Raw genomic sequence first — 70,997 nt, 5'->3', positions numbered from 1 at the left:
TATTATAATTAACCCTCATCTCTTCTTGAGATCACATTTAATAGCCTCAAATGTTTTCTTTGTTCTGACTTAATTAAAACGGACTAGACGGAAAATAAAGTTTTATCCCTGTTCTTTGCCATGATATACTGTAGGAAAGCACATTTGAGAAAGGAAAGATGAGATCCTTAAATCACATATGTTATTATTCGATCAAGTACTGAAATATTTCATTTATTAATACTTTACAATATTTTGTGGAGCACGAAAGTAACTAATTAGCTACAAAGAAATGACGCCGTCAGTGGCTCAACTAACTAAGGTGGTTGCTTTTCAAATTCTGAGCGTAGTGCCAGCCCGAGTTCGATCCGACTTAAAGACTCATCAAAATTAACAATAATAATAAAAAAATGATCAGAATTGAAATCTTTATAACCAATTTGAACCAAATAATTTTGAGAGATACTGTGGATGGATCGCATAAGAGATCTGTTCGGGAATCTCCAAAATCGCCATCAAAATACGATGTTTAATTGCGGACGGCAGTTCACGTATTTACATTAATTCATCTTCTATTCATTGTCATTTGTCGTCCATGAACCCCACCACTGAATAAGGTGATAACAAACCCACTGTGGTAGATCAGGTTGAATTTGCTCAGCTGCACCAAACATTCAAAGGTGTCAATCCGGAGCACATCAGAGAGGCTGAGAGACACGGCGCAGATCAGTCACCGGCACACCGACACACACGGGACACTCCAATGTGAGCAGCGCACATATCGAGGTCGGCATTAAAGATCGTCTTGAGTGCTGAGGCAACAAAAAGCAGCGGGATAAACACATCTGGAGCTGCTGTCGAAAAAACATTTGCTTTTAACAGCAGCATCCCTTCCTCGTGAACACATCTTCAAGGTCCGAACAGGCGATCAGTAAAACGTTGTCTTAGTCACAGCACAGTGCAATAATAAAACATTTCCTAAAACATATAGTTGTCCAGTCTGTATCATTCCTAAGCAATCTTCCAATCTTCCAGTAATAGACACGCAATCCCAGTTACTAACACAGTTACCGTGTAGAAAACACTCAAAGTAAGAACACATTCCACCTTATTAATTTATTATTTAAAAATTTAAACCGCTAAACCCGCCATCAACAACTACAAAAACAGTTGAAATCGTCACTCAAATATATATATTTTTTTGTTATAGACATAAAACAAGATGCCCATTGATATTATATATACACACATTTGATTAGGGTTAAAAAAATAAATAAAAAATTAAAAAAATTAAACAACTGAGAAATCACATGTACATAAGTATTCACAGCCTTTGCTCAATACTTTGTCGATGCACCTTTGGCAGCAATTACAGCCTCAAGTCTTTTTGAATATGATGCCACAAGCTTGGCACACCTATCCTTGGCCAGTTTCGCCCATTCCTCTTTGCAGCACCTCTCAAGCTCCATCAGGTTGGATGGGAAGCGTCGGTGCACAGCCATTTTAAGATCTCTCCAGAGATGTTCAATGGGATTCAAGTCTGAGCTCTGGCTGGGCCACTCAAAGACATTCACAGAGTTGTCCTGAAGCCACTCCTTTGATATCTTGGCTGTGTGCTGAGGGTCGTTGTCCTGCTGAAAGATGAACCGTCGCCCCAGTCTGAGGTCAAGAGCGCTCTGGAGCAGGTTTTCATCCAGGATGTCTCTGTACATTGCTGCAGTCATCTTTCCCTTTATCCTGACTAGTCTCCCAGTTCCTGCCGCTGAAAAACATCCCCACAGCATGATGCTGCCACCACGATACTTCACTGTAGGGATGGTATTGGCCTGGTGATGAGCGGTGCCTGTTTTCCTCCATACATGACGCCTGGCATTCACACCACAGAGTTCAATCAAAGTCTCATCAGAGCAGAGAATTTTGTTTCTCATGGTCTGAGTGTCCTTCAGGTGCTTTTTGGCCAACTCCAGGTGGGCTGCCATGTGCCTTTTACTAAGGAGTGGCTTACCACTCCTTGTACTCTATGGCACTCTACCATACAGGCCTGATTGGTGGATTACTGCAGAGATGGTTGTCCTTCTAGAAGGTTCTCCTCTCTCCACAGAGAACCTCTGGAGCTCTGACAGAGTGACCATCGGGTTCTTGGTCACCTCCCTGACTAAGGCCCTTCTCCCCCATTCGCTCAGTTTTGATGGCCGGCCAGCTCTAGAAAGAGTCCTGGTGGTTTCGAACTTCTTCCACTTACGGATGATGGAGGCCTCTGTGCTCATTGGGACCTTCAAAGAAGCAGAAATTTTTCTGTAACCTTCCCCATATTTGTGCCTCGAGACAATTCTGTCTCGGATGTCTACAGACAATTCCTTTGACTTCATGCTTGGTTTGTGCTCTGACATGAACTATCAACTGTGGGACCTTCTATAGACAGGTGTGCGCCTTTCCAAATCACTTCCAATCAACTGAATTTACCACAGGTGGACTCCAATGAAGCTGCAGAAACATCTCAAGGATGATCAGGGGAAACAGGATGCACCTGAGCTCAATTTTGAGCTTCATGGCAAAGGCTGTAAATACTTATGTACATGTGTCTCAGTTTTTTTATTTTTAATAAATTTGCAAAAATCTCAAGTAAACTTTTTTCATGTTGTCATTATGGGGTGTTGTGTGTAGAATTCTGAGGAAAAAATGAATTTAATCCATTTTGGAATAAGGCTGTGACATAACAAAATGTGGAAAAAGTGATGCGCTGTGAATACTTTCCGGATGCACTATATAATTTATATATATATATATTTTTTTTTTTGCCACTAAGTATTATCGGGCTCAGTCATTAAAAATGTATTTATCATCCACAAACATTCATTTCACCTGGGAATTCTGCCGAGTTTTTTAACTCTGCTGATGCCATATGTACTTCAAATGGGAGCTCGATGAATAAAGAGTTGGAAGCACTAAGCAGACAAGTGCACTGGAATCGTCAAGCTTGGTTAGAAGCCTCGAGCAGACATGGTCACTGGTTACTGAATCTTTGTGAAGCCTCAGCCCACTCAAAGGCATTGACCTCTAAATTTTGAGAGTCTATCTGATACTTAACTCTCTAGTTATATATTTGTAATGCGTATTGACATTACACATTTCAGTTGATATGGTTAAAATACATTTCAGGTAGTTGCTGAGAATTAATTATTGTTCTTGTGGATTGCTGTGGTATCCTTTGTCTGATACATTGTGTCAAAGATATATTGTCATATATCAACTTTATATATATATGAAAAGATTAGGTAAATCATACATCCTTTTTATGGAATGTTTAATTTTGTTTCAAACCTTGCGTCATGTAGTATACATCTATAAATTTATAATTTTTTCGTCTTCATTAGGAGAATTCAACAATGATGTTCTCGTTTCAGTTAAACCAAGTTAACGTGTACATGTCAAACAATATACAGTTGTGCTTAAAAGTTTGTAAACCCTTTAGAATTTTCTATATTTCTGCATAAATATGACCTAAATCTTCTTCAGATTTTCACTCAAGTCCTAAAAGTAGATAAAGAGAAACCAGTTAAACAAATGAAAGAAATATTATACTTGGTAATTTATTTATGGAGGAAAATGATTGAATATTACATATTTGTGAGTGGCAAAAGTATGTGAACCTCTCGGATTATCAGTTAGTTTGAAGGTGAAATTCGAGTCCGGTGTTTTCGATCAATGGGATGCCAATCAGGTGTGAGTGGGCACCCTGTGTTACTTAAATTACAGGATCTATCAAAGTCTGCTCTTCACAACACGTTTGTGGAAGTGTATCATGGCACGAACAAAGGAGATTTCTGAGGACCTCACAAAAAGAGTTGTTGATGCTCATCAGGCTGGAAAAGGTTACAAAACCATCTCTAAAGAGTTTGGACTCCACCAATCCACAGTCTGACAGATTGTGTACAAATGGAGGAAATGCAAGACCATTGTTACCCTCCCCAGGAGTGGTCGACCAACAAAGATCACTCCAAGATCAAGACACACGTGTAATAGTCAGCGAGGTCACAAAGGACCCCAGGGTAACTTCTAAGCAACTGAAGGCCTCTCTCACATTGGCTAATGTTCATGTTCATGAGTCCACCATCAGGAGAACACTGAACAACAATGGTGTGCATGGCAGCGTTGCAAGGAGAAAGCCACTGCTCTCCAAAATAAAAACATTGATGCTCATCTGCAGTTTGCTAAAGACCACGTGGACAAACCAGAAGGCTATTGGAAGAATGTTTTGTGGACGGATGAGACCAAAATAGAACTTTTTGGTTTAAAGGAAAATCGTTATTTTTGGAGACAGGAAAACACTGCATTCCAGCATAAGAACCTTATCCCATCTGTGAAACATGGTGGTGGTAGTATCATGGTTTGAGCCTGTTTTGCTGCATCTGGGCCAGGACGGCTTGCCTGCATTGATGGAACAATGAATTCTGAATTATATCAGAGAATTCTAAAGAAATATGTCAGGACATCTGTCCATGAACTGAATCTCAAGAGAAGGTGGGTCATGCAGTAAGACAACGACTCTAAGCACACAAGTCGTTCTACCAAAGAATGTTCAAAGAAGAATAAAGTTCATGTTTTGGAATGGCCAAGTCAAAGTCCTGACCTTAATCCAATCGAAATGTTGTGGAAGGACCTGAAGAGAGCAGTTCATGTGAATAAACCCACCAACATCCCAGAGTTGAAGCTCTTCTGTACGGAGGAATGGGCTCAAATTCCACCAAGCTGGTGTGCAGGAATGATCAAAAGTTACCGGAAACGTTTAGTTGTAGTTATTGGGGGGTCACACCAGATACTGAAAGAAAACGTTCACATGCTTTTGCAACTCACAAATACAGTTGGATGCAAAAGTTTGGGCAACCTTGTTAATAGTCATTATTTTCCTGTATAAATCGTTGGTTGTTATGATAAAAAATGTCAGTTAAATATATCATATAGGAGACACACACAGTGATATTTGAGAAGTGAAATGAAGTTTATTGGATTTACAGAAAGTGTGCAATAATTGTTAAAACAAAATCAGGCAGGTGCATAAATTTGGGCACCACAAAAAGAAATGAAATCAATATTTAGTAGATCCGCCTTTTGCAGAAATGACAGCCTCTAAACGCTTCCTGTAGGTTCCAATGCGAGTCTGGATTGTGGTTGAAGGTATTTTGGACCATTCCTCTTTACAAAACATCTGTAGTTCCTTCAGGTTTGATGGTTTCCGAGCATGGACAGCTCTCTTTAACTCACACCACAGATTTTCAATTATATTCAGGTCTGGGGACTGAGATGGCCATTCCAGAACATTGTACTTGTTCCTCTGCATGAATGCCTTAGTGGATTTTGAGCAGTGTTTCGGGTCGTTGTCTTGTTGGAAGATCCAGCCCTGGCGCAGCTTCAGCTTTGTCACTGATTCCTGGACATTGGTCTCCAGAATCTGCTGATACTGAGTGGAATCCATGCGTCCCTCAACTTTGACAAGATTCCCAGTCCCTGCACTGGCCACACAGCCCCACAGCATGATGGAACCACCACCATATTTTACTGTAGGTAGCAGGTGTTTTTCTTGGAATGCTGTGTTCTTTTTCCTCCATGCATAACGCCCCTTGTTATGCCCAAATAACTCAATTTTAGTTTCATCAGTCCACAGCACCTTATTCCAAAATGAAGCTGGCTTGTCCAAATGTGCTTGAGCAGACCTCAAGCGGCTCTGTTTGTGCTTCCTCTGCATCACTCTCGCATACAGCATCTTCTTGTGTAAAGTGCACCAAATGGTTGAAAGATGCCCAGTGACTCCATCTGCTGCAAGATGATGATGTAGGTCTTTGGTGCTGGTCTGTGGGTTGACTCTGACTGTTCTCACCATTCGTCACTTCTGTCTATCCGAAATCTTTCTTGGTCTGCCACTTCGAGCCTTAACTTGAACTGAGCCTGTGGTCTTCCATTTCCTCAATATGTTCCTAACTGTGGAAACAGACAGCTTCAATCTCTGGGACAGCTTTCTGTATCCTTCCCCCCGATGGTGAACAATCTTTGTCTTCAGGTCATTTGAGAGTTGTTTTGTGAGCCCCATGTTTCTACTCTTCAGAGAAAATTAGAGGAGGAGGGAAACTTACAACTGACCCCCTTAAATACTCTCATTTCTCATTATAGGATTCACCTGTGTATGTAGAACAGGGTCACTGAGCTTACCAAGCCAATTGGAGTTCCAATAATTAGTTCTAAAAGTTTGGGAATCAATAAAATGACAACGGTGCCCAAATTTATGCACCTGCCTGATTTTGTTTGAACAATTATTGCACACTTTCTGTAAATCCAATAAACTTCATTTCACTTCTCAAATATCACTGTGTGTGTCTCCTATATGATATATTTAACTGACATTTTTTATCGTAACAACCAATGATTTATACCGGAAAATAATGACTATTAACAAGGTTGCCCAAACTTTTGCATCCCACTGTATGTAATATTCGATCATTGCCCTTAATAAATAAATGACCAAGTATAATTTTTTTGTCTCATTTGTTTAACTGGTTTCTCTTTATCTACTTTTAGGACTTGAGTGAAAATCTGATGATGTTTTAGGTCATATTTATACAGAAATATAAAAAATTATAAAGGGCTCACAAGCATTCAAGCACCACTCTATTTCTACATCCGCCACAGTAAGAACAGAGATAGTAGTTCAGTTGTGCAGAGCTCGTTAATTATCCCGACTAGGTGGCTCAATGGTATTGCAACTGTTTTTCATTAAAAACACCGGGGGTTCGCGTCGTTGATCCTCCTCTTGTGAAAGTTTTTTGTTTTTTTTTTCAGTTCCTCCATTTAACAAAAATTTCCAACTTGGACCGACAGTGAGCGAATCGAACTATCAAGGGAAGGTTGGGCCACCGTAGTCGGGCAGGGGGCACACGTCCCTAATTATATTGTGTATGTAAAGAGTTTCACTGTAAAACATAATAAACTTCATATTTCTGTGTTTACAGACCCTGGTGTCGTACTCAATTTGTACTGTAGAAAAACAAACTACTGTCCAGCATGCCTCAATGTGTCTTTTCGTGTCTGATCGCTATACGGCACTTCCAACTTGGGACAATTCGCTATAAATAGTTTCAGCCAATCAGCGCCTTCTAAACATGCAGAACGACAGTGTGAACCTTTATTGTTGCGGTGCAGCATCTTCGTTTCAGTCAGTCATTGTCCTGTTAGACTATTTACTGTTAAGTGCTGCTTGAGCTACCGTTTATAGTACAACAGGTGGCCTACGTAGTTCTTAAATCGATATTGAAATGCACACACAAGCCTCCTATATTATTTATTGAAATGCCTACATTTACAGTGTCCGTTTTAGGAAGTCGTAGTTTTTACTTGTTCCCGTTATTAGGAATTATAATTTCTCAGTGTCACATATTATTCGTTACTACTCGCTAGTCCCGTATCATTGAGATTCTGTTTTATATTCTGTATGAGGAAACTTTTTAAAAGGAGCGTTAATTGAACTGACTATAGTAGACTTGTCATCTTCTTAAAATGACTATTGATTTAATATTGACAATTAATCATAAGGTCAAACATCAAGGAGGATTTGAGTTTGTGTGGACTGCGCTGTTTCTTTTTTTTCGTGACATCGTGTCAGTAGAGAGTGCGTCACGTTAACAATGCATTCTGTCCTAAATGACAGCGCACACGCTTTTTTATATTTCCTAAAGGCCAATGTGTCTCCCTTTGCACATTAATATATTCTGACAGTGTATTTTAGTGAGTGATTATAAACATATTACCCATTTTCATTTCTAATGTAAATATGTAACATTTGGCGAGTATAAATGAAATGTAACAACACATATAATAGTTATGTTGCATTGTTTATGATTAACAAAATTCATCGTTTATCTGAAATGTTCTACTTATACAGTCGATTTATTCAACTTCTAAAGGTGTACATTGTCGGTATTCTCCATTGCATTTGTCCCCGAGTGTAACGTGTGCCAGTGTAACCGAGGGATGGCAGACGAGCTCACGTAATGGGTGACAAGGCACATTCTCACCCTGATGCCCAGGCTGTTGTCATAAATATTCCCATCTTGTGCTTTTTCTCGTTCTTGCCAGTTTACTATTATTATAGGACATGTAAATGTGTTTTATTTTATGTCTATGAAAGGAAGGACGGTAAAGCCTTGAATGAAACTGAGTGTTGATGCTTTGGGTAACACGACAGGTTAAGGAGCAGAGAACATTGAATGTGACATTGACTGCGGGGGATTGTGTAACTGGAAGATGGTTTAAGAATACAGAAACGACAAAATCTTAGTCTTTCAGTAATTCTACTTACGTCAATTATTTACTCTGTTGTGCTACACTTCGGAAGATTACTTATTTGCCTCGACAGCGCAGCCTTTGATAAGATGAGTTCACAAGTAAAGGATGTTACTGACAAAGTCAGATGTTTTTTGAAAGTTTGGCTCCAGATGTGCTTATCCAGCTGCTCCTTCTTGTCAGTACTTGAGTGATCTTTATGTCCACCTCTGGATGAATTCGCAGTTTCTTTTAAACATTTTTGTTTCATTAACGCAGAAATCCCGAGGCTTTCCCTAAATTGCAGAAGACGCTGTCGATTGCTCTGATTCTGTTTTAAATACAGTTGTGATCAGTTATTCAGAGCTCGCTTTTACTCACATTGCTTTTTGGAAATCAATATTACAAATCAGCAGCAGATCTGGGAATCCACTGAATAGTAAAAACGTTTAATGAGGAGTGTCGTGCGCTTATACTGGTGTAATGACCACGTCGGCTTTAGTGAAGCGTTTCTTGGGCTCTCTGATATAATCGACATGGGGTAGAATAGATTCTGGATTGTTATAATACGTGCTACCTTACGCAAAATATGCTCATCCGTTTATTACAGATTCTTGGTAGACACGATTCCACACCAAGGAAAAAGGTGTCCCATGTAAATCGTTCATAATGTCTCCAAAATATTCTTATTAGCCTTACAGACAAGTACTACATAACTGTTTTATACAAAGTCCTTATTTTAGGATTTGAACTCGCGTTAGCGCACCTTATCGCTGTAGCAGGGACAATTGCTTTTACGCTTTAGCAGACTAATGAGTAACCAATTTGACTGCTGACTGCGCAGATATCAATGACGTCATTAAGCTAGCGTGACTCAAAATCACGTGATGGGCGCATTTGAAACAAGCCTCAAAGTGGCGCTTCTAGCCAATTGTATCCGGCTGCTGGTCGCAGACTCGACCTTCCACGCCCCCGGCCTTCCACACCACGCCCACAGCAATAGCGTCCGTCTTTTGTCGCATCGCTTTCGTTGAAAAACTAGTAACGTTGATTTACCCTGTAACCCTAAATGACGATATTAATATGACTTCCTGCAATCACGAGTTTCTCTTTATGGTATTACTCTCGTATTTACTTTTAGAAACAAAAACAGTTTTATAATTTCTGAGTCAACATTCGATATAGTTAAAAGAAAGAGCACATAACATATTTTTAGATTAAGGAAACACCTTACTAAATATGAATGTGGTTGCTCCAACTGCTATTATAGTGAATTCTATCTTTCAAAATATTTGAAGTTATTTTTATGGTACTTTTAGTACTAAACGGCATGTCTCACATTATATCTGGAACCTCGTTCAATAAAGTAAAATTCCGTTAATGACATTAATTTATTATGTTACAAAATAAATGATGATCTACAACACAACAAAGCAATCAAAAGGCATGCAAATGAAGGTCTAAACTTTCGAGTTCTCAGTAAAAGAAACTTTTGAAATTGTTTGTATTGAACAGTTATTTAAATGATCCAGCTTATTATACAGTTCATACCTTCATTTCCATTGTCTGTCTTGAATTGTGTTTTCTTAATTTTGTTCTACGCTGCTGCTATAATGTTGATAAATTTCAAGTGGAGTTTTTAAACTTTCAAATGTTTACCTGTTTTTTAATTTTAATGCATAATTGTTCTCCCTGGGAGCCTAACGTATAAGTAAAGAAATGTAAAAATTAGCATTACTGAAAGTTGCACTTCTATAAACCGACTTTTTTTTATTTATTTTGGAACTGAGCTAACAGATTTTAAACTTAACTTTAAAAATGTTTTGTTTGGGTTGATACAATAATTACAAGTCCATTTTTTAGTGATTTTAAATCCTTTAATCGCCTTATACCATTTGTTGTATTAGGCATTAGTCATTTGTCGCATACTCCAACTTACTCTCCAAACAGAGATATACTTTTTTGTAAAGAAGATTACCGTTATTAGGTCATCAGTCTCACTGCTTGCTCAGATTCATCTCTTCCCATAGTGTGTTCAGCTGTCTTTGATCACTTTGTGCCTGTGTGTGTCATCGTCTTTGTTGTCTGATTTGGTGCAACGCCTGAATCCTACAAATTGCCCCCTGGACAGCAGTGTCCCCTCTCGATTAGTTAAGGTTTTTTGATTCTGTCAGACCAAGTTTTGTTACCTTAATAAATATTAGCTTGATTTCTGGTTGTGTTCCTGCTGCCTTGAAACACGCTGTGGTGCAGAAACGTATTATAAAAAACAAAATAAGGACCCTGTAATGTGTCAAGTTTCAGGCCATTGTCTAAACTGCCTTTTTTATCTAAAGTCTTAGAAAAAGTTTTCATAACTCAAACATTTCTAGATGAAAATAGTATTCTGGAAAAACTCCAATCCAGATACAGATGTTCTTGCAGCACTGAAACATCCTTGTTAAAGGTTTACGATGACCTCCTCTTCCCTAATGCTGGAGATTCTGCCATTCTTGTACTGCTAGATCTTACCTCAGCTTTTGATGCAGTGGATCTTATGATTCTTATATCCTGCCTTGAACTGTATGTAGTCATCCAAGGTAATGCCCTGAAATGGTTTAAATCTTATCTAAGAAATAGGAGCGTTTCTATTCATTTGGGTGAGTTCTCATCCTCTGTAGCTCCTCTTACTTGTGGGTTCCATCTTTGGACCAGTTCTCTTTTTGATATGCATATGACCTTTAGACTCCATTGTTAACAAGTATGGCTTCTCTATACTGATGACACTCAAATATATTTGCCACTAAAATCAAAGCGATTAAATACAGACCCTCCATGCTTGAATGATATAAAAACCTGGATGGCAATTCATTTTCTTAAACCAAATGATAATAAAACTGTGATCATGGTTTCCAAAAGTTAAGAAAGTTTGAGTGTCTCTGATGTTGCTCTTGGACCCCTTGCCATATACAGTATGTATCATAAAGCTTCAGTTAGCCCAGGTGTGATCTGTGACAGCTCATTCAAACTCAACAAACATATAAATTGTGAAGTTAAATTAAGCTATTCCAGCTGAGACTTTAAGGTAAAGGCTTTTCTTTCTTTCAGTGATCTTGAAAACGCCATCCAAGCTTTTACAGCATCTCATTTGGACTATTGCAGTTGTTTGTATGTAGGTGTTGGTCAGGCCCTGTTACGACACCTACAACTATTCCACAACTTTGGTGTTCGCTTATTGAAGGCTTTTCGTAAGTGTGGCCATATTTCACCAATACTGACCTCGCTTTATTGGCTTCTGGTCCATTTCAGAGTTGATTTTAAAATTCTATTTCTTGTTTTCAAATATTTGAATGGATCAGCCCCATCTTGCCTCTTTGGTCCTCTTCACTTGTATGTGCCAACAAGAGCCCTGCGGTCTACTAGCCAGAGGCTCTTTGTTGTGCTGAGGTCAAGGCTGAAGCAAAGGAGGAATCGGGTGTTTGTGGTGGCTGCTCCTTTTCTCTGGAATGGCTCACCTTATTATGTTAGGTCTGCTCCAGCACAGGCCATTTTTAAGTCATCATTAAAATCTTATTTCTTCTTGCCGCCATTTGACCCTGCAAGAGGTTGACATTGTTTGTATATATTGGCTCACCTACATTCATGATTAGAAATATGTGTGTATGTGTATTGTAAGTTTATCTTTTATGTAATGGTTGGTTATTCTTGCAGTTTTGTGCTGTGTACATACAGTATATTTGAACTGCTTCTTTACCCTTTCTTGTACAGCACTTTGGTTCAGTTCTGGCTGCTGTTGTAAATGTGCTTGAAAAATAAAAATTGCCTTGCCCTGCTTTATAAAACATTATTTTAATACATAACACTAAGAAGTGCAGATCTGAGACATTAGACTGTAAAGATGAAGTTGGTTTGCAACATTTATTACAAAAAGTTAAAGAATATATAAAATATAGAACAAGAATTGTAGGTTGTAACTGAACAATGAGGGACATGTATGTTTGTTACATTTTCTGACAAAGCAGTCATTTTCTTTTTTTCCCTCTCACGTTATCTAAAAACAGATGCATGTCTTCCATATGTGAAATAAAGGATGATGAAGGGTCTAAGGACATATTCCCTCTCCTCTTGGAAATTCAGATAGCAAGTCAAATTTCTAAAGGGCCTCCTCAATGTCGTCTTTGTCCATTGACAGTAATGAGAGAGTGAGATGTGCCCCCTGAACACTGAAATGTTCTCAGCACACCACTTCTCTGCCTCAGTAAAATGCTCAAGGATTCTGTGCTGCTGTAATATGTTTTATTAAAAAAAAAAGAAAGAAAGAAAATTATTTAAATGGTCATCATAAAGCTTATAGCCTTTTCCTCCACATTTACAAGAAATGTAAGGAAAGTAAAAAAATAAATAAATAATGTACAGTATATTTAATTTGTTATACATTATTAACATGCTTTCGATCACAGATTCTACAAGTCTTCAATGTTTCTTACCATACACTATTACTAACATAGACAGCACACAATGCATTTCAAATGTTTTAAGGCCTTTAAGAGTTTTCAGAAAATGTAAAACAGGCTTTTAGACTTTAGGGCTTTGACTCCTACTGCTTAACAATTAACAGTTGGCATCTGAAGACAAGCATGAAGTCTTTTTATACATTTTATTCACTACACATAGGCCTTGTAAGTCAGCATCAACAAAATGTAATTCATCTTTCTTATGGAAGTTTATAAAATGAGGAGTCTGTACCTGCTCATCAGTGCCCTGTGCTGGATGTTGGAGAAGGGAGGCTGACGTTTCTTCTAAAAGTAAAGATCTGAAAGCTGCAGAACGCAGTGCTATGGAACAGAATAGCAAGACTTTTTTTTTTTTTTTTCATTTCAAATATAGTGCCAAGTCTTTATTTTATTGAGCCATTAATGAGAAGAGAAAGTCTAAACCTGAAAACAGAGAAAATAATCCTAAGGAAATGTTAAAAAAAGAACCAAAACAATAAGCACAATAAATGACCCTGTCATGGCTGTCCATTATTTCTGTACCTTCTGATTTTTTGTTTGGTTCTTGGCCTTCATTTAGAAAGGCGTTTGCTCGCTCAGTCCGATGTGAGCGGTTACTTCATTGATTTCAAGAAGAAGCACTAAGTTTATATTGGTAAACATTTTGACTATTTGTCTTTGATTTACAATATGGCTAAATTTATTTGCCACATTACCGCAGAAGTAAATAAAAGTTATTAAAGGAAATTTAAATGTCATTTACCCCTTGGTGATGGAGTTCTCAAGTAACATTCTACACCTGCAGTTCCTCAAAGCCGGCCTGTCATTCTAAAGAGAACTGAGCAGAGTCACGTTGGATTACGGGTGTCGCGCACTTTTTAGCTGGTGCTACGTTAATATATTTTCCTGTGACTGTCCCGTGAAATGTAATGCTACATCTGAATTTGTGGAGGCGCATTAAATTGGGATTACTGATGGGCTGCTCGATACTGAGTTGTCGCTGCTTGTTTCAAATGCGCCCGTCACGTGATTTCGTGGCACGCTGCAGTGTGTATTCGTAAAATACATCAGCGACGATAGTCTACTAGTGCCACTATCTTACACCACAGCATTCTGTCGAGTCCATTATTAAGACTGCAGTGTGTTTTTACCACCGTCATTTATGATTAGCGGTTCTGAAAAATAATAATAATAAAAGTGGATATGAGATATTTATCGTTACTAAACAACGTCTGAAGAAAACTTAAATGAACATAACAATACAAATTTGTGTCCGCCTAATTTTAATGGATTGACGTGGATTTAAGTGTGGGCTCTACTTGATCGAGTCAGTCAGATTAAAACAAATGTTTGACTGTTGCTGTTTACTCGAATGTCCAAATGAAATAGTCGCCTACATTTAACAGGTCACCTTATAGACGGGCTATAAACGTATTACAATTTTAAACCTTGAATAAACTGCCAGAGTTAAATCTTTACTTCTATAATACACAACTCTAAAATGCGTTTAATTACTTTCATTACTATTTATCCACGTTTATTTATTTTAGCAGTCCTAATATTCCATTGCCCCCCTTCTGCCTGCGGATCAGCCTCAGTTCTTTGTTTGCTGATGTCTGTCAGATATTCTGCGCTCTTCATGTCTGTCCTCAACATACCAGCAGCTCTAGTGAGTTTCTTGCCTGTGGATCTCATAATCAAGTTCGTTTTTAGCTGTATTATGATTACAGAATATTACAAATCACATACTTGACACTCTCACGTTCATGTATCAGGGAATAGACAACGTTAAGAAAGCTGGCAATAAAACAGTGACTTTACAGAATCCATTTGCTGTCTCTACATGTTATCAGTGTTAAATGTAAGAAACAGTTATCATAGTGCTAATAGTCACATTTCAATTATTATTTTTATAATGAAGTTTATGTTAAACGATCTGTGAAGAGCAAATATTATGCGTTAAAATGAGTAATAATTTTGCAGTTTTTGTGACTGTGCACCTGTTAATCAGGGTATTCAATTATTTGACTTAACTGGATCTTTATTACTTTTGGGATTTTAAATACCTAATATCATCAAATATATGTTTATTATAACACATATTTACTCATGCACAAGTTACATTTAGAGATTGAAACTTGACAGATGTTTGTTTGTAGTTCATATCTTTTATCCTCCATTTGACTCCATCAAGTCTTAATGGTGTGCTGAACACGTCAGCCTGTCTTTAGTGTCTCTGAGGCCAGGAGTCCAACTGTACAACAGGCACTGATGGGCATCAGCATCACGACTGGTAACAAGATAGAGATGGCAGATAGTTCAGCTGGGCATCATCCTATATGACTACACAAGCAAACAGCATATTAAGAGCTTAGAGAGTCTGTATACTCCAGTATGGCTCTGACATAACAACCTGTACAGCTGTAAACGACTCCACTTTACTGTCATGTTAGCACACACTGCACTGAGTCTGTCAAGTCATAGCCATTAAATAATTCAATCTGAACAGCTGGGAATTTATTTTGACAATGATATTTCTGGTAAGGCATTTTTTCTTCTTTATCATATATATATATATATATATATATATATATATATATATATATATATATATATATATATACATACATATACACAGTGGGTACGGAAAGTATTCAGATCCCCTTCAATTTTCACTCTTTGTTATATTGCAGCTATTTGCTATAATCATTTCAATTAATTTGTTCCCTCATTAATGTACACACAGCACCCCATATTGACAGACAAAAAGAATTTTTGAAATTGTTGCAGATTTATTAAAAAAGAAAAACTGAAATATCACATGGTCCTAAGTATTCAGACCCTTTGCTCAGTATTTAGTAGAAGCACCCTTTTGAGCTAATACAGCCATGAGTCGTCTTGGGAAAGATGCAACAAGTTTTTCACACCTGGATTTGGGGATCCTCTGCCTTTCCTCCTTGCAGATCCTCTCCAGTTTTATCAGGTTGGATGGTAAACGTTGGTGGACAGACATTTTTAAGTCTCTCCAGAAATGCTCAATTGGGTTTAAGTCAGGGCTCTGGCTGGGCCATTCAAGAACAGTCACAGAGTTGTTGTGAAGCCACTCCTTTGTTATTTTAGCTGTGTGCATAGGGTCATTGTCTTGTTGGAAGGTAAATATTCAGCCCAGTCTGAGGTTCTTAGCACTCTTAAAGTTCTATCTTGGTCTCATCAGACCAGAGAATCTTATTTCTCACCATCTCAGAGTCCTTCAGGTGTCTTTTAGCAAACTCCATGAGACCAAGATAGAACGTTTTGGCCTTAATTCTAAGCGGTATGTGTGGAGACAACCAGGCACTGCTAATCACTTGTCCAATACAGTCTCCACAGTGAAGCATGGCGGTGGCAGCATCATGCTGTCGGGTGGTTTTCAGCTGCAGGGACAGGACGACTGGTTGCAATCGAGGGAAAGATGAATGCGGCCAAGTACAGGGATATCCTGGACAACAACCTTCTCCAGAGTGCTAAGGACCTCAGACCTCTAGTACCCGCACTCTTTTACTACGAAGCCACGCTGTTGCAACACATGCAGAATGTGACTTTGCATTGTCCTGCTGAAATAAGCAGTGACGTCCCTGAAAAGAAGTCGCTTGGATGGCAGCATATGTTGCTTCAAAACCTGTATGTACCTTTGAGCATTAATATTACCTTCACAGATGTTCAAGATACCCATGCCATGGGCATTAAGACACCCCCGTACCATCACAGATGCCGGCTTTTGAACTTTGCGCTGATAACAATCCGGATGGTCCTTTTCCTCTTTGGCCCGGAGGACAAAATGATTTCCAAAAACAATTTGAAATGTGGACTCGTCAGACCACAGCACACTTTTCCACTTTGCGTCAGTCCATCTCAGATGAGCTCGGGCCCAGAGAAGCCGGCGGTGTTTCGGGGTGTTGTTGATATATGGCTTGCGCTTTGCATGGTAGAGTTTTAACTTGCACTTTTAGATGTAGGAAGGAACTGTGTTAACTGACAATGGTTTTCTGAAGTATTCCTCAGCCCACATTGTAATATCCTTTACAGAGTGATGTCAGTTTTTAATGCAGTGCCACCTGAGGGATCGAAGGTCACGGGCATCCAGTGTTGGTATTCGGCCTTGCCGCTAACGGGCAGCGATTTCTCCAGATTCTCTTTATCTTTTGAGGATATTATGGACAGTAGATGGTGAAATCCCTAGATTCCTTGTAATTGTATGTTGAGAAACGTTGTTCTTAAACTGCTGGACTATTTGCCCACGCTGTTGTTCACAAAGTGTTGAACCTCGCCCCATCCTTACTTGTGAACGACTGAGCCTTTTGGGGATGCTCCTTTTATACCCAATCATGACAAACACCTGCATCCAATTAACCTGTTCACCTGTGGAATGTTAAAAACAGGTGTTTTTTGAACATTCCTCAACTTTCCCAGTCTTTTGCTGCTCCTGTCCCAGCTTTTTTGGAACATGTTGCAGGCATGAAATTCAAAATGAGTGAAGATTTGCAAAACAACAATAAAGTTTCAGTTTGAACATTCGATATCTTGTTTTCGTAGTGTATTCAATTGAATATAGGTTGAAAAGGATTTGCAAATCATTGTATTCTGTTTTTATTTGCATTTTACACAACGTCCCAACTTCATTGGAATTGGGGTTGTAGCTGCTAACATTTCTCAAACTTGATGTTTTTCTCAAAGAGCACATTGAGGAAACACAGTTTGAAATTAACAACCATCATTTTATGCTCATGTCTTTAGTTGTGTCTGTCTTCTACAAACTAAGGCTGCACCATATTGACAGACTGAATACTCTCAAATTACAGGATCTGAGTGACCGAGAGGGAGTGTCAGTCTGTAGGTCAGTAGGAGATCAGTGAGGTTGTGGGGAGCTTTGAATGTTCAGAGCGGTATTTGTATTGTATACTGTAGTTAACAGTGAAGTTGAGAGAGAGTAGGTGTAATATGTTCAGTGGATTTAGAACAGCAGGTTATTATCCTGGCAGCAGAATTCTGAAGAAGTTGTAAGTGATGGATACGTTTTTATGGGATGCCAGATAGAGTAGCATTACAGTAATCTATACGTCAGGTGACTCGGACATTAACCAATACTTTAGTACTGTGTTGGGTAAGAACAGGACAAAGTCTAGAAATGTTTTGGAAATGGAAGAAGGCAGCCCAAGAAATGTTACTTATATGGGAGGAATTATTTATTAATAATAATTATAATTATTATTATTTAGTAATTGCCATTATTAGTGTATTAATGGATATAAATAATTGCATTTAAACGATTCTCCAAAATCTGTTGTATGTAAACAATACTGTTTTAAATGTTATTGTTTTTTCATCAGAACACCCGGTTTCCACGTCTACCTGTATTAGTTTAAATGGCACTTTTGCCACTCGCAATATGGCGGACGCGCTGACGTATCGTGCCGACTGGGCAACACCGTGAATGCGATGTCTATCTATATATGTCTATGGCGCGGATATCAATGACGTCATGACGCTAGCGTGCTTCAAAATCACGTGAGAGGCGCATTTCAAACAAGTCTCTGAGCAGCGCTTTGAGAACTCGAGTCTCGACTAGTCAGTATCGAGCTACCCATTACTAGTGTGCTCTTATGAGACACTCGCGCTGCGACTTCATCACAGCCACAAGATCAAGCAAAGGTGCGGTAGGTGAGACAAAGTCAAACGTGGCGATCGCGTACGGGTGGGAATGCCAACAGGAACACCGCGACATGCTGAGAGGCTTTAAATTTGAGGAGGTGCCTGGCGCCGCATGGTTCGCTTTTAAGTGTTGGGGATTGAGAAATACGTTTTAGGAGGCGGCACAGCAAATCGCACGTTTACTGTGGGTGACAAGGGTCGCACACTTTTTAGCTGGTGCTACATTACTTTATTTTGCGGTCGGTGTCCCGTGAAATGTAAAGCTACATCTAACTTGGAGGCACTTTAAATTGGGATTGATCTCTTTACGCTCGTGTACTTTACGCACCACTTCCCCTTTCAATTTCGCGCATGCTCCGAACTGTGCTGTCCGTCGGGCACGCGCTTGTTCAGCCGCTCGCTCCCGCACGGCCCCGTCGTTCATTTCTGATTTTTCTCGAGCTCTGCGTGTTCTTTACGTTTTTTCCTTTTTCCTCTAAAACTATCATCGGTCAACTTTGTTAAAGTGGCGTCGAAAGAGATAACTTTACAGGGCGCATTCAGGTTTCATTGCCAGCAGTTTGTCTCCTAGTGAAACCTATTAAGAAGTAATTTAAATTATTTTGTTGTATTTTCTTATCAGGAAAGATGTTTGTGCGTTTTCACTTTAATTTGTTTAATGGGAAATAAAAAACACAAACATTACACAAGCTAGTGCTGCTGAAGAGTTACAGTAAAATCTACAGCTGACATGGCATTACGAGTACATTTTTGTGATATTTCAAACGGTATTGTTTTATTTAATGTCTTTTATCCTTTCCAACTACTTTCATTATTTCTGTACAATTTGATACTTTAGCTTACTAGAGATGGTCGTGTTATATTAAGAAAAAGACTCAAGCCAATCGGGGAGTTAGTGTCTGACCATATGAAGTCATCAAAATACAAAATGTGAAAGCTACCGAGCTCAGCAGAGCCGCGACTCGACTATTATGGGCTGGAGCTCAACTGTCTGTCCTCATTGTTTAAAGTGGCAGTGCCGCCTCAGAGACCTTGGTGAGCAGATTCTGATGCCCATGTTGGTGAATCGCTGTTGAGCCCACTCCTATCTTGTCCCTCAGACCCTCGTGCCACTAGGTGGTCTTTAGGTACAATTCCTGCTGAAGTCTCATTTTAAAGGGCATATCCATCTTGTGGTTTTCCACCTCCTCAAATGCTCCATTTTCTTCCCCACTTGCTTAACCCTTGCTCTTTTGCTGACTCAGCTGATATCTCCGTGATTTCCATGCACAAGTCCCATAGTTGCAGTTCATTAGTTTCTGGTTCAACTTGCAGATTATCCACACTTGATGTGCCAACAGACCCTTCATTGTCAGCAATCCTATCAGGATCAGTAAACTCTAAATTATACCAATTTCTGTTTGTCAGCTCAATCTAATACTTTATCTGTATGCCACCATCTCTGTCCACATATCTCACAGTTTGCCTCTTTTTTTAGACAAACAACAACTCTGTCTTAAGCTGTGAGTTTGCTCAACTTCAACATAGGAATCTTATACTGGTACTGAATATTTAGAGCAGGCCTGGGCAAACTACGGCCCGCGGGCCACATCTGGCCCATTGGTCTTTTTAATCTGTCCCACCGAAGATTGTTACAAAATTGCAAAAAATTAAATCATATCATAATTATGACTGTATTCTGCACATTAGGCGCAGTGATACATTGACTTGATTTTGCGGAGCTCGGGTTGCTCTCTGTTATTACTCTGCCACTGCTCTGAACCCATCTGCAACAATGAGTGGGCCAAAGAAAAGAAAATTCGACAGTGAGTGCCGAGTGTTTAATAAGGAATGGACAACTAAATACTTTTTCACTGAAGTCCGGTCAAAGGCTGTATGTCTTATTTGCCAAGAAACCTTTGCGGTTTTAAAGGAATACAACATCAGCCGTCACTTTTCCACCAAGAATGCTAATTACGCTAACAACCAGTCAACGCAAGAACGGACGGCTACCGCTCAGAGGTAAACTCCTTTATCAGACAAACTGCCATCCAAGAATCAAGCACGAAGGCAAGTTATGTGCTGGCATTCAAATTAGCAAAGACCAGCAAGCCTTTCTCCGAAGGGGAGTTTCTCAAAGAGCGCATGGTAGAGACAGCAGGTATCTTGTGTCCTGAGAGCAAGAACAAATTTGAAAGAATGAGCTTATCACTCAGGACAGTGACTCGCCGTGTTAAGCGAATAGACAGACGAAGACTTAGCTAGCAAGTTAAATAATAAAGCGGAGTCATTGACGTTATATTCCTTGGCACTGGACGAAAGTAATGACATAAAGTACATCGCTCAACTTTTAATTTTTATCAGAGGGATTAATGACAATTTTGAGATAACGGAGGAGTTTTTGGCCATGGAATCCCTAAAGAGGAAAACGCGGTGAGAGGACTTGTATGACCGCGTGTCGGGGGTCATCAATAGGCACAAGCTACCTTGGAGTACGCTCGCCAGCGTTTCCACAGATTATCACAGAAGATTATCTCATTTTTGGAGCTACTTGAGAAAGCTGACGATTTTCCTGAGCTGAGTGACGCAGATTGGCTTTGTGATTTTGCTTTTGCTGTGGACATACTGACACACATGAATGAGCTGAACGTGAAGCTACAAGGGAAAGAGCAGTTTGTGCATAAAATGTACACAAACGTCAGTGCCTTCAAAACCAAGCTATAGCTTTACTCTCAAAGCAAATGTGAAACAACTCATTCACTCATTTACTCACACTGGCTACGCTGAAAGAGGCCCCTCGACTTGTGAAAAAATAAAGGAAATCACTGGACGACCTGCATGGAGAATTCTGCCGTCGGTTCTGTGATTTTGGACAAATTTACAAGTCACTTCAGCTGGTTTCTTGTCCCTTCACACAGGACCCTGAAACGGCACCACAGGAGTTGCAGTTGGAACTGATTGATCTCCAATGTGACACCGTCTTAAAGGAGAAGTTCAACTCTCTTAAACTGGATGAGCTTTATACTAAATTAAGCGCAGCCAAATTTCCAAACATCCAGAAGATGGGACAGAGGATGCTGGTGTTATTTGTCTCTACGTACAGTATGTGTGTGAACAGACTTTTAGTGTGATGAACACCAGCAAAGCACCCCACAGATTCCAGTTGAGCGATGAACACCTCAGATCTGTTCTGAGAATTGTCACAACAAAACCAACACCAGACTTCGATGCCATGGTAAAAAAAGGTGATCAACAACACAGTTCCCACTAAAAGTGAATATTAACACTATAATGCCTTTTTTTATGTTTGTTTGATATGTATGAATCTAGTGCTGGCCCGGCCCGTCTGTCAAATTTTAAAAGTCAATGTGGCTCCCGAGCCAAAAGGTTTGCCAACCCCTAGTTTAGAATCTCCTTATCATCTCCATTGTCTTCATTATCTGATGTAGTCTTAGATAAATCTCTCTCTTCACCTCTCTCACTGCTGGTGGTATGTCGATTGTCACCTTTACCGTCGACTTTACGTAGTCTAGAATGGTGGGCCCTTCCAAGAGCACCTCCACGTCTGACACATTTCACAAATCCATCCTGTCTAATGGCTTCTGCATGTACTTTCCAGTCCACTCTTTTGTCGTTCACTTTGTCTCAGATTTATCATTTTCAGAATTAACCTGTCTCTGGAGTGCTCTCCGTATTCGGTCTGAATACTCGGCTTCATTAAATGCTCTTCCTGGAGTGTTCAGTGCTGGAATATGTGCTCCTCTGACACACTCCTAGTGGTGCCTTCGAGGGCGGGTGGTCTGTCCACAAGAACACAAGGAAGATTTGGTTTTCGGCCAAACACCGGCTGAAATTAGCTGTACATATAAGTTTTGCGCATGGTAATCTTTACCATTAGTGCCTTGCGGCGCGAATCTGGCACTAACCAGTCGCATCCAGTATTCTTTATCACTTTCTGTATCATGTCTGTGAGTGTCTGATTGTGTCTCTCAGGTAGTCCATTACCCCAGGGACTGTATGCAGCGGTGGTCTTTGTTTCAATGTTAAAATTCTCTGCCATCTCTCTGATTCTTCACAATTATCACTAAGTAGTTACTGAGGAGCTCCATGTACTCTTATCTGAGAACGAATGAATGAATTGTTTCACATTTTCTGATGGTCTCTTTGTCTTTACAACACTTCTTGCACTGAAACGTGTGAAGTTGTCAATGATGTGAAGACCCTGTACTCCTATTTGACGTTCATGTCAGTCTATAGCCAACAAAGCCCTAAATATGACAGCTTTAATAGACCTGCCATTGCTGTGTCCAAACATGATGGTGCCATGTAGATAAAGTGTTTTCATATCTACATGCTGGGACTGAAATGTATGCCAACCCCATTTAATGAAGGTCTGCAGTGCACTTTGATCACATCTGAATTGCCTGATTTGGAATTTTAAACTGTGAGGCAGAAGTGAAAATCAAGAAACGTGTGACTTTGACCCAAACCTTATAGATGGCACTGTAACCCTGAAGTGTGCTCATTATTTTTACTAACTTTATGAAGTTAATTCTACATTTTTATTTTCACAGGGCTTTCCCATTTCACTTGGCCATACACTGAGGTGTCTAATGGCCTTCAGCTCAGGGCTTTCCAAAGTGTGAGAAGTGAATCTGAGAAGAGAAGGGCAGACACTTTAAGAGAGAGAAGAGTTTCCCACAGAGAATGGCCTCTGCCAAAGAAGATGGTGTGGATAAAAGAACGGTGCACATTAAAGAGGAGGACTGTGAGCGGCTCACACCAGAGGGTGTGTGTGTGAAGCTGGAGGATCACGAAAAAAGAATTTCAGTTTTTAAAGAGGAGGAGGAGTGCAAGGAGGTAACTGCTGCTGTTAAAGCTGAGAATTTGAATGATTTCTCCTTTGGTCTTGAACTTCAAAAGTATGAAACTGAGGATATTTTCAAGCAAGAGGCCAGTGAAGAATCTCTATCCAGTTTACAGCCCTGGTCCAATAATACGGGGCGACTGGCTATGCAGGAGAATTCTGTAGAGCTGAAATCAGAGTTATCAGAGTCTGAAGAGAAAATCACCGAGGGAAATGGAAGAGAAGAAGAGTCACCTGGGAGTGCTGGAATAAGTGAGTAATGTGATCTATCTATACTAATAAAAGGCAAAGCCCTCACTCACTTACTCACTCACTCACTCATCACTAATTCTCCAACTTCCCGTGTGGGTGGAAGGCTGAAATTTGGCAGGTTCATTCCTTACAGCTTCCTTACAAAAGTTGGGCAGGTTTTATATCGAAATTCTACGCGTAATGGTCATAATTGGAAGCAGTTTTTCTCCATTTACTGTAATGGAGATGAGCTTCAATGCTGTGAGGGCGGAGTTTCGTGTGACATCATCACGCCTCCCACGTAATCACGCAGTACGTAGAAAACCAGGAAGACCTCAAAAAAGCGCTGAAGAAAACATGCATTATATAATTGAGAAGGCAGCAAAACAATAAGAAGTGAGCGAGTGACATATACAACCATATTCATGAGTTCTGCTACTTCGGAAACAAAGCACGATGTAAACCTACACTTTAAATTAAGTTCATAGACAGGCTGCGCTGGCGTTTGTAATTTAGTGCCTGCCCATATAAGGCCGTCCGTCAGCGGCAATCCAATAGCAAACTGCCACGGGTAAATATTCACGGGTGAAGGACTGTGCTTATGGAGAGGAAGATGAGATGGTCAGGGTGGTGTTTGACACAAACTCAGCGAAACTGCGAGAGAAAGTTTTAAGTGCCAGGACTAAGGTAACATTAAATACAGCCATGGACATAGCACGAGATGACACCAGCACAGCTGGGAACCTTCGATGCATGTACACCGAGTGGCTCACGTGAACTGACGCAGTGCACAGATAAAAAGCAGCAGTTCCAAAGAGCTGAACAAAAACCGAATTACACAATTGAAAAGGCAGCAAAAAATATGAAGCGTCTGATAAGCATATTCATAAATGCAGCTACTGTGGAAACAAAGCAGACGGTGGAAAAAGTCAATGTCCCGCTAAAGGAAGACAGTGTAAAAAAACCCGTGCATGCAGTGTGTCAGGTCTCAGATAAAGAAGAAGACGAGCTGTTTATTGATGCAGTAAGAATCGAATCGATGAATGAAACCTGTCATCTTTACAACGATTGACAAACACGGAATGTAACTTGAACACAACACATCCTACAAATACGAACCTGATTGAAAGAAATAATGATAATCAAATCCTTGATGACAGCAACACTCAGTAACACTCACAAAACAAATACTGTATATTGACAGTCATGTTACGTTATTTTTAAAATGTTCCCTTTTCTTTTTCTAGCTTTTTTAACACACTACTTCTCCGCTGCGATACGCGGGTATATATATGTATATATATATCCTGATCTACATGCTCGAATAATGGATACTTTATTCGCCATCAATGATTGTTTTGGTAAAGCCATACTCAGTGTATTCATTAGATGAACGGTAAAAAAGTAAGGGCGAGGGAGGATGACTTATTGAGGCATGCAGGCTGTAGTGCGCGTCAACTCTATCTGAATTACACGATCACATTTGAAAAAATACATCTTTTCAAGTTCTATTTAGTCCATATGTGTCAAACTCAAGGGCCGCGGGCCACATCCGGCCTGGCGTGTAATTATATCCGCGAGATAATTTTATATACTGTATTATTGTTATTAATGGCCCGGGTATATGAAGCGCTGGTAACACAATAAACTACAGATCCCATAATGCAGCGCTTCAGCTGCCTTGCCGAACAGTTACCGCTTACTAGAGTTATTGCGCACTGAGTTTGCACAACGCTTTGGTGACTTTGAAAAACAAAAAAAGTCCGTCTACATGCGGCTCGAACCTTGTGCATGTTTGGTAGCACATATCTGTGTGAGAAGCTCTTCTCAGTGATAAAGACTAACAAAACAGCACACAGGAGTCGCCTCACTGATGAGCACCTGCAGTCCATCCTGAGAATCTCCACAACACAGAACTTCACACCAAACAGAAACTAACTTGTGGCCAAAAAAAGATGCCAGGCGTCCAGCTCTAAAATGACATATGAGCAAAGACAACTGAATGATTTGATTTGTTATTGCACGTAAGAGCGGGAGTCAACCATTTTAACAAACAGCGTATTGCACTGATACGAAATAGCTGTGTGTGTATATGTGTAGATATGTATGTATATGTATATATATGTTTATATATGTGTGTGTGTATGTATGTATATATATATGTATTTGTGTGTATATATGTGTGTGTATGTATGTGTGTGTATATATGTAGATATATATATGTATGTATATATGTGTATATGTATAGATATGTATCTATATATATGTTTATGTGTGTGTGTGTAATATATATATATATATATATATATATATATATATATATTATATTATATATGACAACAACACTCATCACTCACAACAGTGACAAAACAATTACATTAACAATCAGGTTACGTTATTTTCAAAATGTTTCCTTTTCTTTTTCATTGCTTGTTTAACACACTACTTTTCCGCTGCGAAGCGCGGGTATTTTGCTAGTTACATATAAAAGAAAGAGAGTGTTTATAAATTCTAACGGTGGGTGCTTTGATGTTTTTAGAGGATTTAAAGTGAGAGTGGAAAACACAGTTAATTGAACTTGGATAAAGACCACCTGCTCAGGTGCAAGATAACAAACAATAGGTTACCTAATAAATGATAAATTAGAATAACTTGGGTGAATAAGGAAAAATGTAAAGTGTTGAGCGCATGACTTGAACATCATGAAGCTCTGTCTGAAGCAGTGACGTATGTTAGGCCAACAGCGCATTACGTTCAGTGAGAATATCAAAAGTCATATTTTGTTAAAGACATGTATATTTCTTAAATTGTATGGCAGTTAAGGCAGAAATGTCCACAAAAAGAAAGAAATAAGTAAGAATAAAATCCTCACCCTGTGCACTAAATAAGAGTGAATTTGCTCAAGCCAGTGCCCACCTAATATGTGCCTCATCTTTCTAATGTTAATCTCGTGCACTTTGACGTTAAGGGTGACAAGAGCTACCTGTACGAGCCATGAGGACATTCAGGGGGTCTCAGGGTCTTCTTTCAGCATCTTGTGTTCTGCTGTCAGCCTGAACTTGTTGGGGCAGCATGGCCTGGACAAGTTTGCAGTGGTGTGAAATCTTCACTTGGAGATGATCTTGGTCCCTTCCGTCTCTCACAGTCACATCGGGTCAATTTGGAGTCACCACTCCACTTCCTCTGCATGTTTATGAGGATGAGGGGATAAACCAGAATAACCAGAAACGCCATTCAGAGCCCTTTTGTAGAACAACTGTGGGCAGGATTTGACCCCAGGACAACTGAATACCCATTCCATTCCATTAGGACCTGCTGATATCAATAATAAGAATAGTTTTTCTTTTCTTTTTTTTTAAATAATAAATGTTATTTTACCCATTCATAAACTTCATATTCCATAATAAAGTTCTACTGCTTACAGCATACACGAAGAACATTTACTCATAATGCACACATAATGAACAAAAACAAGCTGAAAAAAACAAAAGGCATGTCTTAATCATACTCCACATTTCTAATGAAATAAAATGTTCAATTAGATATTTGTAGCCATCTACCACAACAAGAGGAAAAACTAGACAGTTTTGGTGAACGCTTCAGGTTCTTATCTAAGAATATAAGCATCTCTGCATGTTCTGAGGACAGTCTGGTCCTCCTGTCATCCACGACGTGTGTTGCCGTACTGAACAGACCCTCGCTGTCCCGACTCGTATAAGGAGGGCACAAGTAGGATGAAGACTTTTATAAGTCCTCCAGAAAGCCAGTAGCCCAGCATCTCATGTGATATAAGGTTCACAGAGGTAAAGGTTCACCTCTGATGCTGCTGACTCAAATATCATTTTTATCTTCATTGACAATTTCTTCATGCATTCTGCAGTTCTGTTGGCAGGGAGTTTCTTTGGATCTCTCGGCTGTCGTCTGTCGCTCCAACTGCATCTGTGTGATCGAGACACCGGCACTAAGGAGACTGTATGCTTGATATTTGCTATAATCTGTGAAATATGTGTCTTTGTGCGATTGTTTAATTTGGGGAAAAATCATTATGATGATGATATCTGTTACAGAATTCATAACTGTGAGTAGTGGCTATTCACACTGAATGATAATTATGCATTATTAATATTATTTCATTACTCCTAAAAACTAGGCTCATACCATTCTACCCAACAAGTAAATAAGAGGGCTGATTGCAGTTTCTAAGTAATCGATGTCCACTTGATATCGATTTTATATTTTTGTACCAGCTCAGTGAAACTCTGCATCCGTTTCCACCCATCTACCTACAAATTCACTGAAAGGCTAATAAAAGGGATTTTAGTCAAAACATCTAATATCTGGTTAATTAATTATACAAATAAATCAGTCAACAAACACTCACTGGCAGATGGAATTGTGGATCTAAATTATCTAGAAGGTGACATCTTCCAGAACTGAAAGTGGCTGGTTGTCCAGGCTTACAAATTCCATTGTTTTTGCTGTCACAGTAAGTCTTTGGCGTTCGTGCTGTCATTATTATAAGGTCGAGTTTTCTAAGTGCTGCCATCTTTGGAGGCCGAGTGATAGTAGGCGACTGAGCTAGACTAAGCTTACTGGTCACCTCAGCCTTTGAACAGCTCGTTCTTCACACCAGTCCCTTTTCTGCTGACTTCTCAGATGTTGAATAAGGTTTGTATTGTTGAAAGTGTTAGCACAGAATCCTCCATGAGTGACTTCTTTTTACACAAATATTACATGAAGGAAATAAAACTGTTAGACTGTCGAGAACGTTTTTCTGTATTTTGGTAATGTTGGAACTTTGTGTTGCATGCTTTTTATTATTCAAGATCAGATTTTAAGATCAGCTAATTTACTGATCATCAGTCAAGTCATTTGGAATGAAAATCAGTTGATTTTGATTTGTGATCAATTGATCAGATCAGGCCTGTCTTTCACATGTAAGAGAAAGGTGGAGAAGTTGAACAGAGAGCAGCAGAAAATGTAAAGACCACACACGGAGTGGCCAGACCATAAATAGCACCTCCGTGTGAGGAAGAAACTCCAACCAATGTGCCACCACTTTACTTATACTTTGTCATTTATTTTAAATGGCAGGTAGTGGTTAGGAATTTGGACATCAAACTCTGAAGTTGCAGGTTTTAATTCAGCTATTGGGACCATGTGACAACAAGCAAGTCATATGACCTGCCTGTGCTCTAGTTGGAAGAACAAGAGAAATGTAACTAATTGTGTATCAAATGTTTTAAGTCGACTTGGATAACCATGTCAGGTAAAAATAATAGTTAAAATGTTTGTGTTATTTCAGATGTACAGAAGAATGGCAGCTTCTCTCCACCTTCATTTGGTCAGTCCTCTCTTCAGTACAATGAGAACAGTATGAAGAAATCGGCAAAAGGATCAGAGAACCAGACAGCAGCCTTTTTGCAGTGCAATTCTGTCCCTTCTACTGGAGCAACACAGACAGAAGCCACCAAAACTGATAGACAACAAGTGGAGAATGAAATCCAAATTCATACTGGAGAAAAATGTTGTTTGGAATGTGGCAAACAATTCACATTCAAAAGTGATCTTAATAGGCATATGAATATTCACACAGGAGAAAAACCTCATTGCTGTTCAGAATGTGGTAAGTCATTCTCATGTATAAGCTATCTTCAGAAACACAGAATAATCCACACAGGACAAAAACCTCATTGCTGCTCAGAATGTGGTAAGTCGTTCTTAAGGAGAAGCAATCTTCAGAGGCACAGAAAAATCCATACAGGAGAAAAACCTCATTGCTGTCCAGAATGTGGTAAATTGTTCTTAAGGCGAAGCTATCTTCAGAGACACAGTATAATCCACACAGGAGAAAAACCTCATTGTTGTCCCGAATGTGGTAAATTGTTCTCGCGTATGAATAATCTTCAGAGACACAGAAGAATCCACACAGGATAAAAACCTCATTATTGTCCAGAATGTGCCACACAATTTTCTGACAAACGCAGTTTTCAAAGGCACATAGAAATTTATGTTGGAGAGAAGCCATATTGCTGTTCTCAGTGTGGAATAAAGTTTTAAACATTAGCTCATTTCAAGTAAACACACAAACTCCCAGTAAAGCGAAAATGCAGTATTTATGTTCTGAATGTTGCAAATGTTATACAAGCTAGAAAGGTTTATCCACATGCCACAACCCATACTAAAGAAAAATCTCATTGCTGTTCTGAAAGTGAGAAACGATTCTTATATTTAAGCGTAATTCAGTGCCACATCAGAACTCTTACTAGAGATAAACCTTATTGTTGTTCTGAATATTATAAGCAGTTCTCACAACAAAGCACCATCACAAGTCACATCAGATGTCACACCGGAGGGAAACCTCACCTTTGCTTGGAAGGTGGCAAACAATTACCACACATTAATTCTCTGTATAAGTATACAAAAGTCATACTTGAGAGAAGCTTTACAACTGTACTGAATTTGGAATGTTATTCTCGTATAACGATTCCTTCACAATCATAAAATTATTCATTCTGGTTAGAAACAAAGCTGTTCTGACTGTGGCAAGCTTTTCACAGACCGCACAACTCCTAAAGATCACATGAGAATTCACTCTGGAGAGAAAGCTAATTGCTGTCCAGATTATGGCAAACGATTCTCAAGTCCAAACGCACTTAGTTGCCACAGAAGGATCCACACTGGAGAGAAACAGTACACCTGTTCTGAATGTGGTAAAGGGTACTCTTCCAGAAAAAGGTTTTGGAGACACACGCAAAGTCATATTGAAGTAAAGCCTGTCCCTGAAATGACAAATGATATTTTCATTGGATCCTCATTCAATAAAAATGAAGAAAAATCTTCTGAATGTGGTAAAGGACTCCTAGTTGAAAGTAGTTAATAAATACATTAGAATAGTGGACAAAGCACTGAAAGTGACAAACAGATCCTAGTTGTAAGTTAACCTCAGAGCCACATATGAACTCACACTGGAATGAACACACTGGAATACAACAAATATTTCACAAACAGAAAGAATTTTCTTCAACAACTTCTAGGTGCAAGAATAAACCTCATTGTTGTCCTAAATGTCTTTTCAGACAGTAATGGCCTTCATAGTCATAAATGACTGGCCTATTGTGGTAAGCCTTTTAGCTGCTCTGAATCTTGAAAGTGGTCCTCCTGTATCAGCTATCATCAGCATCATCTAAGATTTCAGGAAGGACTCAGAAACGGTACTGCCAGGACGTCAGCCATACTGGGACTGATCATCTCTGCACCAATGCTGTAACATAAGATGGTGAACAATACAAACACCAGACAACAGAATGAGGTAGCAATAGAACTGTGCGGTGATGATAACTTCAACCCCACAGCACAACTGAAAAAGTTCAATGTAATAATAAAAAATGGAGAAATCAAATCAAATCCACATTGCAGTGCCAACTACCAGGAGGTGCCACTGACATCAATGGGAATATTTGTGTTTCGAAAGTTTGGATATGGGTCCTTATCTGAGTAGCAATGAACTTGTACCATTTGTGAAAGAAAATAAAAAAACATTAGCTGTAATGATTATAAGTTGTTACTTCACAATACCAAGAACTGTATTTTGTTTTAATCAAGCTGTAGAGAGCTATATGATTCGTTATTTCTATATCATCTGTTCTTCATTTTGGTAATAAAAGAATTAGGCTTGTGCACAGAATTAGGGACTAACTTGCATTATTTTATGAGAAAATGCTGACCTCTTGATACTAACAGAACACCCTGTGATATTATAAATCAATGTGACAGTTTCTGAATTCTTAAAACTATTTGAGCATATTTCTTAAAACTGTGAGTGCCCTGATAATCTCTTTATCTGAAAGAAGCAATGTACACATTCCAATTCAGGCAGTCGTAAGCTATTATAATTTATTTATAACCTCAAAATGAAGTGCCATGTGTTTTTTTGTTTTTTTTTTAAATTATTTTTATTAATACACTAACTAGATATATAGAGGGAGACCCCACGTTAGGCAGCAGAATGTCTGATCTGACCAGTCAGTGGCACTGAGCTCTTACGCTATTCTCTTTGACTCACCAAGAATAAAGAAATTGCTTTATACTTTAAAATATTGTTTGCCTTCTGTTGTTTCCGATTTCAGCATCCACAGATTTTGGTGGCCTGTATGGGGACAGGAATGGCCAAGCGACTCCCTGAGCGGGATCGTCCAGAGAACTAGCAAAAGGACTGATTCCAGCTGGATCGGGAGGATCAGCTCCGGAAAAAGTTAGGACTGGCCTGCCTCGGATGAGTCCTGCATGAGGAGTCCTTGACCTCCTCTGGTTTTTTCGTGGAAGTCGAGTGAAGTAGAAACTTCCACATAGGAGTAAAATTTTTGGTGAGTTCCTGGGGTCTTTTTGACAGGGAAAGATAATAATTGCCGATTAAGGTGCCTCCGGACAGAAACAAAGGTGCTAGAATAGCTAGTGAGTACGCCCCTAGGAATTGAATGGAATATTAAAGAAAGAACGGATGGGAAGAACAGAAAGTAGAAAAGGAGCACTTTTGACCTGGGCGCCGAATAAGTGAGGTGTTGAGAATGCTTAGTTAGTACGCTCCCTGGAACGGGACGGAGTTTATTACTGGCTCAGGGATAACAATAAAATAAAATGAGGCGGGGCATGGGAAGAATAGATAGGAGGGAAAACACCTCATATGAAAAATAAAATTAGTATATTCATGTATTAGCATAAATAAATATAGGAAAATATATATAAGCATTAACCTTAGTGGAAATATTAATGTAAGCAAGGTCTGCTAATGGTTAAATAAAGGCACATGCCATATTTCTTTTTTAATTGCAGCTTGGCTTTGGCTGCCAATATAATCTAGCGAGAGGACCCAGGAAGGTAGGACAATAAGGTAAGGACAGCCCCATGATGGAAGAAGGGAAAACACCTGTTTTGATCTCAGCTGACCTAAAAATAAGCGAATCAGAAAAATAAAGATAATTGACAAAAAAATTAAAATACCGTGATCATCATAAAAGAATTTGACAGGCCAGCTACAGGAAAGGGGAGTCAGAATAAGCAGCGAATGAGCTGCTTCAAGCGAGGTCAGAATGATAAGAAATGAGATATAATCTGTGATTTTTGAACTGTTCAGAGCTCAGGCTGATTTGGCCGAATTGATTTGAGTCCGTGTTGTTGTTTATTGCAATAAAACGATAAACTCTGCCTATCCTCTTGACTCCTGAGAGCGTTCATTCCGGGTGAAGACCTTTGGTGTGTCTTTGCACCGCCGATTTTCTCTTGGACACTCACGGACAGGACACCAAAGCACTGTTGCGGGAGAGCGAGTCTCTCTTGTCTGTACGATCTGGTCATATTCTTGCTCCAATGGGTTGATCTGATGTGGAAACCATGAGTGGTAACCAGCTGTTAGACGACTGAAGAAGGGGGTCGGCGCTGAAAAGTAGAAGCCTCTTACCCAGTTGTCCGACAAGACTGTTAGTCCGCTAAAGCCACGAAGCAGCAGATAGTGACCCAGGAAACGAAATGGACCTGGGGCAGACAACCGCAGGGGCTGAAACCTTATACCTTGCGCTATTGGTGCTATCCAATAATGAGAAAAACAAATAGTAAACCGGTCAACATCCCTTTAGGAAATCAAAGGTCTCTGTTGGAAGGATTGTTTCGGAGGAAGGAAATTGAATATTAAAGCCGACTGAAATTGGAAAACTTGGCTCTTCTGCTTTGCAAATCATGAATCCACTTACTCATCTGTGACTGAATAAAGACTAATTTATTGAACTATTCCTGTTACTTTAACAGTTTATTTGGCAGCTGAACAATTCCCCTCCTGCCGGCAACCTGAGTGAAGGTGCGAAATGCAGACAGGAATAAGATTGGTGACCGGTGAGCACAACGGCTTTCCCATCCGGGAGAGGTACTGGGGACGTAATGATAATAGTGCCTCTTGTAATGAGATGGAGTCCTAAGTATACTCGTAATTAGCAGGGAGAGGTGGAAGTTTAGTAAAAGGGAAAGTACGTCCCGTCAGGGAATCTCAAAAGCAGGGGTGTTGATCTCCAATCCTGGGTCATCATGTATAAACAGTGCGTACGCACAGAAATGTTGCTTAAGAACTTTTCCACTTTCAAATCGGTATGTATAAAACCTACACCTACGCATTTTTCCACTGTACCTCATACCTTGTCGTACGCAAGTTCTCCGCTCGGTTTTGCTGACTGGCGGCACCCAGCGTCAAAGCAATGCTACTCTTTCTGTGTTATTACACCTTATTTTCTTGACGTGGCTTTATAAATACACTGAAACTAACCGCATAATGTTTATTAGTATAATGCATCTGATCGTTATTAACTTTTAACAATATAATGGTCCAGGGAATAGCCATAGTATTCCAAATACCATAACTGATTTAGCATTGTTTCTCTCACTGCACCTTCTTCTTCTTCTTCTTCTTCTTCTTCTTTCAGCTCCTCCCAGTAGGAGCTGTTACAGCGGATCATCTTTTTCCATATTACTCTCACTGTACAACTCAGAGTATTTATATCGCTGTATCTGAGTGTGAATCACAGCAGCAGCTGATCGGAAAGAGAATTATCGGTAAACAGCTTCAAGCACACGCTGTCTCACCCACGGCAAAACGTTTCAAAGCCTTTCCTGCACGGACTTCGCGGTTCAGAAACAGTTTCATCCCAAGAACTTTAAACGCACTCAATCAATTGCTCCTTGTAGAACTGTTCATACTTATAAGTACAATTACCTCTCTGTAAACTTGCACTACAGTTGTAATATCGCACAACCTGAGCCACTTTATAAAGCCGGTATTTACGTATGATGACAATATCATTTTTAAGATGAAATGCAGCAAAATATCTTTATTATATTATACAGATAAAACTTTAACTTCATTTAAATAATCTATATTCTTTACTGGGACTGGCATGCAGGATGGAATAATTAAACATGTACTATGAAGATAGTTCAATGTTCCTTAAACGTTTTGAAGAATCGGCGCTAAGCTTACAGATGGCTTAACTTCTATTACAGAGCTGATTGTGTGGCGATCGGTTACTTGGAGAAAGAAAAGCAAGGACTCTTGGGGCGGCTACACCAATATATATTGAATATAAAACAGAAAGAGTAAATAACAACACGGCTAAAAACGCAGCGACAAATTTGGGCAAAAGTTAAACGCTTATGTCATGAGCACGAGGCGGCCATGCAGTGTCCGCAACGGACCTCACCATCCACCGTGCATAAGCTACCTTATTGACATTGGCGGGCAAAGGAGCCACCGATTCTTCCTCTGCCCAGTGCCACCACAAGCCTAGAGCCGCCCCTGAGTACTGCTGCAATAAATTATTTCATCGAAGGTCGCACACAATCACTGCGCTGTGAAACCCATGTTTAATAACGTGCTTTAACTCCTATCATCATGAAGATATCACGTATACATCTCAGTATTTTAGTTATTCAGAGAGCTGTAATATCACAAATGTAATGGACTCTGTGTCCAGTTGGAGGAAGAGAGCCGGTTTAAGAAGCAAGTAGTGATTCACACACACAGAGCACATAGAAGATCAAATACAAAACAAAGCATTTAACGTGCTACTTTAATTGCGATGTGGTTTAAGAAACTGGTTAATTAAACGACTTTAAGATGAAGTTTATGATGTTCTACTTTAATGACAAAACAAACTACGTGATTAAAGTGGAAATGTCGAGATTGAAGTTGACATTTCGTGCTTTTTCCTCACTGTGTGCCTTTTTTCTCTGTACCCTAATAAGCTTTCATATGACACTCAGACAGTGGGCTACAACTCGGCTTTTCACGGCGACTTTGATATATGACTTCTTTTTTATTTCCGGCACTGTGCAATTTTGTGAATGTAAGCTTTCAAGTTTCTCCAACACGCTATGTCACTCGATCAACTTCCTTTTGTTGATTATACTACGGCTTATTTGAACAAATAGTATGTTTTTCCTTTGCCTCCACTTGGTATTCTCTGAAATTCTTATATTTTCTCCCGTGCTTTTCCCATTGTCTTTTCACAGAAGGTTAGAGCTTAAGGGCGATTTATACTCATTTGCATATTCAAAGAGGCGTAATTCTGGGAGGAGTTACATAAAGCGCGTGCATGAGCGTTACTTTTCACGCTGATCGGGATTTATGTAGCGGAAGAACGTGGAAGTTGGAGTACGCACAGATTCCTGCATCTGGATTTTTCTGTGCGTAAGCACATTTCGGCTTTTGTGCTTACGCCATGTTATAGTGCGAGTTCTACGCACGGCGTTATACATGAGGCCCCAGGCCTGGAGGGCGGCTGTGGCTACATGTTTTCTTTCTAACTCTTTTCCTAATCAGCGATCAGTTTTCACTGCTAATTAACTCCTTTTCCCTTCATTTTAATAGCTCTGCTTTTAAGGATTCAGTCCACTGAATTGATTCTTGTCTTCATTAAATGACAACCAAACAAAAATGAAATGTGAAACGAGCCAACAGGTGACCAGCTAAATTGGAGCGTCAAACTTTAATCAGTTTCACTCCAACCAATAGCTTAACGAGAAATCAATTCTTGTTGTTAATTGAACTCGTTATTTAATTCCATGGCTTCTTGCTTCTCTCATTCCGCCACTGCACACATTTACCAAACTGTTGATTTTTCTGTTTTGTCAAAACGTCGAAATGTTTTAGTGGCCTGAGAGATCAACCTTACTGAGACCTCCACCTTTCTTTATTTCCGCATATTGATTGATGGGCACAGGTACACTGGCCATGTGGCAGCTTGTTTTGGGTCTCTTTATTGATTGGTTGCTAATTAAGAAAAAAGAAACAACTAAGGTGTCTGAGTCAAGTTAATTAAAACTAAGGCAATAGAAGTTAATTAACAGCAAACACTGGTCACTAATTAAGAAGATGGTTAGAACTCCAGGGGCCTCATGTATAACGCCATGCATAGAACTCGCACTCTTATCAATAGCACCTGATGACTCCGACTCTTTCGATACACTAACACAATGTCTTACTGGTATTTCTGAATGGATGAATAGTAATTTTCTCAAACTAAATAAAGAGAAAACTGAAATATTAGTAATTGGCAATAATGGATTCAATGAGGTTATCAGAAATAAACTTGATGCACTAGGATTAAAAGTCAAGTAAAAAATGTAGGGGTAACTGTTGACTGTAACCTGAATTTTAAATCACATATTCATCAGATCACTAGGACAGCATTTTTTCACTTAAGAAGCATCATGATGCTCGAACGTTGATGGACTGAAAGCCAGAAGTCTACGTGACCATCATCATCAGGTCCTTCCACGAAAACCCTAAATACAAAAAGGACTGTTTGACTTATGTTAGGTAGATTGCCCAGAGGGGACTGGGTGGTCTCGTGGTCTGGAACCCCTACAGATTTTTTTTTTTTTTCTCCAGCCTTTGGAGTTTTGTTTTTTTTTGTTTTTTCTGTCCACCCTGGCCTTAGGACCTTACTTATTCTATGTTAATTAATGTTGACCTATGTTTATTTTTTATTGTGTCTTCTATTTTTCTATTCATTTTGTAAAGCACTTTGAGCTACATTTTTTTGTATGAATATGTGCTATATAAATAAATGTTGATTGAAATGTTGATATAACATGGCGTAAGTACAAAAGCCGATATGTGCTTACGCACAGAAAAATCCAGATGCAGGAATCTGTGCGTACTCCAACTTCCACGTTCTTCCGCTACATAAATCCCGATCAGCGTGAAAAGTAACGCTCGTGCACGCGCTTTATGTAACTCCTCCCAGAATTACGCCTCTTTGAATATGCAAATGAGTATAAATCGCCCTTAAGCTCTAACCTTCTGTGAAAAGACAATGGGAAAAGCACGGGGAAAATATAAGAATTTCAGCGAATACCAAGTGGAGGCAAAGGAAAAACATACTATTTGTTTAATTAAACCGCGGTATAATCAACAAAAGGAAGTTGATCGAGTGGCATAGCGTGTTGGAGAAACACGAAAGCTCACATCCACAAAATCGCACAGTGCTAGAAATAAAAAAGAAGTCACATATCAAAGTCGCCGTGGAAAGCCGAGTTGTAATCCCACTGTCTGAGTGTCATATGAAAGCTTATTAGGGTACAGAGAAAAAAGGCACACGGTTGGGAAAAATCACAAAATGTCAACTTTAATCTCGAATTTTCCAATTTAATCACGTAGTTTATTTTGTCATTTAGTAGAACATTATAAACTTCATCTTAAAATCGTTTAATTAACCAGTTTCTCAAAATTACATCGTAATTAAAGTAGCACGTTAAATGCTTTGTTTTGTATTTGATCTTCTACTCGTATGTGCTCTATGTGTGTGAATCACTACTTGCTTCTTATACCGGCTCTCTTCCTCCAACTGGACACAGAGTCCATTACATTTGTGATATTACAGCTCATTGAATAACTAAAATACTGAAATGTATACGTGATATCATTTTCATGATGATAGGAGCTAAAGCACATTATTAAACATGTGTTTCATGAGCCTCGTGCTCATGACAAGCATTTATCTTATGTCGAAATTTGTCGCTGCGTTTTTAGCTGTGTTGTTATTTTCTCTTTCTGTTTTATATTCAATATATATTGGCGTAGCCGTCATTGCTGTCCTTGCTTTTCTTTCCCCAAGTAACCGATCGCCACATAATCAGCTCTGTAATAGACGTTAAGCCATCTGTAAGCTTAGCGCCGATTCTTCAAAACGTTTAAAGAACATTGAAATATCTTCGTAGTACATGTTTAATTATTCTATCCTTCACGACACTCCCAGTGAAGAATATAGATTATTTAAATGAAGTTAAAGTTTTATGTGTATAATTTCACCTTAAAAATGATATCGTCATCATATGTAAATACGTGCTTTATAAAGTGGCCCAGGTTGTGAGATATTATAACTGTAGTTCAAGTTTACAGTGGGGTGATTGTACTTAGAAGTACAAACCGTTCTACGAGGAGCAATTGATTGAGTGCATTTAAAGTTCTTGGGATTAAACTGTTTCTGAACCGCGAGGTCCGTACAGGAAAGGCTTTAAAACGTTTTGCAGTGGCTGAGACAGCGTGTCCTTGAAGCTGTATACCGATAATTCTCTTTCTGATCAGCTGCTGCTGTGATTCACACTCAGATACAGTGATATAAATACTCCGAGTGGTGCAGTGAGAGAAATATGGAAAAAGATGATCAGCTGTGGCAACTCCTAACGGGAGGAGCTGAAAGAAGAAGAAGAAGAAGAAGTTAGAGTAACAACGCTAAAGCAGTTATGGTATTTGGAATACTATGGCTGTTCCCTGGACCATTATATTGTTACGAGTTAATTACAATCAGATGCATTACACTAATAAACAATATGTGGTTAGTTTCTGTGTATTTATAAAGCCGCGTCATGAAAATAATGAGTAACCACACAGGAACAGTAGCACTGCTTTGACGCTGGGTGCCGCCAGTTTGCAAAACCGGCGGAGAACTGCGTCTGACAAGGCATGAGGTACCGTGGAAAAGTGCGTGGCTTTACGCCAAGTGTAGGTTTTATACATCGCGATTTGAAAGTGGAAAAGTTCTTACGCAACATTTCTGTGCGTACGCACGGCGTTATACATGAGGCCCCAGGTCTGGAGTTCGACACCACTGCTGTAAAGTAATAGGACAGTGAGCAGCATAAAGTGTGTATGAATTAGTGAGGTGCTGGGAATGCTGAGTTAGTACACTCCCTGGAATGAGACAGAGTCTTTTTAGAGACTCGGAATAAGCAATGGGGGAGTGGGAACAATTGAAATTGAAGAAACAGGGTGCGAATGAGGAGCCGCTGTTCAGACGATTGTTTTCTGAAAACGTACTAAGGAAGAAAAAAAAAGTGACTCTCCAAGACGCTACATAGAACAGAAAACAGGGTTAGATTTAAAAAATAATGTAAACGGTGGAATAAACAGAGCGAGCACAGGTGGCCAGTAGAAGGCTCTGGTGATATGAGTGAAATACAGGAAGTTAGGAAGATTGTACATAGAAATGCATGAGGGTGTTGTAGTAGAGGACCATATAAAATGGAAATGTTTGATTGATGGGAATTGATAATTAAAGGCAGAGCCCATGAGGGACTACAAAACCAAATGAAACTTATAGTAGAAAAATAAAAGTTGTTCTTGATAATGCAAGAACCATCCCAAAAGTCCATACAAAAGAAGGAAGAATAAGTAAGTAAAAATAATATAAATAAAAAGAAGAAGAACAGATTATACCTTGATTTAGCGTCAGCATGCATTTCCCCTCCCTTTGAGGACAATAGTCCATCACCACCCCTTGGGGCAGCTGGAGGAATTCATGAGGGAGAAAGAAGATGGTCCCGATTTCTAAAATGAACAGTTTCAGAAAGAGAGGGATGAAGAAGAGGGAGAGGGTAGTGATCTTCACCGACCGCAGTTACGATCGGTGCAAGCAAGTACTGCGGCACAAAGACACGACTCGGGGGAGAAAGGGATGACTAATAAGCCCCGATTCTGAACCCTCAGGGTCAAACATGAATATGAATGGATGGAATTTCAAGCACCATTAATACAAGTGCCCATTCCACAATATAATGTACAACAGCCGGACTCAGTTTAAAACCGTCCCACCTTAATAAACTGGGTCCTGCAAGAATTAAAAGAGGTGGTGCAGGAATTGCTGAACCAGTTCTTGATGGCAGAGAAGCAGTTAGATGACATGTATCAGCCAAATGCTCCAAAATGGATTCAGGTCCTGAAAGCTAATTCCAAGCTGAAATGATGTGAGAAGGCAATGGACTGAGACACTGTGACGACAGGGGGTTGATAGTGGCCAGATCAGTGTTCAGTGGACAATTACAAGCACAAATTAATGCAAAATATATCAGCCCTCTAATGCCCAGTGAACTTGTTTGGACAGACTTGATGGCCTGCCTGTGCCTTTACATCTCAGTTATGAAAAAGAGAGTGAAGGTCACATCAGAACAACACACCACAAGTGCACTGACCACCATAGTAGTACTATGCATGCTGCAACTGTCAAAATGTCAATTAAATTTGATGGATGACCGGAAGTCCCGCCCCTTTCTTCTGACGTCATTAATGTGACCTTTCTTTGAACTCGCCCCCACACCCCTTCCTGTTTTTAACTCAGGAAACGGCAAAGATCCGATTGCAGGATGTCTGGTCCTTCCTTGAACCTGCTCCCACCCATCCTGTTTTTTTTCCGCAGGAAACGATTAAGATCCGTTTGAAGGATGTCTGTCCCTTCTTTGAACCCGCCCCCACCCACCTGTTTGCCCCAGGCCCAGGAAAATGTCAAGAGCAGACTTGATGGATGTGTCCCCCCTCTTTGACCCCGGCCCCCCTCTTCCGAAGACAAGTTGAGACACGTCCGGGCAAATTTCTATCCAGACCCAGCCGTCCCTGCCACAGCCTCCGGTCAGGCAGCCCAGACCCTGCCGGACCGAGCTACAGGTCTCCGGCATCAAGGCTCTGCCTAGGACCCCTCTGTCAGGCAGCCCCTGAGGGTGGGGACACCACATGTTGGTTGACCCTTCACTTCCAGGCACACTTTTTCTGAGGACATACACAGACACACATGCTCCTGCCTATATCGCTTTGGGTAAGTCCACACGTATCTATCTATTATTTAAAATAACTATCTAACCTTTGATTTATCTAAGTTAAAAAAACCCTTTTTTCCATATCCCTGACAATCCTTTCACAGAAACTTCCAGCTATTGAATTTTCCAACTCACAGAAAGCAATGTGCTGCTTCTCTCTATACAGCAGAATACATGGGCTCTAAAAAGCTGACCTGCTGTTAGTAACCCCTGCACTCACTCTCTCTACACAGTTGATACCTGAGAGCAGACAGCCTCTGTGCTGAAAAAAGCTGGCAGGCACGCGGCTGCGAGATGTCCCAGCAGCTGAAGCTCTAAGCGTACTCGCCGAAATACACGCTAACCGGAAACCTCAGAGGAGCAGACAAATCCCTCCCTCCCTCGCTCGCTCAAAAGCCCTGCACGGGTCTATAGCAGGAACTTGCATACTGTTTGACCGGAGCTCAGCTGACAGATAGTGTCAGGCACATATGACAGGAAACGGCCAGACCCTTAACCTGATGTGTTCTGCGAGCTCATGCTAATCAACACATGGTCATAAACCCCGAGAGGTAAATGCTTTTAATGACCCTATAAGAAATCAAAGGGTTACAAAGGTGATTTTCGGAGACCGGACTACGCACAAAACTCGGATGTCCAGTGAAAATGATGGTCACGCATCTGCGACCACAATTAACCGAAATTCCCTTCCACTTTTCGGCGCTCGGGCAAAGATCCGGATATAAACTGTCAATACAAGGATATGCAGTTAAAATGTTTGTCACGCACAGTATCGAATGCCCTTATAAAAATACAGCTGTTTTCTCTATAAATTGAGTTGCGTCGGGAACACAAGACCTTTCCCCTGATCGTTGATCGAACGTCAAGATGAATACAAGCCGTGACGGTGAGTTTTCACGAAATTCTTAATGATTTTTGCTAATTATGGCTAAGACTAAATGAAATTTAATTATCGTTCATACAGCCTACTCTTCAGGACGCGCTCTCGCCCGGAATCACGGTAAGAATATTCATGATTCTTATAAGCGTGATCAAATATGTATTAAATATGTATTAAAAAGGCACGGTGAATTCTTAGCGATTGGCTCAATCCTTATATATATATATATATATATATATATATATATATATATATATATATATATATATATATATATATATATATATCATATTTTAGAATTATACATCAGAGCAGAATCTGAAAATGGTAAGCCTCTTTTAAAATGTTCTCATGAAGTTTGGACCTGTCATGAAAGGACGTGTGTGAGTGCGTATAGAGTATAATTACGTTTGAATCCTTTATTTTTATCTGAGAGGGCTACATCGTGATAGATTCACCGAATCATTGTCCGGAAGAGGGTAAGAACCTTTTTTATATGTTAGTTTTAATTTCCTCTTTGATTACAGCGTGCATATAGGGGTGGGAGCAGTAGTGTGAGTGTACGCGATCTTGTGAACGCTCGTACGCGATCTTGGTAGCGTTCATGCACGTGTGTGTGTGTGTGTGCGCGTGCGTGTGCGTGTGTACGAGGGCTTGGGAGCGCTTTGTCGTAAGAGCTTTCATTCATTTAATGCCGCCGAGTAGACGTATCATGTGTAAATGAATAGGTTTAAGAGGTTCCTGTATTTATACGATTGTAGCTCAGAATCAGGAAGCCCTTTTTATCCAAATCGGCGTAAGGATTGTGCGTGCATTTTGTTAAAGTGTTTCGGTTAGTTACAAATTGCCTATTTAGGACAAAAGTCTGGCCTGCCGCCGTAAAATAGAGTTTTTATACGGACAAGCTTCTATCGGAATGAATCGTACGTGAAAAGGTGCGATGTGCAGTTTAAATTCATGAGCTGTACGTGTGTGCATTGTTTGTTTAAAGAGAGCCATCATTTTGTATGATCCGCGGCAAGCCTTGGAAACTGGGGACTTATTGTATTAAAAAACGTCTGCCTTTTGTTTTTTAGACGATAACCCTTTACAAAGTGAATCAGCTTCTCAAAGGGAATACCCCAGTCTATCCAACCACCGTAAGTGTCATTTTAGATATCAGTTTACCTAAGAAATGTTTGAAACATACAGAATTCCAGATTATGTGAAAAGAGGTGTTTAACTGAGAAGTTCATAACTATATTTCCAGGGCACTCCCCTCCGGGTATTTTAACGCAAGTGTTGGCCTGATCAGAAAATCTAGCCCGGTATCATGACTGGCAGAATCTACAAACACCTCCGCTCTCTGAGACCAGCGGTCAGCATTCTCCGAAGCATTCTGAGAGCATCATTCAGCAGTCTCCGGTTCGCTCTGATAACGGTGATCAACATTCTCCGAACCATTCCGAGGTCGGGGATCAGCATTCTCTGGTGATCTCTGAGCTCAGTTTTAATTCCAATATCTTGAGGTCTTCTCCACAATCACCAGTGCCATCTTATTCTAGTCGTTGGGCCCCTTTGCAGGCAACGCCTCACTCTGACTGAGGATCACGGCATAGAATTCGTTATTCACCCCGATATTCCCTTCGTCCTGACCACCAGCGGAGACATCGACAAAGACTGAAACAGCTGACTGAACAGCTTCACCAATTACTGGTGCAATTTGTAGAATTAGAGGCTCCTGTGTACAACTCCATACCCGAAATGTGTTTATACTTGATGCATATGTAAGCTTTTTACATTGCTCTAACCCATAATTAAAGGAGAAGTTTTATATTACTTTTTAAAAAATATATAATTGATTGCATTATTATAATATTTTGGTTAATAATTGCATTATTATTATTATTATTATTATTATTATTATTATTATTATTATTATATTCTGTGTTCATAATTGTAGACTTTGATTAAATTTAGGTCATGTCTGAAAGCAGTTCTAGCGGTGACAGCAGTGGCAGTGATACAGACGGTGTGTGTGAATATTCTGGATGGCGTCAAGGTAGAACAAAGACCATCCAGTGAAAACCTGAGAGTATTAAAAGAGATGTCTGATAACCTAGAATATTCTATAAAACCCCCTAAAATCCCCACCCCTCCGCAATCTCCTCAAATTGTTCAATCACCACACCCAGTGACACATCCGATCGACAATTTTGACCTCATTAATAATGCGCTCCAGGTTCTAAATTCTGATGAAATAACCATAGTTAACGCCTTGTGGGAGCTTTTGAAGAATACCTCTTCTGAGGATGGAACATCTTCAGGCCCCTCACAACCTAATGCCCTAGACAAGAATGTAAAACCCCCACAAACTTCTACCTCTACTGAGGCAGGAACGTCTTCAGACCCTTCACAACCTAATGCCCTATACACGAATGTAAAACACCCATAAACGTCTACCTTAGGAGTGTCAGAGGACTCAAGCTCCTCCGGTGAAAGCAGATCCCCACTTCAACACTTTTCCGTCGACGACCCGGTAATACAACCTTCTACCTCAGGGTGCATCAAGGTCCATCTTCAGCACTCGCCTACTGATGACTTAACAAGGGCTGATAATTCAGCTCCTCAGACCGGCTCCGGAGTGACTAATCCGTCCGGGGTACTCGCGACTCTTGAAGTCAACTCTCCACAGCTATCACCTGCTTATGATTTAATAGGGTCTGATAATTCAGATCCTCAAACCGGCTCCGGATTGACTAAGCTTTCCGGGGTAAACTCGAGTCACGAAGCCGACTCTCCACAACTGTCTACCTCACATGAGGACAATCCTTCATCTCCAGACCTGTCGGTAAACTCCCCGCAGCCCTCCACTTCTAGATTAAATGTGTCAATAACAGAGCGTCTAAAATTTAACAATATCGATATTAGACACCGCTTCAATTTTTCTGAGGCCTACACACTTGATTTATTCGCCGAAGTTTTTAATCATATACACGAGACTCTTCAACAAATATTAGACAGTTTTACGAGCACTTTGAATCCTAATGATCTAGTACAATTAGAATTACGTGCCAAATCTCTCAACCCCGGTGTTTTTTCCCTGACCCCCGTGGGTATGCTTTCTGTGGAGGATTTTTTTAATCAAATTGAAGCACTTCTCCAGAGCCACACTACTATTTTAGCCGATTCCAGTCTGACGCTTATTGTTCAGATAGTCAGGGTTCCATCTGGTGGCGGAGCTCCTAGGCATAAAGCCTGTACCCTTTTCAATGATGTAATCATTCAAAAGAAATGGAAACACCTATGGATCTCCTTCAACCCGGATGATCAATGCTGTTTTGCCAGGGGTTTGCTGGCTGTATTAAACGTTAGGTTCAGAAACAATCAGAAATTGTGTGAACAAGAGGCTCGTCGATTGCACGTCAGGGTCGGATTATCAACGGATCAGAAAGTAACATTTTCAGATATTGAAAAGTTTGAGAGGTTAATGGGAAATTAAAATTGTCGTCTGGTACCGGGAACCGAAACGCTAGCGCTCTATTAAAATTTGAAGCGTCCCGTGCCCGAAAAACAAAGATGGCTTTCCTGTTTTTGCATGATGAACATTATTATGGAATTTAGAATCTAAAAGGTTTTCTGGGTTTCTCCTACATCTGCGATTTCTGCTACACAGGGTATTCTAATCTGTCACGTCATCGTTGTGAGCAAGACTGTGACGTCTGTTTATCTACAGACTGTCAAAGGGTTGATGGGGAGACTTTTCGATGTGCCGATTGCCATCATTTCTGCTGATCAAGGTTTTGTTTCAAACTACACAAAACGCACAAATTCAATGAAAAGATGCTCAGTTCTGAAAGTATCTGCAACGTCCATAAAGTCTGTCCCCTCTGCAAACGGAGATACATCTTGAAAGCCAATTCAAAACCCCACAAGTGTCGACCCAAACATTTGTACAAGCATTTGTAGAGCGGTCACGAAAGAATCGGATGAAAATCATCAGTGTTTTATTCAAAGCTTATCGCAAAGACCAACCCACAAAAAGTACGTGTTCTATGATTTTGAGTGCCGTCTTTTGAGTGACGAAATCCACATTCCCAATTACATCCACTGTATGCATTGGATCGGTAAATCGTGGAGTCGGGCCGGGAAGAACTGTGTACACGTTCATAGCTCACAATTCTAAGGGGTATGACGGCTATTTCCTGATGAAATATCTCATCGAGAGCAGGCAAACTCCATTTGTTACAGCTCAGGGATGTAAATTAATGTGTTTTATAGAGGAAGATTATGAGTTGAGGTTTATCGACTCGTTGAACTTCTTACCCATGAAATTGAGCAGTATGCCCAAAGCCATGGGATTCCAGGCTCAAAAAGGGTACTTTCCCCATTTCTTTAACACCATTGAAAATCAAAATTACGTCGAGCTCTACCCCGAACCTAAATATTAGGGTGTTCAATACATGTTGACCCAGGAAAGAGTGGAATTTTTGTCTTGGTACGATTTGATTAAAAGTGGCACCTTCAACTTTAGACAAGAAATGGCTTATTATTGTAGAAACGACGTGGTTATTTTGAGAACAGCATGCATGAAATTTAGAGAGGAAGTGCTCAGGATCGGTAATATTGATCCTTTTCAGTGTATGACGTTAGCTTCTCTCTGCCTGTCCATGTACAGACAAAATTGCATGCCTGATAATGAGATCGGAATAATTCCGAGCGATCATTACAAAAGCACTCACAAAGCTTATTCTAATGCCTCTATTCAATGGTTGATGTTTCTTTCCGACAAGGAAAAAATAAACATTTAACATGCCCTGAATCACGGTGAAGTAAAGATGGGTTCCTTTTATCTAGACGGTTACGCCGAAGTTCAGGGTGTCCCTACGGCCTTTGAGTTTGTCGGCTGTTTTTATCACGGCTGCCCAGAATGCTGCGATGTGCAAGCTAAACATCCTTTCACGGGTACGCCTTTTGCCAATTTGTTTAAAACGGTTGATGACAAACTGAAGATATAGCGTGAAAAATTTAATCTGACGGTTAGAGTGCTTTGGGAACATCAATGGGAACGCATGAAAAAAGAGGATTCAGAGCTTCAGGATTTCTTAAAGCGCTTTGAGTTTCCTGAGCCTATCAATCCCTGTGACGCCCTGTATGGAGGGTGCACCAACGCTATCAAATTATATCATAAGATTCAAGGCGACGAGCAAATGCATTATTATGATTTTACAAGTCTGTATCCTTACATCAACAAAACAAAAACCTACCCGATCGGTCATCCAACCTTGGTTTTTGAGGCATTTGCAGATCTTAAACATTACTTCGGGCTCATTAAAATCACCGTGTTAGCCCCTCGCAATTTATATTTTCCGGTCCTCCCTTTAAGAATTTGCGGTAAATTGATGTTCACTCTGTGTCGTACGTGTGCAGAAACTCAAACAACCACTGTACTTTGCCGTCACAATGATCGGGAAAGGTCTTTAACGGGAACCTGGTGCAGCGTTGAAATACTAAAAGCCTTAAATAAAGGATACAGAGTCTTAAAAATACATTAGATATGACACTACGAACAGAGCACCGCAGATTTATTTTCCGATTACATTAAAGTTCACCTGAAAGGCAAACAGGAAGCCTCAGGCTGGCCCTCATGGGCCCAGGATGAGGCATCCCGTCGGCGTTATATTGATGACTATTTCTTAAAAGAAGGTATATTATTGGGGAGTGAAAACATCGCCTCCAACCCCACTAAGAGACAAATTTCCAAGTTATTTCTGAATTCTCTTTGGGGAAGGTTAGGTTTTTGACCAAATTAACCATCCATGTCGTTTGTTAAACACACCCAAGAATTCTTCGATTACCTGTTCTCAGACGTGTATAGGGTGTCCTATTTTGGTTTTGTCAGTGATGAAATCAGTGCAGTGGAGTTATGCCGATGACAGATACGTTCTTCCCGGGCCCGTCAATGTGGTGATCGCCGCTTTCACAAGGGCCTATGCCCGCCTAGAATTGTACAAGTTGCTGGAGCGTTTAGGGCCGAGGGTTCTGTATCATGATACAGATTACGTTATCTTCACAGCCTCGCCCGGGCAGTGCACCCCGCCTCTCAGGGACTATTTAGGGGAACTCACCAACGAACTAGATCCTGACGACTTCATAGAAGAGTTTGTTTCCGGAGGTCAGAAAACGTACGCGTACATAACGTTCAAAGGCAAGGTCTGCATGAAGGTAAAGGGCATTACTCTCAGTCACAAAATGGCTCAAGTGGTAAACCTACACTTTTTAATGGATTTAGTGCATAGTTTTGTAGAACAAGGTCTCACGAAAGAAATAATGGTTCATGGCACACAGATTCATAGGAACAATAAGAAACTGACGTTGCAAAATCGTCCACTCAGAAAAAGATTCAGAGTGGTGTACAACAAAAGGGTTCTATTGCCTGATTTCACCACTCTCCCCTATGGATACTAAAGAGGGTTTTGATGTTATACTCCAGCATCCGTTCTTGAAAATAGTCTCAGGACCCTCCTGTTCGGGCAAATCGCATTTTGTGAAAAAGCTCTCGGAGCACGCGGACCATGTGCTTTCTCGTTGCCCAGACAATATAGTATGGTTTTACAGCTGCTGGCAGCCTCTGTACGATGAGCTGCTAGCCCAATTTCCCAAAATCAAATTTTTGGAGGGGTTACCCGTCTCCTTAAGCGACGATGAACTACTTCCACCTGATCATGTTAACTTGGTGATCGTCGATGATTTGATGGAACAGGCGAGTCATAGCAAAGAGATAGAGAGGGCCTTCACAAAATATACTCACCACAGGAATTTGTCCATCATTTACCTGGTCCAAAATTTATTTTTTCAAGGCAAGAAAAGTAGAACGATAAACCTGAATGCCAATTACATTACCCTCTTTAAAAATCCTCAAGATAAACTGCAAATTACCAATTTAGCGTGTCAAATGTACCCTGGAAGGGTTAAATTTTTCTTGGAGGCCTTTGAGGACGCTACAAGACAGCCTCACGGTTGTCTGTTGGTGGATCTGAAAGCCCATACGCCTGACGAATTTTGTTTACATACCGGTTTAGTTCCTCCCGAATGGCCTGCGGTGTACGTCGTGAAAAGATAAAGACGTCCCATTTTCCAAGTATTTGACGAAGAGCCGGCATGTCGTGCAGAATAAAAAGAAATTTCCCTCTGCTCATAACCCTACATAGGGCCTCCTGTCATCGAAGAAAAGCATTGCTGAGTAATGCTCCAGACGATTTAATTTACGCTCTGTCAGAAATAGCTCTCAATACTTTAAAAGGACGCATCCCCCTGACGTCTAGACAGTTCAGGTTGCTGAAGAAACATCGTTGCGGCATTAAAAAACTCGGCGCTAAAAATCTTACCATTAAAAAGAAAAAAGCCCTTTTAAATCAGAAAGGAGGTTTTCTCTGAGTCTTATTAAGCGCCGCCATTCCTTTCATTACTAGTTTATAAGGTTCGAGACTATAAATATGGAATACTAGCAAAATACCCGCGCTTCGCAGCGGAGAAGTAGTGTGTTAAAGAAGTTATGAAAAAGAAAAGCAAACATTTTAAAAATAACGTAAGATGATTGTTAATGTAATTGTTTTGTTATTGATATGAGTGTTGTTGTCATATCTATCTATTTATATATATATATATTTATATATATATATATATATATATATATATATATATATATATATATATATATATATATATATATATATATATATATATATATATCAAAATACCTGCAATTGGCAGCTGAGAAGTAAAAAGAAAAGGAAACATTTTAATAATAACGTAACATGATTGACAATGTAATTGTTTTGTCATTGTCATGAGTGTTGCTGGCATATATATATATATATATATATATATATATATATATATATATATATATACACACACAGACACATATATAAACATATATATATAAATATATATATATATATATATACATCTATACACATATATATATACATATACACACATACATATATATACATATACATATATACACATACTGTATATACACACACATATATATATACATACTGTATATACACATATACATATCTACATATATACTGTAGATACACATATATATATATATACAAATCTACATATATATCCATATATATATATTAGGTGGGACTCGATTAAAAAATTAATCCAATTAATTAGAGGCTGTGTAAGAATTAATCTTGATTAATCATATGTAATCGCACGTAAATTTGCCCCAAATCGCAAATGTTTTTTTTTAATTTAAAAGTGTTTTAGTGGGCGACAGAATCAAATAATAGACATGGACATGAATATTGTAAACTGAAGCTGTTTTAATTTCTGAAAAAAAAGCCTTTAAACTGCATTTGAATTCAAAACAGAAACAAAAATATCATCCCTGGTTAAAATTGGGCAGACTTAAAAATAAAGTGGTAGTTTAAGTACTTTAAGTACATTTTCAGAATAGTATTGTCTTTAAATAATAATAACCAAAATTTCAACATAAAGTGCAGTTTTTCTTCTTAAAAAAATAAGTCAGAAACATAAAAGGTAATTTGACCAACTTACTCTTTAAACTCTGAGTAACATTAGCCAAAATTATTTTGTACATTAGGCTAAAACAGTGTGATCATTGAACATTTTGTAATTAGATGTATTTAGAATTACTAACGGTCACGGAAGTCCAATGATCCCCAGTAAGAGCCACAAAGTCCGCTTTCTGTAATGCATCTAATTTTGCTTGCTTTTCAGTGTGCACAAAACCATGCTTTTATCAAGGCTTTCGGGTAGTCGAAATGATCAGTCGTAGGAGCGCTTTATTCCGACTCTAACATTTTTGTAGCTGTGATGTGTGCATCAGTGTAATGGATGTACCAGGAAATCATGCATTGACAAAAGTTCCGTTTGCTTGGAATTGAAAGTGTGATTAAATGCGTTATTTTTAACGCGTTATGGAGTACATGCATCAAGCTTCTCAGCTGTGCTTGTGCTAATAAAGGGAAACATTTTAAAAATAACGTAACATGATTCTCGTTAACCTAATATTTTTCATACGTCCCAAACCAAGGAGAAGCGAAGGTAAAATGAATCGGGTAGCCGCGTACATAGTCAGTACATCCCCTCTCGGGAATCGAACCTCGAATGTCGCATTAGAGACGAAGACTCTACAATTGCGCCACAGCGTGTGGCTGTCTATGCGAGTATGTATTGTAGATCGGGTATATATATACATTTATATATATACCCGCGTATCGCAGTGGAGAAGTAGAAGTTATGAAAAAGGGAACATTTTAAAAATAACGTAACATGATTGTCAATATACAGTAATTGTTTTGTGAGTGTTATTGAATGTTGCTGTCATCAAGGATTTGATTATCATTATTTCTTTCAATCAGGGTCGTATTTGTATGTGTTGTGTTCAAGTTACATTCCGTGTTTGTCAATCGTTGTAAAGATAAGAGGTTTCATTCATCGATTAGTTCCTTACTGCATCAATAAACAGCTCGTCTTCCTCTTTATCTGAGATGACAAACTGCATGCACGGGTTTTTTTACACTGTCTTCCTTTAGCGGGACATTCACTTTTTCCACCGTGTGCTTTGTTTCGCAGTAGCTGCACTTATGAATATGATTCTATGTATCAGACGCTTCATATTTTTTTGCTGCCTTCTCAATTGTGTAATTCGGTTTTTGTTCAGCACTCTTTGGAACTGTTGCTTTTTGTCTGTGCACTGTGTCAGTTCACGTGAGCCGCTTGGTGTTCTTGCATCAAAGGTTCCCAGCTGTGCTGGTGCCATCTCGTGTAATGTCAGCTAAGACCCGGCACTTAAAAGTTTCTCCCTCAGTTTCAATGAGTTTGTGCCAAACACCACCCTGACCATCTCATCTTCCTCTGCATAAGCACAGTCCTTCACACGTGAATATTTACGGCAGTGTTTGTATTGGATTGCCGCTGATGGACGGCCTTATATGGGCAGGCACTAAATTACAAACGCTAGTGGCAGCCTGTCTATGAACTTAATTTAATATAAACTTACGGTTCACGCCGTGCTTTGTTTCCGCAGTAGCTGTACTTATGAATATGCTTGTATGCATCATTTGCTTCATAATGTTTTTCTGCCTTCTCAATTGTGAAATGGCGTTTTGTGCTCATCGCTGTTTGGAGTTCTTCCTTGTTCTCTACATACTTACGTAGGAGGCGTGATGATGTCACACGAAACTCCGCCCCCCACGGCCATCTCCAACTCAACTCCATTACATTATAAGTAGAAAAATAGGTTACAGTTATGACCCTTACGCGTAGAATTTCGAAATGAAACCTGCCCAACTTTTGTAAGTAAGCTGTAAGGAATAAGCCTGCCAAATTTCAGCCTTCTACCTACACGGGAAGTTGGAGAATTAGTGATGAGTGAGTGAGTGAGTGAGGGCTTTGCCTTTTATTAGTATAGATATACGCAAGATGTACCTGGTCCCTCAACAACAAATTGCTCAATGGCAACAGAAAAACTCAGTTTCCAATTACCTTTTAAGTGCTATGGAAAGTGAACTGGATAAACAAATGAAATTCATACACGAACGTAGTGACTTGAACACAGAAGCAAAAGTTAAACTTTATACGAACATCTTGCAAAGATACTTGACCTTTGTGAAAAAAGCGGATAAAGAAACCGGTCCTCTGATTTATTGCTACCTGCCGAGAGCAAGAAGGAACCGCAGGGGGCTCTCAAAGAGACTCCTAGTGCCTCCGAAGACCGTGTGTACGACGAGATTTAAAAAAGTGCCCTGGATAAATCAAAAAAATACACTGAAATTATTTTACAGAAAGTGGCTTATAACCCTAATACAACCTACTGGAATGGCTTGGGAGAGTTTGTGCTTCGTGGAGAGCCGTTACCCGGAACAAATATGGTTGATCTAATACGGAACTTGACCGCCCGGCGCAACATCCCATCCTATCGTAGGCCTAGGGGTTGGAAAGAATTTCTTAAGGCCCTGGCCGGTTTGAACATTCCAGCCTCCGCCGTGCCAAACACCGACACGGGAGAACTTCTAGAGAGCTTCAAACCTTCTGCCCCAGAGGGGTCTGCCGCCTCCATCACTGCCGTTGCATCGCCCTCTGCTGCTTCTGATACACCTGTTGGCAAAAAAACCAAAGCTCGCAAAAAGAATGAATGGATTCCTTATTGAAATGTAATTATATTTTTGTTTAATAAAATAATACATTTGATTATACAGACTGTCTATTCGTTATTAAGATAATTACAGGTCATAGAACTTTGCATACAGGGGTGATCCTGGAAAACTCTAGAAGTGTTCTTAGACAAAGTACTGACAAAATTTTGAACTATATCATCGTTCTTGGTGACCTCATTAAAATACAGGTTCATGATCTCTTGATAAGAACGTCCTTTTCCTCTGTGATGCAGGAAAAAAATACAATGCTGTCCGCATGATGCTGGAAAACCAGCTTTGAAGCTGTTGTTTATGGTGAATAATTTCTTTACAGTTTCTGTTTAAAATGCTGTATATTTCCTCAGGAAAATAGATAAAGTCTGGCGGGACTCCATAGGAGTCAAAAAATTCTCCAGTTCCGTCTTCTCTGAGATGTATCGCCAGCCAGTGCTCTCCGGGTTGATTTTGACGGTAAGTGTTGATGATGATCATGGCTACGGGAGCTCCGTAAGTATTTTTTCAGGCAGTTCGTCACAAGCCAACACTCCATAAAACTGATTTTCTTTGTACGGATTACTGGACATGAGTTCCAAGATCTGCGAGGTGTTCATGCTTTGTTAGTAATCATATAGGATGTTTCTTCTCTGGTTTATTTCAATAATGTTGTCAAAGACGGCGTACACTATTAGATTCATGGTATGGGGTAGAGGCTGTCGAAAGCGTATTTCACATCTCATATTCCCTGTTTTCACCAAGGAGAAATGGTCTCCGCATTCTTGATCAGGCGTCAAATCAAAGGCAAACAGGGTGTATCCCCGGGAGAAGTCAGAGAGGCTAATGGCTAGAGGCTGGTCTTTCAAATGTTTTCCGGATGCCAACACGAGGTTGTAATATTCTCGAGCTGTGTTGTCATTAGCAAAATTGGGTTGAAAGGGCTTGGCTGAAATCTGCTCTCCGTCCAAATACAAGGCCAGGAATTCCAACTGGTTATGCTTGAAATTGAAGGGATTTATGGTGTAATCCCCAGAAAAGGCCTCATTATCCACAATGCCTATGACCACGTACTTGGGCAACTGCCCCAAGAACAAGTTCTCCTGATTGCTCACACGTATCCCTGCCGGCATACTGAGAACTTTCATATTCACTCTTTCCACGGGGTACTTGACGTTGGAAGTTGTGAGAGTGTGGGCATACCCTAATTTCACCGCCGCCGAAACTTTAACTTTCTTGACAAAAAGAGAGGCGGATAAAATGTTTACTTTGTAACGCTCGGCATCTCTGGACATCAGACAGAATTCATTTTTGCTCCGAAACATTTTTATTCTGGCGTCAACTCCGTTTAGAATTAATTTTTCTTGAAAAAATAGGTCGGAAAGAATAAGTCCGAGGAGTTCTACTGTTTTACCCTGTGCTGTATAACTGTTTCTTTTTTTGAATCCATCATTTGGGCCATTCAAGGTGGTGTTTTCATGTTCGTTGGCCATATCTTTGTAAAAAAGACCTGAAGCAAATTGGAGCTTGAGAGTTTCATTGCTGTAATATAACAATTCCTCAAAAAGGGCCCTGTACAGGTAGAGGCTGGAACTCTGTGATATTAAACGGTCTCCGAGGGTCACATCCACTTGTGAAAATAAAGCGGCTATCGGATAATTAACAAAGGCTACCCTGGCCACAGGTGGCAGATTAGTTCCGTTGGCATTGACGATTTTGCATCGGACGTGTAGAAGCGTGTTATTCAGATCCAAGTAGTCTTCACCGTTCCCAGTAATCAAAAACTCTAACGGCGCAACTTCAGATAGAGCTGAGAGAGGGGGTACCTCGACATAGATGCTTTGTTCTACACTAGTCTGAGTATAGGGTACCGTAAACATGTCCAGTTCGGATTTCACACACTCTTGAGACATTCGATGAACGAAAGACATTTTGAGTTAAAAAATGTTTTTTGATTTCTTTTTTCTGCGGGACTTATCCTTGTTGCTGAGAGAAGAAAATGATGTAAAAGCTGAACGGCACGTCTTTTTGAGGATGGGTCCGGCACGTGAACCGGAAGGTCTCTTACATTTAGTTTTCCTCATTACCTGCAGCCCCGAACCCCCTTGATTTTCTTCGCTTCCTCGAGTCATAGCTCTGGACATGGCACCAGCCACAACGTCTTTTACAATATTCTTGGCGGCGATTTAATGTGTGGTTTGACAATTTCGAAGCCTCTTTTCAAGAGAGGCAGAGCTCTTCTAAACAGACCTCGGAATATTCCTCCGATCCCAGAACCGTACATCACGGGAGCCCCGGAAAAACCGGGGAGCCCGCTACCCGCTTGGGCTTCGTAATAATGCACGTAAGGGGTAGGGTCCAGGTAAGATCTCATCTCTGTATTAGTCGTGCACGCACCTCTTAGAGGGTCTGAAATGTAACTTGACTATGACCTTGCCAAATTGAAATGGAACCGGTTTGTTCTGATCCGTCTTTATTTCAATGGTCAAAGTATCAAACTGAGTCTTGCTGACCGGAGCGTAGTGTGCCTTGTCATAGGTGATTGTGGTAATCTTATTCATCTCATCCTCAATATGTACGCATCTCAAGAGAGGGACGTAGCTGTCTCCGACTCTTTGGAGAGACACAATGTCGCTGTAGACGTACAAGGTATAAAATCTCGCTCTGATATCCGTGGGGTAAGGAGCCTCATTCGCCAGGCCTATGGGCATGTCCAAATGGGCTCCTAGAATTCTCCCCAACTGCCCCCTGACATGAAGAGTTTCATCCTTCGCGGTGTTTACGACGTAGAATCTTCACTCCAGAGCGTTGTAGCGGAATCTCACGGTGTTTTCAGGTATCGGTAAGCCTGAAGAACCAGCCTCGACGGCTTTGGGTTCTTTCGACACCCCTTCATTCATCTTAGAGGTCACTTTCTCGACGCTAGAGTAATAGCCTGCAGGTAATAGTATAAAACCTGGTTAATCGCAGAGACACCAAAATAAAATTGTGATCCGGTTTGTCTAGGGTGTTCCAGGTGTGAGGATACTGGATTTCGGCCAAACCTACTTCCCAGGGACCCTGTAGTTCGATGGGTGCGGCTAATTTGATAGTAAACTCAGCGATGGTATTGTTAGGGAAAACATCTCGGGAAGAATTGCTGGGAAGAACGACGTAAAAGCTTTTTCTCTCCATTGTAAGCACCCATAAATGAAATACTAATGTTTGCTTCTCAGTATTTAACTTTCAGGGATCCAACTGTTAAACTTTTCGGGCCATCCGAGCCATTTCACCAAAATATGCTTTTTTCTATGAATATTTTTTTTCGCCAGAATCTTTTCAATCCTGAAGATGTCCGTACCACGAATCTTTTGTAATTCTGTATCGTAAAAGGAACCTATAATGTCTTCACCGTCATAATCTTTGAGCTTGTAGACCGGCAGATCCCTCAGGACTAGTTTAGAAATGGTAAATACCTCGTCTGAAAAGGTTTGTTCGTATCCTTTGGTAAAAGGACTCCGGGTTTTCGACATGCTGTTTACCCTTCAAATCTTTTAGTTAGACTCACTCCACTCATCTCTATGGGTACAAGGGAAATAATATTTTGTCTGAATAGCTCAGATTGAAATCTTGATCATTTTTCCCCAAAGTCATCCTCCCATTTACCTTGTGCACAATATCTTTTTCCATTTGAGGCTGAGGCTGGTATTACCATTGACCATGCTGACTTAGTTAAGGGGGTGCTATTATTTCAATCCAATACTCTCATGTGAACTCTCCTATTCTTCCAGTTAGATAAGCAGATGGCTTGTTCATTTACGTTTCCATCCATTCATTATCCAGCCCACTATATCCTAACTACAAGGTCGCGGGGGTCTGCTGGAGCAGCCCCAGGCAACACAGAGTGCAAAGCAGGTAACAAAACCCGGGCAGGGTGCACACACACATACACACACCCACACACCAAGCACAAACTACGGACAATTTAGGATCACTAATGCACCTGACCTGCATGTGTTTGGACTGTGGGAGGAAACCGGAATACCCGAAGGAAACCCACGCAGACACAGTGAACTAACTGCGAGGCAGCAGCACTACCCTCTGCGCCACCGTGCTTCCCGATATCAAATTTCATAAAAAGAAAAATGGATTAAATGTTAAAGTGGCCTGCTGTACTATGTAAGCATTTAAACTGTCTTTTTTTAAATTAAAATTTCAAAACCGTGATATCAAATTTTAACAACTTGATATCAATTTTAAAAGCAAAGATATCTGCTGATATCATGGAAAACGGATTAAATGTTAAAACGGCCTGCCATAAATAAGCTGGCAGCTCATCCTTGCAGTGGGCGTTTCGTGGTGTTGTGGGCGTCCCAATTGTATCCGGCTGCAGATCGGTTGTTCTACGCTGCTGCTATAATGTTGATAGATTTCAAGTGAAGTTATTAAACTTTCAAATGTTTACCTGGTTTTTAATTTTAATGCATAATTGTTCTCCCTGGGACCCTAACTTATAAGTATGTACAGTGCATCCAGAAAGTATTCACAGCGCATCACTTTTTCCACATTTTGGTGTGTTACAGCCTTATTCCAAAATGGATTAAATTCATTTTTTTTCCTCAGAATTCTACACGCAACACCCCATAATAACAACGTGAAAAATGTTTACTTGAGGTTTTTGCAAATTTATTAAAAATAAAACAACTGAGAAATCCCATGTCCATAAGTATTCACTGCCTTTGTTCAATACTTTGTCGATGCACCTTTGGCAGCAAATCCACCCTCAAGTCCTTTTGAATATGATGCCACAAGCTTGGCACACCTATCCTTGGCCAGTTTCGCCCATTCCTCTTTACAGCACCTCTCAAGCTCCATCAGGTTGGATGGGAAGCGTCGGTGCACAGCCATTTTAAGATCTCTCCAGAGATGTTCAATCGGATTCAAGTCTGGGCTCTGGCTGGGCCACTCAAGGACATTCACAGAGTTGTCCTGAAGCCACTCCTTTGATAACTTGGCTGTGTGCTTAGGGTCGTTGTCCTGCTGAAAGATGAACCGTCGCCCCAGCCTGAGGTCAAGAGCGCTCTGGAGCAGGTTTTCATCCAGGATGTCTCTGTACATTGCAGTCATCTTTCCCATTATCCTGACAAGTCTCCCAGGTCCTGCCGCTGAAAAACATCCCCATAGCATGATGCTGCCACCACCATGCTTCACTGTAGGGATGGTAGTGGCCTGGTGATGAGCGGTGCCTGGTTTCCTTCAAACGTGACGCCTGCCATTCACACCAAAGAGTTCAATCTTTGTCTCATCAAACCAGAGAATTTTGTTTCTCATGGTCTGAGAGTCCTTCAGGTGCCTTTTGGCAAACTCCAGTCGGGCTGCCATGTGCCTTTTACTAAGGAGTGGCTTCTGTCTGGCCACTCTACCATACAGGCCTGATTGGTGGATTGCTGCAGAGATGGTTGTCCTTCTGGAAGGTTCTCCTCTCTCCACAGAGGACCTCTGGATCTCTGATAGAGTTCTTGGTCACCTCCCTGACTAAGGCCCTTCTCCCCTGATTGCTCAATTTAGATGGCCGGCCAGCTCTAGAAAGAGTCCTGGTGGTTTTGAACTTCTTCCACTTATGGATGATGGAGGCCACTGTGCTCATTGGGACCTTCAAAGCAGCAGACATTTTTCTGTAACCTTCACCAGATTTGTGCCTCAAGACAATCCTGTCTCGGATGTCTACAGACAATTCCTTTGACTTCATGCTTGGTTTGTGCTCTAAAATGAACTGTCAACTGTGGGACTTTCTATAGACCAGTGTGTGCCTTTCCAAATCATGTCACATCAACTGAATTTACCGCAGGTGGCTTCCAATGAAGCTGCAGAAACATCTCAAGGATGATCAGGTGAAACAGGATGCACCTGAGCTCAATTTGGAGCTTCATGGCAAAGGCTGTGAATACTTATGTACATGTGCGTTCTCAGTTGTTTTTATTTTTAATAAATTTGCAAAAACCTCAAGTAAACATTTTTCATGTTGTCATTATGGGGTGTTGTGTGTAGAATTCTGAGGAAATAAATGAATTTAATCCATTTTGGAATAAGGCTGTGACATAACAAAATGTGGAGAAAGTGATGCGCTGTGAATACTTTCTGAATGCACTGTGCTTAACAAAAAAAGTGAAGCAAATCTCTTAAATTACTTAATAGATATTATATCATTTGTTTTTCTAAAGAAATGTAAAAATTAGCATTATTGAAAGTTGCACTTCCATAAACCGTGTTTTTTATTTATTTTGGAACTAAGCTATCAGATTTTAAACTTAACTTTAAAAATGTTTTGTTTGGGTTGATGCAATAATTACAAGTCCACTTTTTAATGATTTTAAATCCTTTAATCGCCTTATACCATTTGTTGTATTGGGAATTTGTCATTTGCCGCATATCCCCAACTTACTCTCCAAACGGAGATATACTTTTTTGTAAATAAGATACCGTTATTAGCTCATCGGTCTCACTGCCTGCTCAGATTCTTCTCTTCCCATAGTGTGTTCAGCTGTCTTTGATCACTTTGTGCCTGTGTGTGTCGTCGTCTCTGTTGTCTGATTTGGTCCAATGCCTGAATCCTACAAATTGCCCCCTGGACAGCAGTGTCCCCTCTTGATTAGTTAAGGGTTTTTTGATTCTGTCAGACCAAGTTTTGTTACCATAATAAATGCTAGCTTGATTTCTGGTTGTGTTCCTGCTGCCTTGAAACATGCTGTGGGGCAGAGACGTATTATAAAAAACAAAATAAGGACCCTCTAATGTGTCAAGTTTCAGGCCAATTTCTAAACTGCCTTTTTTATCTTAAGTCTTAGAAAAAGTTTTCATAACTCAAACATTTCTAGATGAAAATAGTATTCTGGAAAAATTCTAATCCAGATACTGATGTTCTTGCAGCATTGAAACATCCTTGTTAAAGGTTAACAGTGACCTCTTCCCAATTACTAATGCTGGAGATTCTGCCATTCTTGTACTGCTAGATCTTACCTCAGCTTTTGATGCCGTGGATCTTATGATTCTTATATCCTGCCTTGAACAGTATGTAGACATCCAAGGTAATGCCCTGAAATGGTTTAAATCTTATCTAAGAAATAGGAGCATTTCTATTCATTTGGGTGAGTTCTGTAGCTCCTCTTACTTGTGCTGTTCCATCCTTGGACCAGTTCTCCTTTTGATAGGCATGTTACCTTTAGGCTCCATTGTTAACAAGTATGGCTTCTCTATACTGATGACACTTAAATATATTTGCCACTAAAATCAAAGCGAGAAAATACTTAATTGAATGATATAAAAACCTGGCTGGCAATGCATCTTCTTAAACCAAATGATAATAAAACTGTGATCATGGTTTCCAAAAGTTAAAGTTTGAGTGTCTCTGATGTTGCTCTTGGACCTCTTGCCTTATACAGTATGTATCATTAAGCTTCAGTTTGCCCAGGTATGATCTGTGACAGCTCATTTAAACTCGACAAACATATAAATTGTGAGGTTAAATGAAGCTTTTCCAGCTGATACTTTAAGGTAAAGGCCTTTCTTTCTTTCTGTGATCTTGAAAAGGCCATCCAAGTTTTTACAGCATTTCATTTGGACTATTGCAGTTCTTTGTATGTAGGTGTTGGTCAGGCCTTGTTACGACACCTACAACTATTCCACAAGTTTGATGTTCTCTTATTGAAGGCTCTCGTAAGTGTGGCCATATTTCACCAATACTGACCTCACTTCATTTGTTTCTGGTCCATTTCTGAATTGATTTTAAAATTCTATTTCTTGTTTCCAAATGTTTGAGTGAATCTGCCCCATCTTGCCTCTTGGAACCTCTTCACTTGTATGTGCCAACAAGAGCCCTGCGGTCTACTAGCCCGATGCTCTTAGTTGTGCCGAGGGCAAGGCTGAAGCAAAGGAGGAATCGGGTGTTTGCTGTGGCTGCTCCTTTTCTCTGGAATGGCTCGCCTTATTATATTAGCTCTGCTTCAGCACAGGCCATTTTTAAGTCATCATTAAAGTCTTATTTCTTGTTGCCGCCATTTGACCCTGCAAGAGGTTGACATTGTTTGTATATGTTGGCTCACGTACATTCATGATGAGAAATATGTATGTACTAGCCAACCCGCGGCGTACCATACGCCACATAATCAAGCCGGTTTTTTAATGATTTTTAAGCACAGAGAGAAAATTAACATTTGAAAAATCGGTAATGCAATAAATCAGCAAGAAAAGCAACATTTTAACAATGCACGGAACGAACCAACACACAATCGTCCGTGCGGCGCTCAGGCACGGAGGGTGGAACGGGAGGAGAGGAGAAGGACGTCTATTCAGCTCCTTCCGTCATGCTAGTCTGCTGATTTCTCGCTCAGTATGCACTGCCTGCTCATGTGCCCACCTCCAACTCATCAGTCGAGTCGTTGTCGTCTTTGCACAGTCCATATGCAACTGTGACTCACGTAGACTTTTCATTGCTCTGTGCGGTTTTGGCTGCCTTTCTATATATAATCAACCAAGACACCCGACCACGGTAGTAGCGAGGTTGGAGGGGGGTGTGTACAAAGGGTAGGGATGTAATGAGTGGGAGTGTATGAGTCGCACTTAGTGGGAATTCCACAGTTTGCAGCCCAAATGGGGTTCAACGGCTTACCAACGCTTTCCGCGCCGGTAGACAAACTCTCAATCTCATGCATAATTATTTATTGAATGCTAAACACTTCTGGAAAGACACGGTTGTCTAAAACGGGTTAGTGTGAGAATACAACAGTAAGTGAATGAAAAGATGGAACTCTGGAGAGAGCAAAATACAACACAATAGTGAACCCCCTGCATAACAAACGCCGCGTGGCTCAGACGTGCATGTGGACTCTTAGCACAGATGAAAGGGACTAACTGGGTGGTTGGTGAGTTTTTGCGTCCGGTCAAATGGGCAGGCAGTGTGAATGCATAGAGAGCAAAGGTAGACGCCAGCCGGTGAAAAAGGAGAGTTGGTGGGCAGGGAAACGTCTTCCGTGTTTCTGCAGGAGCATCTAAGAAGACGCACGTTTGTCGCGGATGCAAATTGCTGTATGTAGCATGTAAAACAGTTTGCTATGGTGTATGTGATCGTGCGTCGTAACCGAAAACTCAGTTTTTAAAGACTGCTTACTTCATTGTGCTTTAACCTCAGTTGTAAAGGATCCTTGTGCGTTTGGAGACCCTGGTGTCGTACTGAATTTGTATTGTAGAAAAACAAACTACTGTCCAGCATGCCTAAATGTGTCTTTTCGTTTTCTGATCGCTATACGGTACTTCCAACTTGGGACAATTCGCTATAAACAGTTTCAGCCAACCAGCGCCTTCTAAACATGCAGAACGACAGTGTGGACCTTTATTGTTGCGGCGCAGCATCTTCGTTTCAGTCAGTCATTGTCCTGTTAGACTATTTACTGTTAAGTGCTACTTGAGCTACCGTTTATAGTACAACAGGTGGCCTACGTAGTTCTTAAATCGATATTGAAATGCACACACAAGTCTCCTAAATTATTTATTGAAATACCTACATTTACAGTGTCCGTTTTAGGAAGTCGTAGTTTTTACTTGTTCCCGTTATTAGGAATTATAATTTCTCAGTGTCACATATTATTCTTTACTACTCGCAAGTCCCGTATCATTGAGATTCTGTTTTATATTCTGTATGAGGAAACTTTTTAAAAGGAGCGTTGATTGAACTGACTATAGCAGACTTGTCATCTTCTTAAAATGACTTTATTAATTTGATATTGACAATTAATCATAAGGTCAAACATCAAGGAGGATTTGAGTTTGCATGGACTGCGCTGTTTCTTTTTTTTTCGTGACATCGCGTCAGTAGAGAGTGCGTCACGTTAACCTAAATGACAGCGCACACGCTTTTTGATATTTCCTAAAGGCTAATGTGTCTCAATTTCCTCATTAATATATTTTGACAGTGTATTTTAGTGAGAATGATTATAAACATATTACCTATGTTCATTTCCCATGTAGATAACGTTTGTTGAGTATAAATTAAAAGTAACAACACATTATGTTGCATTGTTTATGATTAACAAAATTCATCGTTTATCTGAACTGTTCTACTTATACAGTCGATTTATTCCACTTCTGAAGGTGTACATTGTCGGTATTCTCCATTGCATTTGCCCTCCAGTGTAACGTGTGCCAGTGTAACTGAGGGATGGCAGACGAGCTCACGTAATGGGTGACAAGGCACATTCTCACCCTGATGCCGAGGCTCTTGTCATGAATATGCCCATCTTGTGCTTTTTCTCGTTCCTGCAAGTTTACTATTATTATTGGACACGTAGAGGAAATGTGTTTTATTTTATGTCTATGAAAGGAAGGACGGTAAAGCCTTGAATGAAACTGAGTGTTGATGCTTTGGGTAACAAGACAGGTTAAGGAGCAGAGAACATTGAATGTGACAGTGACTGCTGGGGATTGTGTAACTGAAGATGGTTTAAGAATACAGAAACGGCAAAAACTTAGTCTTTCAGTAATTCTACTTATGTGAATGATTTACTCTGTTGTGCTGCACTTCGGAAGATTACTTATTTACCATCCGCCCAACGCAGTCTTTGATAAGATGCATTCAGAAGGAAAGGATGTTGCTGACAAAGTCACGTGCTTTTTTGTAAGTTTGGCTCCAGATTTGCTTATCCAGCTGCTCCTTCTTCTCAGTACTTGAGTGATCTTTATTTTCACCACTGGATGAATTCGCAACGTTTCTTTACAACTTTTTGTCTCATTAACGCAGAAATCCCGAGGCTTTCCCTAAACTGCAGAAGACACTGTTGATTGCACTGATTCTGTTTTAAAGACAGTTGTGATTAGTTCTGCAGAACACGCTTTTACTCACATTGCTTTTTGGAAATCAATAATACAAATCAGCAACAGATCTGGAAATCACTGAATAGTAAAAACGTTTAATGAGGAATGTCTTGCGCATATACTGGTGTAATGACCACGTCGGCTTTAGTGAAGCATTTCTTAGCCTCTGTGATATAATCGACGTGGGGTAGAATAGATTCTGGATTGTTATAATACGTGCTGCCTTACGCAAAATATGCTCATCAATTTGTTACAGATTCTTGGTGGACACGATTGCACACCAAGGAAAAAGGTGCCCCATGTAAAACGTTTAGAATGTCTCCAAAATATATTTTAACTTTCAGACAAGTACTACTTAACTGTTTTATACAAAATCCTTATTTCAACATATTCGTGCAACAACTACGAATTGAAATCGGGTTAGCGGACCTTATCGCTGTAGCAATGACAACCGCTTTTACGGTTTGAGCCAAAGCAGTCCAGTAGACTAGTTGTTTACCAACTGCTGACTGCGCAGATATCAATGACGTCATTACGCTAGCGTGCTCAAAATCACGTGACGGGCGCATTTGAAGGAAGCCTCGAAGCGGTGCTTCGAAAGCTCGTCACAGTGTCGAAACCTGAGTATCAAGCGGCCCGTCACTAACTGTATCTACCGCGTGCTGCGGCTCCTCTATGTTTGCTCGTATGAGACCCTCGTGCCCAGACTTTTTCACTTTATCAAGCAAAGGTGCGGAAGGTGAGACAAAGTCGTACGTGGGGGTCGCGTACGGGTGGGAATGCAAGCACTGAGGAAGATCGCGACATGCTGAGCGGCTTTAGATTTGAGGAGGTGCCCGAGGCCGCGTGGTTCGCTTTTAAGTGTTGGGGATTGAGAGCTACGTGGAGGAGGCTGTACAGCAAATCGCACCTTCACGAGTTTATTGTGGATTACGGTTGTCGCGCACTTTTTAGCTGGTGCAACGTTACTATATTTTCCGGTGACTGTCCCGTGAAATGTAATGCTACATCTGAATTTGTGGAGGCGCGTTAAATTGGGATTACTGATGGGCTGCTCGATACTGAGTTGTCGCTGCTTGTTTCAAATGCGCACGTCACGTGATTTCATGGCACGTTAAGTGTGTATTCGTAAAATACCTCAGCGACGATAGTCTACTAGTGCCACAATCTTACACCACAGCATTCTGTCGAGTCCATTATTAAGACTGCAGTGTGTTTTTACCACCGTCATTTATGATTAGCGGTTCTGAAAAATAATAATAATAAAAGTGGATATGAGATATTTATCGTTACTAAACAACGTCTGAAGAAAATGTAAATGAACATAACAATACAAATTTGTGTCCGCCTAATTTTAATGGATTGACGTGGACTTAAGTGTGGGCTCTACTTGATCGAGTCAGTCAGATTAAAACAAATGTTTGACTGTTGCTGTTTACTCGAATGTCCAAATGAAACAGTCGCCTACATTTAACAGGTCACCTTAAAGACGGGCTATAAACGTATTACAATTTTAAACATTGAATAAACTGTCAGGGTTAAATCTTTACTTCAATAATACACAACTCTAAAATACGTTTAATTACTTTCATTACTATTTATCCACGTTTATTTATTTTAGCAGATCAGCCTCAGTTCTTTGTTTGCTGATGTCTGTCAGATATTCTGCACTCTTCATGTCTGTCCTCAACACATCAGCAGCTCTAGTGAGTTTCTTGCCTGTGGATCTCATAATCAAGTTTGTTTTTAGCTGTATTATGATTACAGAATATTACAAATCACATACTTGACACTCTCACGTTCAGGTATCAGGGTATAGACAACGTTAAGAAAGCTGGCAATAAAACAGTGACTTTAAAGAATCCATTGGCTGTCTGTACATGTTATCAGTGTTAAATGTAAGAAACAGTTATCATAGTGCTAATAGTCACATTTCAATTATTATTTTTATAATGAAGTTTAATATGTTAAATGATCTGTGAAGAGCAAATATTGTGCCTTTAAAAGAGTAATAATTTTGCTTTTTTTGTGACTGTGCACCTGTTAATCAGGGTATTCAATTATTTTACTTAACTGGATCTTTATTACTTTTGGGATTTTAATACCACTTTAAAATCATCAAATATATGTTTATTATAATACATATTACATATGCAAAAGTTACATTTAGAGATTTAAACTTGACAGATGTTTGTTTGTAGTTCATATCTCATTTATCCTCCATTTGACTCTATCAGGTCCTAATGGTGTGCTGAACACGTCAGCCTGTCTTTAGTGTCTCTGAGGCCAGGAGTACAACAGGCACTGATGGGCATCAGCATCACAACTGGTAACAAGATAGAGATGGCAGATAGTTCAGCTGGGCATCATCCTATATGACTACACAAGCAAACAGCATATTAAAAGCACAGAGAGTCTGTATACTCCAGTATGGCTCTGACATAACAACCTGTACAGCTGTAAACGACTCCACTTTACTGTCATGTTAGCACACACTGCACTGAGGTTGTCAAGTCTGAACCTTTAAATAATTCAATCTGAACAGCTGGGAATTTATTTTGACAATTATATTTCCGGTAAGACATTTTTTTCTTCTTTATCATATACAGTAGAACCTCAGTTTGCGAGCATAATTCGTTCCGGAAACATGCTCGCAATCCAAAACACTCGTATATCAAAGTGAATTTCCCCATAAGAAAACCTGCACTTTACCTTTAAAAAGAATCATGGCTGGTGTGAGTTTCTAAACTCATGTGGGATTCCACCCAACAGGATGACACGCGGAAGAGCGCCCCAAAGCAATCGCAGTCTCCCGGCGCTGTAGCAGTTCGTCGTATAAGCGCATCCAAAAAGATCGCAGACATGCTATAAGCGCCTGTCGTCAATGGGTCATACAAGGAACATTACAAAGATCCCGCTGCAATAAATAACAGCGCTGTTGCTGTTTCAAGTTGAATAAAGCTGGTGTTAAAGTATTGAGACTCAGCTGCGTGTTTTGGGGAGCAAGATAAGGACTCGCACTTCACAGCACAGACACACACACACAGTCACAATGCTGTAGTAAACAGAGAGACGCGCTGTAAACAGATACACGCTGGGCGAGCAAGCAAGATAAGGAGAGAGAGAGACGTGCTGCAGCAAGCGAGCGAGATAAGGAGAGAGAGAAGAACCATCAGCTCAGTTGTGATCACATGACGCTCAGCAGACAAAGTGTATCCATACTGCTCGTATCGCAAGACATCGCTCGTTTATCAAGTCAAAATTTATTAAAAATTTTTGCTCGTCTTGCAAAACACTCGTAAACCAAGTTACTCGTAAACTGAGGTTCCACTGTATGTACATGTCCAGGAAGCTGATGTATTGGTTAATTTCATTCTCCATTGTGAATTGGATTACAGGGAACATTGTGTTGATGTGGTTGTAGAATTCATTCAGCTGATCATTTTTTATTATGACAAATGTGTCGTCTACCTAGCGGAGAAAGAAATTAACTGACACATCAACTTCCTGGACATCTACATCAAAAGAAATAATGACGCCATCCTGCCCACTAGTGTTTACCATTAAGAATGCTACGCAGACAAGATATTACACTTCACCAGCAACCACCCAGTATCTCACAACCGGAGCTGTGCTAAAAGTCTATTCAGAAGAGTCAACACCCATTGTAATACGAAGGAAACAAAAATGAAAGAGAGACGCTATCTCTTCCATCTTTTCACTTCAAACAGATACTCAAAAACATTCATTAATTGAAGCCTACACAGAAGACGCCAAAAAACTCAGCAGACAATCGACTTCAATCAGAACCCCCACACAATAGCACACAAACCCATGAACAATCTGCGCACGGTCCTCTTTAATCCTAAAAACAAGAAATCGACAGCAGAAACACGAAACGCAGTGTACAGCACGTGGTCAGCGGTATACATGGGGCAAACATCAAAAAGAATCGCAACACGTATACAGGAACACCGCAACGTCGTCAAGAAAGGACTCGCTATCATTGATCTACACGCATACTAAATCAACAGCCATACATTTAACTGGGACAATGTCTAAGTAAGATTTAAGGTGTGGACACTTTTTCTCTAGTGTCATTTCTCGTGACTGAAGACAGAGAGATATAATTAAAGTTAGTAAAAAATATTTTATTAATACACACCAGGCAAAGGTAAGAATGACAGAGAAGCACAGTCCTAGGACACCTGCCCTTCATCTGCGCCGAGAAGTCGGTGTCCTAAATCTTTTATAATGCTAAGCGCAAAATTTGACCTTATGACTTTAGTTGCACAAGAATTTCAAGACATTACATCTTTACAATAATTTTGTTTGGATCAGCAGTTACACAATTTTAAAGGTCATCAGTTGGGCACTTGTAACTTCTTGTTTGTTACAGAAAACAGAAGCTGCACTTGTCCCAAGACAGACTTTTCGTGGCCCTTGTCACGTACACCAGATTTGATCAATAACTGATTTTTATTTTTCCACAAAGGCCAGTACTAAAATTGCCAGAGAGCTGGCTGAACCCTTGTTATAAAATGAGAACGCCATCAACAGACACTTGGACATAAATCCAGCATATGCAAACTTAAGAAGAACATATTCATAATAAACAAGACTTTACACCCAATACCTAACCCCCGTCCACACTGACTTAGTCAAATTTCCCCCCACCACGTAATTGATTACTATATATTCCTATATTGCCTATGATTCTTGTAAGTCTAAGCATTATCCCCTGATGAAGCTGAAAGCTCAGGAATAAAAACTACTTAATTGTACGTGATTCATTTTCTCCCTTTGTGGATCTCCAGCTGCAATAAATTATATATATGAACATATTCATATATATGAATTTCAAATATACAGAACTTAATCAACAAAGTGTCCTTTATTATTTACAGCAATAGTTAAATCAAATATACACAACTCTATTATGCACAGTCAAATACTCAGAAATATAAAAAAAAGGCCAAAGACAAATAAAGCCAGTGACACGTTTATTAGAGGAGGCGCTGAGATGGAATCCCAAGTTGAGATGACTCAGTGATGCTGTCTGTCTTTGTACTCCAACAGGTGGAGCTCAATTGTGTCAAACTCTTTGCTCACTTTAAAAAATATATATATATACTTTCCCCAATACTAAAAGTGTATTAATGTCTATTTTAAATTTCACTTTAAACATATATTTACATTTATATGTATTTAGTTTATAATCCTGTCTGAATTCACTACAAGTAAAATGGTATTCTGATTAACAGACTAATGGTGCTGAAAATAAAAAGAAAGGACCGTCTGCTCCCCAACACCACATGACGTCCCACTCACCGTCTGCTGGTCCATCAATGAACAGACCTTCTGCTTCTTACTCATGGAGACACTTTCTGTACTCATTAGAGATTCACTGAAGCCAAATGAGCCTCTGGCATCAGCACATCCACACAGATGTGAACTCTGTTAATCTTTACAAAAGTACCTCCATCACTTCATCAGGTAGTCATAGAGGCCATCTGTTAGCTCCTCATCTGTATAGAGATCATTACCCGGTGACCTTTAGGATCTTCATCATTTTTTAACCATTTGGATGACACCTTTTTAGATACAACAGCCTGTTGGACAAGCAAATCCAAGAATTTGGTGCTCTAAAGTCATCATAGCTCTCTGCCACTAGATAGATTACAATAACAAAGTTTTACTTGTTATCTGAACTACGTTAACAACAAGAGATCATGTGCTCCATGGCCCTTTATGATGAACTCAAACAGTTTTTCATGTTGAGTTCTCCTGGAGGCCCTGCTGATCTCTGCAGCCTCATAAACCTGAACCCCTTGTTCTCGAGTCAGCCGCCCCACTTCAGCCACACAGCCAGGCTGCTCTCCTACACGGTGGACACACAAATAAAACATCAGACTGTCACATGTAGTGTTTGTCTTGTGCAAGCAGTCTGGTTTTGGTCTGAACATTCCTGTTTTCTCATAAAAGTGGACATTTTGGAATGAAGTTCAAACTGTGAGAATTACTCTGTGCTTCACTACAAAAACTCTCGTTCATGGTTATCTCAATAGTTTTTTTAGAATACATCAATTATCTCAGAGTATTATGACTACCCCAATCTGGACACTACCTTATACCCATAGACATAGAATAACTAGACGCGTCATGACCTGTAGAATCGTATGTCAACGTCACTGCCATATTTCGAGTGGCACTGCTGTGGAGTGAAGTAATGGATAAGATACCTCACACATGTTCTGCTTGAGATTTTACAAACCGCTGTACGCTCCAAACCAGATCCCAGGGGATTACATTTCATAGGTAAGGCTGAACAATTGTTTTGGTTATATCTGGCCATTTGAAAATCCCGTATTTATAATCTTTACTTTATCTACACCAGGCTAAGCTAGCAAAGCTATGCATTTATGTGCTCAAGTGAGCCTCTAAACAACGTTTTGGCTAAACGTATTTAGTCACTAACTATCTACAACCTCAATTCCAATGAAGTTGGGACGTTGTGTAAAATGTAAGTAAAAACAGAATACAATGATTTGCAAATCCTTTTCAATCTATATTCAATTGAATACAATACAATATAATACAGTTTATTTTTGTATAGCCCAAAATCACACAGGAAGTGCCGCAATGGGCTTTAACAGGCCCTGCCTCTTGACAGCCCCCCAGCCTTGACTCTCTGAGAAGACAAGGAAAACTCCCAAAAAACCTTGTAGGGAAAATGGAAGAAACCTCGGGAAAGGCAGTTCAAAGAGAGACCCCTTTCCAGGTAGGTTGGGCGTGCAGTGGGTGTCAACAAAAGGGGGTCAATACAATACAATACACAGAACAGAACAAATCCTTATTACAGCATAATTATAAAAATTTTAGAAGTTAGCAGTTTAACAGTAGATGATATCACATAATAGGTTTGGATATTTTAGAGTCCTGAGACCTCATCCATCAAGCTG

General features: G+C 40.0%; 1 protein-coding gene across 3 annotated transcripts; it reads left to right on the top strand.

The window, feature by feature from the left end:
- The first annotated feature begins 18,319 nt into the window (after positions 1 to 18,319).
- Positions 18,320 to 32,734, top strand: LOC120528351 (zinc finger protein 665-like). 3 transcript variants are annotated; one of them, XM_039752495.1, is made up of 4 exons: positions 18,320 to 18,449; positions 23,003 to 23,547; positions 28,832 to 29,152; positions 31,656 to 32,734. In XM_039752495.1, exons 2-4 carry the CDS (start codon positions 23,136 to 23,138, stop codon positions 31,709 to 31,711), a joined length of 789 nt encoding a protein of 262 aa, XP_039608429.1. In that variant the 5' UTR covers positions 18,320 to 18,449; positions 23,003 to 23,135; the 3' UTR covers positions 31,712 to 32,734. The 3 variants fall into 3 exon arrangements, with proteins under 3 accessions (XP_039608429.1, XP_039608427.1, XP_039608428.1); XM_039752493.1 differs by lacking the exon at positions 31,656 to 32,734 and having other exon boundaries at positions 28,832 to 31,213; XM_039752494.1 differs by lacking the exon at positions 31,656 to 32,734 and having other exon boundaries at positions 18,320 to 18,458; positions 28,832 to 31,213.
- The last annotated feature ends 38,263 nt before the right edge of the window (positions 32,735 to 70,997 follow it).

This window comes from Polypterus senegalus, chromosome 4 (genome assembly GCF_016835505.1).
Source record: "Polypterus senegalus isolate Bchr_013 chromosome 4, ASM1683550v1, whole genome shotgun sequence".
In the NCBI taxonomy this organism is placed as follows: domain Eukaryota; kingdom Metazoa; phylum Chordata; class Cladistia; order Polypteriformes; family Polypteridae; genus Polypterus; species Polypterus senegalus.
This window is presented reverse-complemented; position numbering and strand designations above follow the sequence as displayed.

Excerpts from the sequence above, each read along its gene's own strand:
- LOC120528351 (XM_039752493.1), top strand. The coding sequence starts at position 23,136 with ATGGCCTCTGCCAAAGAAGATGGTGTGGATAAAAGAACGGTGCACATT. Across the intron at positions 23,548-28,831 it reads ACCTGGGAGTGCTGGAATAA|ATGTACAGAAGAATGGCAGC; the intron begins GTGAGTAATGTG and ends GTGTTATTTCAG.